This window comes from Pelmatolapia mariae, linkage group LG10_11 (assembly GCF_036321145.2).
Source record: "Pelmatolapia mariae isolate MD_Pm_ZW linkage group LG10_11, Pm_UMD_F_2, whole genome shotgun sequence".
In the NCBI taxonomy this organism is placed as follows: Eukaryota; Metazoa; Chordata; class Actinopteri; order Cichliformes; family Cichlidae; genus Pelmatolapia; species Pelmatolapia mariae.
Genome location: NC_086236.1, coordinates 36,831,508 through 36,887,358, shown reverse-complemented (window position 1 = coordinate 36,887,358; position 55,851 = coordinate 36,831,508). Strand labels below are relative to the sequence as shown.

Below are 55,851 nucleotides of genomic sequence, written 5' to 3'. Positions count from 1 at the left end.
AAGGACTGTAAACCCCTCTGTTTCCAAACAGTCATTAAAGTGGACTCACTCAACCGCAAGGAAGCACTTCCCAAAGAGTGGAAGGCGAGGAAGAGCTAGCGGTGAAGCTGCTTTTAAATATGTTTTCCATAAAGATGCTAAACAATGGTGCTGTGCTATGCTTACCATATTTTGTGTTTCTCCTGGACTCCTCTTGGAATTGCAGTGCAGCTCTGTGAAAGTGAAGAACGGACAGATGGGAGAAAATTCAGTGTAATATAGAAACTGAGATTTGCTCATCAAAGACTGGAGCGTGCTGCACTGAGAGTAGTTTCAGTTCATGTTAGTTACTGGTTAATGGTGTCACTGAGTAACTGAGACTTTTTTTAAACCAGCATAAATGATCACGTTGCTTGCAGAGGTTCATTTTCCTGTCTGGTATCCAGCTGCTTCTGTAACTCTCGTTGCTCCTTTCTTAGATCCTGCAGACAAAAGATGAAACGTTTGAGCGCAGTCGGCAAACTTCATTCATATTTAAGTCTCTGACTGACATTCCAATCAACTCGTCACGTCTCTGACAGCAAAAAGACTCGTAGCAGACATGGCATCCGAAAGATGATGAAGCTGTTCATACCTTCAGTGTTTCTTCATCCTTACTATGTAAGACTATCTCCTCCAGTTTGTGCTACAGGACACAGAAAATACCAGCCGTCTCCTATCTTTGCTACAGCTATCAGTGTGCTATTTGGTCAAATAAGCAATTTGAAACAAAAATTACCTTCAGTTTCTGCGTAGCTGACCTCATTTTCTGACCTTTCCCCCTGAGATAATACAGCTGAAAGAGAAGCAGAGCAGAGCATGACTGTTTCTGATTTAGTTGGAAATTCTTTCAGCTTTTACACGACTCCAGCCATTAGAGGCAAAATGTGGTGTTAAATCGTTACAACAAGTATACTTGGAGACTCAGACGTCACCTCAGCAGGCAGATGTTCATTTTTGTGCCTCAGCTGCTGATTCTCTGCCTCCAATCAGAACATGAAATCAACACCAGTGATTTGCTTTTGACATCAATGAAATCTGCAACGTTCAATAGTGGCCAGCTGGTGTGCGTGACAGGGTCGTGACCAGGCCTGAACTCCAAGATGAAACAGCGTTTGTACCGATGTTTTTTGGCTGAAGTCAAGAAAGGATACACTTGTGCATGCCTCTCACCATTTCTCTTATTAATGTTTCGCGCTGAGCCCAAAGCTCCCAGCGCAGGCTTTTTTCATATTCCTCCTTCCAGAGTTTTCTCTTTGTTTCCATCTGTTGCTGTAACCTGGATACACAGTCAATCATCAACGATGTCATCATAGCGGTGCCATAACTTATTTTGAAATGTTCCACAGAGGAGTGACGTGCACAGCGTTATTCTAGTTTGTGAGACTACAGCCCATGAACAGTGTGTATATAAAAGTCCCTTCTTTGCCATTAAGTCTAGTTTAGCTGTTAAGGTATAATATAACAAGCTCTTTTTTCTGCCTTCAGTGCCGTTATCTTCTCTCCAGGTATCGGCCCATCCTCCAGCAGCTGGTCATGGAGCTCCTTCTTCTCTCTGTAGTTGCTTACAGCATTGGAAAGTCTTCTCCTGATCGCTTCCACTTCACTACACACACACTGGGACATGAGCTGTTATACCAACAGGTGCCATATGCTGTCAAACAAGTACAAATATTTTAGCCCTGTTTAGCACTCACATGCTTTCTTGCTTCTCTCCATCTCTCCTGAAGAGCTCCTGCATCATCCTGCTGAATCTCCAGGTATCAGCTTTTTTAAACATGCTGGAGGTTTAACAGGTTAAAATGTAGTTTAACAAACAAACATGTCTCTGCTTTCCCACGGAGAGCTAATCAAACCGATACATTCCACTTTCTAAGTGACATTAACTGCTGGGATTCCACAGGGAATACAGACATCATGCAACACATAATCCTGGGACTTTCCCAACCGTGACCCCAATAAGCCCAGTGAGGTTTTCAAACTTCAAGGTAACACTGCCCTCTATTGAACAAAACAGTTAGTTTCTGTTACAAGCAGCTGTACATGATCTGACAGTAATCAGATTACATCCCGTCCACTTGCCCACATCACTGAAATCAGACTGCAAGCTGAGACGTGACAGAGCAAAGCGTTGTGTGTGTTATGAAGGATTGTGTAACTATGAGCCCTTCATCTAGTTCGTTTGATGAGTACTAAGGAGCACAATATTACAGGTTGATATTTTGCTTGTATTTCCCATCAGTCCTTTTTAAAACAGACAATATTTAATCTTGAAGATTGTGATTTAAACACAAAGACAAATAAAGAATACAAATATGTTCCATATTAGAAAACAAAGATCGGAGGTCTACATGTACAAATAAAATCTCCAAATACATTTCTGTGGAAACACTTTTCATTTGAAACTATTGTAATGTTTTCGTGCTTTTTTAAAATACGAACTAAATGACCTCTGACATGAATATAACTGAACTCATTTCAGAGCTACCACGTCCAGGCAGATGCTGAGCAGAGGCTGTACTTTGTCATATTAAGATCACATGTCGTGCGGTCAGGTGGTAAATGACACCTGCTCTGGAATCTTCCCATCATTCCGCTTTCTTAACAAGATCCCAGGAGACAGTAAACCTGGACTCTGTTCGAGCCCTCGCAGAAACACCTTCCACCTGTGGGAGAAGACAACTTCTTTTTTTAACTCTGGCAAATGAGATGAGACAGGAACTCAAACATGCCAGCAGACAGCTGAGGTCTGTACTTATGACCTGAAAAATGCAATGTCCTTAGTTTTGGAGTTGTTTTTTTCTAATTTGACACGATGCCGTTCATGCATCCTCAATGTGAAACCTGCAGAGGACTGAGACGTGTTAGAAGTGCGCTCCAGGAAAGTGATCCACTTATTTATAGAGTCTTAATTAGACTGCCTCTCTGGAGGTTTGACCAGGCAAAAGATGAAATCTCTCCCTCTTTCTGTGTTTGTGTGTCTTTCTTCTGTGAGCCCCCCCCCCCCCCCCCAAGAAACCCAGCATCACTGCTCTATCCCTCACTGGCCCCCTTCATCACCATATCCTGCACTCGAATTATGATGCAATTCGTGGGGAAGCGTGCTCTTGCCCTACATTGCTACTGGGGCTCCACCGCAGGGTTTTTTTTTACAAGCTCAGAGCTCATTGCAGACTAGACTCCAGCTGAACGGTGAGTTTACTCTCTGTGCATCATGCATTTCTAGAACAGACTTTGGTGTCATATTTAAGGCCTTTGTTTTTGTTTTGCACTCATTTCATAACCTGTCTCCAGTGTGCAGCTCTCATTTGTGTTTAACAAAAGTGTGAATCGATTACGCCGTATTGGATTTCTCATCTGGAAGTGTGTGCGCTCTGTCTTGAATTTCTCATTGTCCCTCACAGTTACTCAACAGGTCTGAGTTGTTTTGGTAGAAGCGATTGCGCAATCAGGCGCTGGAGCAGCGCTGTGCTACTGAGTCTCACATAAGCAGAAGTGTCGTTATGAAACTGTTTACTGGGTGCTGGCTGTGACGCACAGTTTGCAGTTTAACTCCTGAACAAAATAGCTGTTCTGCAGAATAAAGCACACATTTGTGGCAGCAAAAGTTCATGTTTTGCACAAACAGACCGGTTTGGCACAGATTTCTATTGTCAGGATTGTTCACAGGATATGATGAATAGCATGGTTCTTGGACAAAGCTGTTTTCTCATGTGCAAACGAGCAAATGATTTGTTGTAGCATTGAGCGAGTGCTTCTAATGAGCGCATGTCCTGAAGGTTTGAAATCTGCCACTGAGTGTATGTGCAGTTCTTTATGTATAAGAAGAATATCATTTTTTGGTGTGCAACATCTCAGTAGCACAAAATAGCCTGCAAACTATTCACAGCTGCCAGTGTGAGCCGTTTCAGTGATCAGGAAGCGTGTTTTCATTGAAACATGCTGAACATACATTTGTGTTCAGGTTCTTGAACCTTCAGCAAGCACTGAGTGGAAGTCTCACAAACTATGTACTTCACATTCATCTGGGATGCATGTGCTGTGCAATTTTATTTTTGCAGATTTTAAACAGCCAGAGGTGCACAGCTAGGGCACAGAATAGAGGGATTAAGCTCTGAGAGTATGTATGTGTCTGCAAGAGGAACTGGCAATTCCAGCAGATGGTGAGCTGCACACCTCAGTGTCAGAGTCCCCATCTTGATGCTCACTGATTCCTGAGAGACACGAGGCTCTGTAGTGACACACTTACATGCTTGCAGGCACGAGCACGGAGGTGTGTGGATCTCCTGTGAACAAATGAAGGGAGGAAGCATAAAGCATAATACCGTCTTACACCGTTAAATCTATTATTTAAACATATTGAAGATAGGGAACAGTTTTTTGATTACTGGGAGAAACTTCTCAAAAGTTGTCCGCACACAAAAATGAACAAGATTTGCATGCGCTCCCAGTATCAGCGCTAATTAAAGTACTTATTAGGTCATGCACAGGCCTGACTGGGTTACTGGCGCTCTGCAGGATGCAGGAGTAGGAAAAACAGCAGCTGTTTACCCCGTGTGCGAGTGTGTATGAAGACATGCTTGCGAGTGGAAAATATCTGGGGGTTCTCCGTGTTATTGAAAGCGACTCTGTGTTTGTTTGGGACCAGTAGCGCTTTCAGATCTGGCGAGCAGATCAGCATGCGTGACGCTGCGCTCAAGGCCCGTCTCTTGTCTCGGCAGGACGCCTTCCAGATGAATGAGATGGCAAAGTGTGGGGCCGAAGGTGAACTACTTCAGAGGCGACTGGGTGTAAAGGAGCAGCAAAATGGGGAGCTGGGAGGTAAAGTCTAAAAATGCTTAATGATACTATAAGTGAACCAGTATATAAATGGTTTTCCTGTGCTCCCACATTTGTTTGTGTGTGTTCTTGAACAATAGAAGACTCGGGGCTCCCTGCGGATGGCGGGAGACAGACGGACTCGGATGAGCGCGAAGCCCTCGTGTTATGGAAGAAACCTCTGCTCACGCTTCACTACTTCACTCTGGAACTGCTGATCACCCTTAAAGGCTGGACGTGGAGGTGAGAAACAGGGGAGCCTCTCCCCAAATGACTGCACTGTTTCTGATCTGTTTTTGACTGTGGCATCATGAACGAGCGCTCTCAGTCAATAACAGCTTTAACATTAATGATAATGTTAAAACAGGCAATGTGGTAACATTAGACTTTTGGTGAATTAGTAAGATACAATGCACAAACCATTTCAGTGTAGCTTCTTTGCATCTGCTCAGCTGTTAATCACGAATAAAAGGAAAAACTTGAAACATTTATGTCCTGTGAGTTTGTTTCACTGGGAAATCAGCATATAGATTTGTCACATTTAAGCAGTAGTTTTTTCAGTATTATTTATAGTGACAGTTGCTGCTTTCATTGCACAAAAAGAGGAAGAGGCAGCACTATGCAGTCCTCACTTACACAGAAGGATATAAACACCACCAGATCAGATGTAACGTTGATTGTCTCAGTACTGTTAACCGTTGTTTTATCTTCAGTCACAGTACAACAAAAACACCACAGGATCTGTTTACATATATATATATTTTCACTTTGCACTCCTCTTCCTTTCTACCAAGAAAGTCTTTCCGCCACACACACTGGCATGATCCCACCAACAAAGCAACAACATCAGCTCAGACTCCGTCAGAATTTGTCTTGACAGCATGTTCCCTGTGGTGGAAAACATGTCTTTTGTACACCTAATAACAAAGAACCCAGAAGAAGGTCAGAGTGTACTCTCAGGGGGGCCTTTGCGGTTAAGCGTGTCAGGACAACGTGTTTATTTTCTAAAACTACAAGAGGATGTGGTGAGCCGCAAGCACCACGAGCAGCGTTGTGACTGAGAGAAGCTGCTACTCCCCAGCACACATGCAAACACATTAGGGCTTTAGTGCACTCGCATGCAGAGAGGTTTATCCTGGATGTTGTTAAAAGCGGTTTGTAATTTACAACATGTGGGAGTCCTCGAGGCAACAGACTGTCCTGTCTTGTGGCTATGCACTTGTTGTTCTTAATATGTAGGTAGCTTGTGAAACAATGGAGGATTAGGATAGGGGAGGGCATGTGGTGAGAAATCATTACGGTCAAATGAATGGAAATTCTGGTTTTAATAAAAACACATTTGCAGTGTTTTTTCTATTCTTGGATGTGTATGATTTCAAAGACAGGGGATATCCTTGATACTGTCATGGCACACACATAAGCCCACCCACCTGCAGTTTAAACCTCAAGGCAAATTAAATCATGCAAAGATACTCTAACACAGCCCAAGAGTAAAACCTGGACTGAATCCTAATCTCATCATTAGATGTCACCAAATTGCAGATCACTGAATTCTGTTTTTTACCAGGTGTAAGACAAACGATCACTGTTCATCTGTAGTACGTGTAGGCTGTCAGTTCACTGTTTACCTCAACTGTCAATATGTTTATTTACTGTGAAGGAGGCTTTAAACTTTGTCAAATGAATCCAGCACCGGTGTCAGTGAACCTTACTTCTGAGTGATGTGATATGGAGTTGAGGTGTTGCTGCTATTCTGAGCTTTTCAGTAAATGCTGCTGTTAGCTTCGCGTTAGCTGCTGTTAGTCTCAATTAGCTGCTCTTTGAAGTGGGTGTAACACAGTTGGACTTGGACATTAACTGGCCTAATGTTAGCTTGTGACCAGCTGTTGTTGTTTAGCCAGCTCACTGTCAGAGCCTTCAGTTAAAGAGATGAGGCTGGAGGTGAGTCGGAAAATGAGGGAGAAGAAAAACATAAGAAAAAGAGATGTGAAAATATACATGCACAAATGTTAAATGGCTATAAATGGCTATAAATGTAGCCGGTCTTTAGTAACATACGTAAAACAGCGACATCTATCTCCGACCACTGTATTGAAGTTGGAGAGGTATGGCTTCTACAAACAGGCAGCTGCTCCTAGGTATTTTTAATGAATTAATTCTGAGTTTATTGAATGCTTCCAGTTCTATTCTATTCTATTTCTATTAGCTAACCTCTAATTAGCTACAAGAACCAGTTTTCCATGTCAGTGCTAATGCCGTGTGCTCCAGTACCTGAAATAAGTGAATGAAGCCGACAGCACATGGAGACAACTGTTTGCACTCCCCTTCCCACTGGGGGCTAATTTCATGCTACTCTAACTTTTCCTTTAATCAACCCTAATTATTTGCACCTGGGACCAGCGCGCATGCGCTGCTGTTCACTCCGACAGTGTGTCCGTGTCAGCTTGGACAGTAACTATGTGAAAGAAACAGTTTTAACAAACGCACAGACTGACTGTAATGTATCAGCTGGCCAACCTTTTCTACAGATTTACACGTCCTGAGTCATTGGGCAGGGTTAGCCAACGTACACAGACGCTAAACAAGGTTAGCTTAGTATCAACCATAAATCTGATGATAGCAACCTGTTAGCGTCTGTCTTTTTGTTTTTTCATAAAACGTTTAACTCTAACATTCAAGATAAACACGTGAGCATTATCTTTTTAAACTATTAATTCCGTCAGAAGCACCAAACGGTGAGTGTACGTGAACTAGTGATGGGTCGGTTGCGAACGAAACGGCTCTTAGAGCCGGATCTTTGACGTGAACGAGGAGAGCAGGCTCCTTATCGCGAGCCGTGGGTTGTTTTTTTTTCCTTCTCTCTCTCACCCTCTCTCTCGCACTTTTTTTCCGCTTCACTCCGCACGCGAGCCTTGTGCTTGCGCTGGGAAGAGGGGGGAGGGGCGGTAGTTACACTCTCAGTAGCACAGGAACAGAGCGGGAGGGAGAGAGAGAGAGAAAGAGAGCCAGGGACAACAACGTCACATTAGAAAGGTATAGTAATCATCCACAACTATTTTCAGTTGCGGATGATAAAGGATTCAGAAAGTTTATTCATGCAGGCCCATATGACAGAGAATATGCATCTGCTTTTTGTTTTCATATTTTAATTTATATTTAATTGTGTTGTGGTTTACAGTGTTTTGTGTTGTTTCACTTTAAATTTGTTTAAAGGGAAAAAGCTGAAAATTTAAATAGTTAAAAGTTGAAATGTGAGTAGTTGGTTTTTGTATTATATGATTTATTTATTACATTTTATGTGGAGTGAATAAATAAAAGTATATTTACGGTGGCCCCTAGAGACGAAGTACGTACAAACTTCAAAACACGTAAAAACTCCAAAGCACGTACAAACTCCGAAGCACGAACAAACCCCGAAGCACGTAAAAACTCAGAAGCACGTAAAAACTCCAAAACACGTACAAAAGACAACAGAAGTGCTCCAGGATGCTAGGCCCAGTGTTGAGCTTTTGTTACCTAGTGGCTACACAAGCCAACAAGTACCAACGACCGGATTTGGTGTGTGGTAGTAACAGGTAAATGAACATTTTTTTGAATTATTTGAATATATATGAGTGCTTGTGTATAAATACACAAACAATACACATATGCTTTCAATTGTGTAATTTAAGTGATCTAGGTAGCTCTGTTTTGGAAGTTCAGTTAACGCTAGAAATGTGTTTTGGAGTTTGTACGTGCTTTGTCTCTAGGGGCCACCGCATATATTTATATATATAGAAACATATATAAATAAAACCACTTTTTTTTTACATTAGTAATTCCTTTTGTGCATAATTTTATATTGTTGTTAATAATAAATTAATTAAAGCAACAAAACAACCTAAAGAGCCGGTTCGGAGCCGAAAGAGCCGCCTCTTTTTAGTGAGTCGAGCTGAAAGAGCCGGTTCCCTAAAAAGAGCCGGAAATCCCATCACTAACGTGAACGTCTGTACAATAACTTATTTTTCAAAGTCTATAAATATCAGTCTTTGCTACTGTCGCGAGAGTTTCTGCTTTCGATTTATTCTGCTCTGTTCTGTATAAAGTTGCTCTAATACTTTCTCCCCTCCACACATGTTAATGAGGTGACAGTAACGGCACTTATGGCCGAGCACATGCTTTTATAGGCTGTATATTACTCGGATCTGTTCACCATCTGCAAACACGGCCTCGTATGGGTGAAGACCTGCGGTGATTTGATTAGCTTCCAACAGATGTCTCTCTTGTCCAAAGTTGAAATCCTTTTCTTTCACTAACACTTCCTTGTTGACGATCCCTCTGGCGTCAAACTTTCATTCCCCTACTAAACATTGTCTTTCTGCTTTGTTTTCCACCAACTTCCGTCTCAAGTTTGTCTACCTTCATTCGTTGCTTCTTCATCCAGGCTCTGGCAGCAGAGACAGACTGTGTTTGGGCTGCTGATCCTGCTGATCCTCCTCTCCATTGCCTATCGTATTGAAGGAGCACACACCAAGGTGACTAAAACTCTGCACATATTGTATTTCTTGGCGTAGATGGAATATTCATATGCAAGGAGGTTATTAATGTAGTTGGTCCTGTGGCAGTCACTTTTTTGATGATTATATTTTCTCACCTTTAGCCCACCGCAGCACTGAATGCAATATGTATATTTGCTGCAGGGTTGTCCTGCCCGTGCATTCACATCAGCTGCAGCGAGTGCCTGAAATCTGTGGTTTCATCTGACAGTAGTATGTTGTTGTCTGACAGCTGATATTTGCATAAACGTGCTTAGTTGTATCTGCCAGTTTCTTATAAATATACTTCTAAATGTCCAAATGCAGCATGCCGTGCTGTACAATCCCCCAGAGACGGTTCACATTTTTGCTGTTTTTAACGCCCCCTGGAATACGGAGGAAAGAAAATCAGCGTTATTTACAGTCATGGAGTTGTGTAATCACTTCTCAGTAACTACACGTAACAATCTTCCTTGGCTGGCACTGCGCTTCCCAGAATCCTGCCAGTAAAGCGAGAGAGCGTATGTGCTGTTGTTGTGTTCCTGGGTTTCCTGGGAAATGGAGTCACTGGTCAGAGCCCCCACCCCACCTTCTCCCCTCTTCCCGTAATCTACACACTCCATGCTTCCCCCTGAAAACAACCTGCCTGGGCTTCCAGGAGGAGGTGTAAACAGCAGTGATAGATGGAGTGATAGTGGGGGATGAACAGGAGGAAAAGGAACAGAGAGGGAGAGATCTTGGCTTTCTTCTGTTTGCTTGTTGTGTAAGAGCTGGCTGCCACCAGGAAAGAATAATGGTGCTCTGTGCTGAACACTCCTACCCTACAGCTCTGTCCTTTAAACTCAACAACCTCAAGGTTTCTCCCTCACTCTCCTTCCTCTCCCTCTTTCTTTCTCCCAGCCTTTAGAGGACCCTCTGTTTCACACACTTTTGCTCTCACCTCCTCTCACTCTGTCCCTTCCTTGCTCACACTGTGCACACCCCCTCCCTCCCTCCCCTTCCCCTTTTCTTGTTTTCTTCACACTCTGTGCATGTGTCTCTGCCATGTGGTTGACCGTCCCTCTCTCTGGCCTCTGCAGTATGTGTGCTACATGGAGAAGAAGACGCTGTGGTGTGCCTACTGGGTCGGTCTGGGCATCCTCTCCTCTGTGGGTCTTGGCACTGGCTTGCACACTTTCCTCCTTTATCTGGTAAGACGGCATTTTGTGTGAGTGTTCACTCTTTCACGCTGCAGTTATTCACTTGTCTATGCATGCCTGTGACAGGGCTCAGAGCCGATGGATGATGGTGGTGCTGTGACGCAGGTATTAAAAAAGCTGGGTTTGATGCTGCTGTCAAGTAGTTGCTTTTAATAAGAGCACTGGTAAAGAGATTTTGGAGGCTCCACGTGCACTTGCACACTTGCACATGCATGCGTGAGTGTGCTAATGTGGGTTTGCGTGCGTCTGCGTTTCACAGTGAATAGGCTCTTTGGTAGCCACGCTGTTTTGACAGGCAGTCCAGGAACACTCGCACTCAGTGACCCCTCTGACTGAGTGCACATGAGGATAAAAACACTCTCCCTCCCCCGATCTGAGCTCTTTCTCTTTCCTTTCTCCCCACTTTCCTGCTCCCTACCGTGCCGCTCACTCTCACTTTCTCTGTCACTCCCTCTTCTTACTTTCTTTTTTGTGCCACTCCTCTCCGCACACTCCCCGTTTTCTCTTCATCTCTCTTTTTAATCTAGTGCCAGGCATGTTGGCGTTTGCGTCTCTAGCGCTGACGAGAGCAGGGTCCCCAAACATCTGCTTGTTTGACTACTCTCAGTCCATCTGTCATCAGGGAGTCCACCGTCACACTCTTGTGCCCTGACCCAGTGGAGCTGAACTGGAAACTTTGAAGTGCGTGTCCTCCATGCTGCTGTTTTTAAAAGCCAACTCTGGTGCTCTGAAATGTAATTTGAGAGGCGTTCCTTTGGTTTCTTTTAGTCCAATAGCGGTCCGGCTCACTTTCTTTGCCAGTAAGATGTCACCATCTAGTGAGCATGGTCGTTACTGCAGGCGGTGGTGTCATTGGGTTCATGACAGAACTTGATGATCCTTGCTGGAGCGGCTCTTGTGCATTTTTATAGAGATTTGACTCATACTGTTGCTCGAGAGCTGATACTGTGATTTTTAATCAAAGAATTTCATGACTTAAAAAAAAAATGTACAGAATTTCCAATAAAAATAGTTTGAACAGAATTACTTTTAAGCATTTAGTGTTTCACTGTAGGAAGGAAGTGCTCCTTACTGACAAACCTGCAATTTGTGATATGACTCCAACACTCCTCACTGACAAAAAACATCGTGATCAGGCAAGAATATTCAAACCAACACAAACAGGGATTTGCCAAATGATTACTTATTTGACGTCGCATTTGTGTCATTGGCTCCTATCCAAATTTTAATTGGTGTTGGCCAATCCAAAAAGTACAAAAGTGGCCTTGGAGAATTATAATTATACATCTTCTTTTCTGTAGAAGCGCTGCTAAATGAGCTGCGTCGATTACTCTGTGATTTTCTAGATTTCTGGGTCCTGAAAAAATATTTTTGACAAGTGGTAAGTGAGCACTGGAGAAAGCTAGCAGGCTTCTTGTTCTGTTTTTAGGAACTGGGTCTGGGTCAGTGATTGTAAGTGGGTCAAGTGCAAAGCACTCGCTAAGATGTCTCCACAAACTTTTAAGTCCAACACATGCTGCTTGACCTTTCTGGGCCTAGTTTCCATTGTGTTCATAAGCTGGAATGACAATTTGAAAAGGCAGAACTGGAGTTCATCTGAGCTCTCAATGTTGATCACTACCAATCAACATTTGGGAAAGACACCACCGCTTGTAACAGAGGTGCTTCCTGTGACTGTGACGAGCTGATAGATCAACGATTTTATGAAAGGATATTGATAGATATTAAACGTAGCCTTATTTAAAGAAAAACAATGACAAATATGTATTCAGCTTGTAAAAAGTGTGATGTTTACGCGAGTGGTTCTCTGACACTTACATTTAAATTGTTGTTTAAAAATATGAAATCAAGGATGATGCCACTTAAGGAATTTTAGACATTTTTAGATATTTTCTGTCCTTTTATAGATTAAAATGATTCAGTAATTAAATCGTTGTTAGATGCAGATGATAAAAGTAATTGTATGCCAGCAGCTCTGCCTGAGAGCTGAGATTATTTTAGTTCAAATTTAAATCTAAACATTGAAATTCAAATTTTTTTACAAACAATACTTTCCTGCTGTTTGAAAACAGCGCTGGGGGATCGGACGAGTAAAGCTGACCATGAGGATTTGCTGTTAGGAAATACGGTACGACTTTGTTTTTATTAAGTGTCAGTAGATGGTGCAAGCGGCCTTAACATGTCTACAATGCAGGAAAAATCACACAAATTCAGAATAGAGTTGTAATTTTGTATCCAGTTTTGTGGTTTTTTAAAAAAAACATATTGTAAAACATTGTAGCTTCCTCACATATTCACATGAATGATGAAAAGTGTAATGTTAATGTAAAAAATGGTCTCTATAAAGAATAAACTGGACACTGATCTATTTATTTACTTAACAAATGTTTAACAGTGTCGTGTATATATGAGCAGCCAGCAGTTAAAAATCACAGGACTGCACATAATGAACCAAAGACTGTAAAAAGTGCATCATTTAGTATCTTTATGTGAATTTGCAGAAAAATGTGACTCCTTCAAAGTTTAAATACCACCGAGGTCCCTTTCAGCACTGGTTTCACGTGACCTCACATGACACTGAGGTTTCTATAACTTTTCTTTTTTATAAGTATTTCTCCTGCAGTAACTGTTACATTGTTTTCCCATCAGCCACAGTGTTTACTCTGATGTAGGAAGTCGAAGACGCGAGCTTTCGGTTGATATGCCGGTCCTATACTGCTAATAGATTAGCTGGAAATAAATGACACCACATCATATATTATTAGGCTACTTCCTTCGAAATTGGCGGGAAGCAGTCAACATTGTGAAAACAGCACGGAGGCTCCAGCAGGGGGGGTACTGAGCCTGTATAGGCAAACCAAACCAGTCAATGAAACCAGAACAGAAGTGGCAGCTCCTCTGTTCTCTGACATGGCCAATTGCTACCCCGTGTCTCCGCTCTGTGTTTGCATCCTGCTGAGACTGTGGGAGATCATTGTGCGTGGTTCAGCACTGGTTAATGGAGAAAAATAAAAAGCTGCAACTCAGCCGTAGAAAAGGGGGGAAAGGCACACTTGGCACATCATCAAGTGTACTTTATCCAGCTGCTCTGAGAAAGGAGGTCGTGGGTGGGTGCTCACAATACAGACCATGAAAGCGGCCGCAAAGGCGTTACAAAAGTGCACGTGTGTGTACACTTTAAGTCCTGCACCTGTGCACACGTCCACCGAAACGACTGTGGCGATCGCTGTGATGAGCGGGACCAGCTTTCGTCCCGGCTCACTTTTTAAAGTTCTGAGTGACGAGTCATGTCACTGCTGTGTGAGTTCTGAGACGGGGTTAGCATAGAAAGCTGGGAATGTCGTAAATATTTTAGAAGAGAGCTCATCTGAGTCATCCACCATTAAATTACTTTCAGTAATGACTGTTGCCATTAAGTCATTATGGGCAGCATGAAAATTGTTGCGCTCGATGTTAAGTCAAGAGAAACAATGAATTAAAGTCATTATAATCGAAGCACATTTCTGTTTACATAATAACAACTCGGGTCGTCTTTTTTTTTGCAGCTTCTGTCTTTACTTTGTGACTGAGAGGTGCAAACACGTGCATACATTTGAGCAGTTAGGAAGAGAAATGAGTCAACAACAAAAAATACATGTTTGTATACGACTTATCATTTGTTTTTCAAACAATGTGAATAAATAAAACCAGCGGATCGTCTAAATAAATGACCATTGTGTAGTTTTCTATATTGAGATTCTTCTAGGATTGCTAAATTATAGGTTGCACAGGAGGTTTGTGCAGAATATACAGAGCAACCCTCCTAAAATTAAGTTTTGTCTGTGGGCAATTACCAGGAGCACAGCTTTAATTAGTGCCAACTATCACTAAGCGCTGAGCAGGTCTGTGAGCGTGGCGTCCACACACTGGCCCCGAATTGTCGTCGCTGCCACTGTCGCACAGTTTTGTGGATCAGCTGCTGTTGTATAGTTAAGTGCTGTTCGCTAATTCGGGCTAATAAAGCCATGTCAGTGTACTGAGCTAATAACTGGGTCGTGTGTTCCTGAGATGCCCTAGCGCTCACTCTCCTGGCCACTGTGGGGCTGGTACAGTGATGCGTCCTGCTGTAATCCCAGAAGCAAACAATAGGAAACCTTCACCTTCACCTAGACAGAAACCTGGGTGCTTTGTTCGAGTTGTGATTCACGCTGCTCGGCAGTCTGACCTGGTCTAAATTTTCCACTACTTGTTTTTTTTTTTCCCCCTTTGTGTGTGTGTGTGTGTGTGTGTGTGTGTGTGTTTTGCTGTGTCACTTCACCAGTGAAGCTGTTTGAGAACTGATTAGCTGAGGGAGCTCCTGGGAGAGCTGTAAAGGTAACCTTCTAATTCGTGGGGTTTAATTTGCATGTAAAACTTGCCATGAAAGAAGTTACTTGGCTTTACCAACGCATGTTCAAACATGACTGGCACATTATTTCTCTGTTCGCCAAAGAGACGACTGATACCTTGCATACACATGAACCAGAACATGGGTGACACATCAGGATCGAGTTCAGTTTCTTGAAAAGGTGCTGTTGACTCACTGCTGCTCTGAAGTAATGGATCTTTCCCTTTAATTGCAACGCCTCTTAAATTCAGTTTAAAGCCATTCATTTTTAACTACACCTCGATAGTGTGTCAGAACTTTTATCGCATGGTTCTGATGCTCTCGCTGATGAAGAGGCAGAATTACTACGTAACACTGCAGCTGTTACAGAAATGACTGAAACTGGAATATAACTGCAAACAAGACTTTTACTTCCTGTGGGAAAAAAAATTGTGAAAGTACGCAGCACAATTGCTTTCATTCATGATTTTTAAGTAATTCATTTCCTTCATTAGTTTGGAGACATAAATATGCCCAAACATCTTGTGACTTACTCATCTTCACCAAAGTTTTTCAAAAATGAATACCAGAGAGATGTGTAAATGGGAGCTGTGTGTGTGTGTGTGTGTGTGTGTGTGTGTGTGTGTGTGTGTGTGTGTGTGTGTGTGTGTGTGTGCGTGCGTGCGCGCATGCGTGCGTGTGTGCGCGTGTGCGTGTGTGGTATTTCTAATGGCTTCTCCGTCTTAACTGTCTCACCTCAGCTATCTAAAGCATGCGTCTCTCTGTGTCTTAGAGGCCCCAGGAGTCCTGGTAATACTAAGTACAACAACTATTCGTTGTGAAACACACACACGCACACACGCACCCACACACACCCACGCACCCACACACAGCCACGCACCCACACACAGTCACACACACACACACATGCACCCACACACATACACACACACACACACAGCCACACACACAGCCACACACACACACACAGCCACACACACACCCACAGGAAGCAAATCCTGGGCCAAAGTGGGCTTAGTGTGTAGCCAGTCTGGAATGGCACCAACAAACCCCAGAACAAGCCAAACCTGACCAGACCAAACCAGAGCTCTGCTGGCAGACTGTGGTTGTTGAGCTTTTTTCAAGCATAGTTTTGTTATGAAATTCTTTCATAAAGGTCACTCGGTGCTTTTCATTCGTGCACCCTCAGGTGGATCTGTTGGGCCGGCGCTCACTCGTACTCCATGTTCTGCAGATAAGGACTCTCTCTGGGTACCAGGAGTCTGTTTTCCTGCGTTAGTGATATTTGTACATCGTGCTTTATTTATAAATGAGAATGAAAGACACATTTTAGTTGGTATTGGTATGGCAAGTATCCTTCAGTAATAGTAATAAATCACACAGCAATAGGACATTCATGTAGTTGTAAAAAGCATGATAATATATTAAGTAATCCAAAGTGTTCAGAATCCGTTACTCTCATTGAGTAAGGTAACGGAATACGTTACAAAATACATTTTGGGGCATGTAATCTGTAATCTGTAGTGGAATACATTTTAAAAGTAACCTTTCCAACACTGGATAATATAAAAAAAATTAATTACAATTTCTCCACTATCAATGATACTTGTGATATGGGTCAATTAAAAATCTTTCCAAATTAAAAAACGCTCTGTCATTGGACTCTAAACTTGGTTACTTTAGGTCAAATTTAATATTTAATTTCATCAATTTTAGTGTGATTTAATTTCAAGTGCAAAAGCAAAAATGCACCAAATTCGACTCGTTTTTCATTCTGAACATTTGTTTTGCTGCTCAGACGTTAGAAGAAAAAACTCATTCAACCGTAATTGATTTAAAACAACAAATATGGATCCTGGTAAATATATTTAATTCAGCGTATTAACTATAAATTTAGTCTAAAATCATTTGAATTGATTGAAGCTGATTATCTGTTTAAACTTTATTTCAGTGAACATTTAATGTCAGAGTGTTTCTCAACACAAAGTCCTATGGTGAAACCAAATGGATGTGTGTGTACTTCCCACCCACTCCTCCCTCCCTCCCTCCCCCCTCTCCCTGCTCCATCACTGGCCTCTCTCCCGAGCTCTCTTGCCTCCCTCAGAGATCCCGACCACGGCTTCTTCATAACGAACTAACCTCTAATGTTTGTCCTGCGCTGCCTCCAGCAGTCTCCCACTGTAAGAAGTGGTGAGCAGGTTATGCTGGCTGGACCATGTCTAATGTTCTTAAATGGCCCTTAACAACCACAGTGACCTGTTAATGACTGGACTATCGTGCGGTCGTGGTCACTGAAAAGTGCTCAGTTTATGGTCACCCATTAATGTCTTGTTTGGGCCACGAAAGCGTCTGCATTTGCCACTATAGACCAACAAGGAGTCCACTCTGTGACTGGTGGCTGGAACAGTGATTTGACATTTGATTTGTGAGAAGAAAAGAAGAATCTGATATCAGGGACTGCGACTTTTAATAGTGAACAATTTTAAAATTAGGACAAAAATACCAAAAATGGAGGAGAAGGAGAATAATGTGTGTTTATATATGATCTGCAAATGTGCTTGTCTTGTGTCGCTGCGTGCTAATGGGAATACACAGTGTTGTCATTCACTGTGACAAATAATGAAACTTCATCGTTCATGTATGAATGCATAATGAATAAAATGTAGAATCCACTACATTCTCACATGAAGTCATCATGGTCAGGCTCTTTGAATACATTCTTCTATGTATATATCTGTGAACCACACACCATATATAACAGATATCAGCCATTGTTTATGGGATGCTACACTTTGCTGCCTCCTCTTCCACTTTATGGCCATAGAAATTTTCTGGAGCCTGAAGTGACTACATTTTGTTTTTCTAACTCCAGAAATATTTAGGTTTAACATAGCAGGAGGCAAATTGAATGATTGACCACACCTGTGCAGTTTGGTTTCCAGGCAGGCTTAGAGTTTCATTTTGATGTTCTTAGTGTCATTTTTTTGTGGAATTAAGCTGAGTTACAGTTACAGAACTCGTGTCTGTGCTCAAACTGTCTGTGTCATCATTCTCTGGCTGTCTATGTTATTTGTACAGTTATATTATTGTAATGACAATAAAGACTTTCAATTCAATTAAAACAAACAAAGGGCTCCTAAAAATATCCAAGTCTCCACTTAGAATGATGTTTGTGTCTTTGTTACCGGCATAAGGGGTAAAAAAGGGTCTACGGCGCATACTGACTTCAGATTTTAAAAATCCCACACCAATATATTTTGTTTCGTTTGACATTTGCTCTATGTTTGGACCGTGCACTCCCACTCCCTCTATATTTATGATATGGTCACCACGCATTCAGACACACACCCCAGATCCAAAGCGAGTCCACAGTCTGTGTGGATGTACTCATACCCAGGAGTGGGGATCCCAGGCACTGGTTTCTGCACGTCACCACAGGAATGCCAGCAATGTTGTCTCCAGTATGGATCCCATTGTGTCAGAGAAAGGAGCTTTGTCAGAACCCATGTGTAATATGGTGGCTGCAAACATCTTCAGCATTGGGCAGATGTCAAAACAAACATGGCCAGGAGGTAGAAGAGTGACTTGGGTAGAATTATTTATTTGTTTAGTATTATCATTGTTAACCTCCTAAGACCCAAACTCTTTCGTGGCATGCGTTTTTAATTTCTCTTTGCTATTTGGGCTGATTGGGGCCTGATTCATGTAAAAACAAAGAATTATGTGATTTTTTTTTTTTAACTTGATTTTTGTTTCTGACAAAAACGAGATCCACATACGAGGACATTCACTTTAACTTTTCATAGAACAGTGGCAGTATAACGTCCTCGTGAGTGGATATCAGGCCCTTGTAGAGCAAAATTTAGTATTTTGGTCTGAACAACCCAAAATGTGATGTCCACATATGTAGACGCCACGTCCTAGGAGGTTAATAGTGATCGGCACAGAAGAACGCTTTCTTGGGAAAAACAAAAATTCCCGTGTATTTACTACTATCGGCATATTTGTTCATATGTGTCATCGAGTCAGAGGCCAAATGAGACGGAGAGCAGCTCCCTGACAGTCGTGGGTTGGGCCGTAGATTAATACTGAATCACCTGGACAACATGAGAGGACTGGACTTTTGTGTAAGCTGAGAAGCGGTGACACAGCAACGACTGAGAGCGAGAGAGAACGACTTCTCGGAGTCACGCAACGCTCGCAGTCACTCCGTTGGCAGGCTTTCTGTGTGTGTTTGGTAAACAAACATTACCCAAGATAGAGCAGGGAGGTGTGAACAAGAGGAATTTTTTTCTTTCCTGTCCACAAAAATATTTTGCTTGATGACTTTGTCTGCACACATAAGTTGTGTGAAGTATCTGAGGGCAGAATGATCCCACTGGAGAGTCAGTAAGGCAGGATATGAGCCAGGGGAGGATCCAGTCTGACTGGGTCAGTGCTGGGAGTTTCTAGGCTTCTCTTTCTGGGTCACTAAAGATTTTCCTCATTTGTCTTCTGCTTTGGTAACCAGTGCATGAGCATCCATTTTTTTCCCTCCAAGTCCTGGGAGGCTGATGTTAAGTGTTAGTGTGACTAACGTTTTGTTTCAGGAGGTAATCTGTGTCATCTAAGAGGAGGGCACTGTTCCTAGAGAAGACATGGCAGCTTCCTGTTGCTTCACACACACACCGCTCTCCTGCCCTCCCACGTTCCACTCTGTCCTGTCCTGCCTTGTCCCATGCAGCTCCGGAAGTTCCACCCCCACCCTGGGCTTGCCAGATTGCTTTTGTGCTGCATTGCGTGATGCCAAACTGCCCCTGTGCGTCACTGGGAGCACCCTTCCTACACACACACACACATTGTAAATACATGCTGCTTTGTCACACCGTCCTACTCGTGGGCTTGTCTTTATTTGTATTACAGAGACGGTTGGGTAGTAACTGGTAATGCAAAAGTTTTGCTTTATATTACATGTGCATATATTAGTGGGAATATTTTTTTTTTTTTAAGTTCACTTAGTGACCTACAAAGTAACTGACTGCATTTTTAAAGTTACCCGTCCTCTCCTGTTTGTAGAAAACTGGATCAAGATGATCTTATCATCCTATATAGAGTAACCACCAACCATTTGTTTCCATGTCATTTTCAGATAGCAAACTTTAAAAACCGGATTTCTTTCACAGGGACTACTTTTTGTCTTCAGACAGCAGAGCCTTGGCAGAACAGCACGTCAATTCAAACAGTGATTAACAAAGTCAAATTAATCATTTTTATTAAGAGCTCTTTGCCTGAAATTGCTTCTGTTTAAATTAAATGTCATCATGACAGAAATGTGGTTTGATTGTCAGTCTCCACAGGAGCATTATGGGTGCTGGGTGCAGGAGCATGCACACGGACACGTCTCTGTACTCCTGGAAGCCTCATTGAGCAGAAATGGAAACCAGAGCAAAGACGGCAGGTCTTTAGCATTGCTCCTGTCGGGCAGCAGCAACAATCACAAACTGTCTGAGGACATCCAGAACTTGGGACGATTTTCTTTTTCGCTGCTCTTTCCTTCATTATTATTACTTAATTATTGTAATTGCACGTGTACAGGTATGGCTACACGTAACTGGATGTATTGATCTGCTTGTCAGTGGGAAACGCTGGTCACGAGCTTAGAAACTGTTGTGTTAATAAAACACACCAGAGCTGCTTTTTTTTTTTGTTTGTTCTTTTTGTTTCTTTAAATATCACAAAGCAAACCCCGTAAAAGTTACTGGAACAAAAAAACAAATAAAAAAGTAAAGTGTTTTTTGTTTTTTTTAAAATGTTGTTTATTTCGTCCAATGAGCTGTTGTTGTTTTTTTTCCAAAGCAATACTTTGATCTTATTGGCGTTTTTTCATTTTTGTGTTTTTCTGGATCCAAAGTTAAACCCGTGCACCACCAAACTCATTTCATATTGTGGGCCACATACAGCCCACTTTAATCTTTAGTGGGCAGACCAGTGAAAATCCCCTTTCCTTCACTGTACAGACGTTTATTTGCACATTTAATACCGAAGATATTTTAATATTAGAAAAAGACGTGCAAACGTGTGCTATTTCTGTACACGACAGAGAAATACTGCTGTAGTTAATACATTGTAAGAAATGTGTGAAACTGCAGACATTTTTACATATAGACTGTCATAAATAATTATAAAACTGAAAGTTTTTTATTAAAAATAATTCACCCAGTAAAAAACCAAATTTTTCTGCCTTTTAATTGTTCATCTATTATCTACTTCCTGTGGTATGGTATGAATGGCCACAGGGAGCTCTTTGTTTATCGGAAAAGCTGTAAAAATGATGAAAATACAGTTAGAAGAGCAAAATGACTCGATTGGACGGGAGTCAGGCTGACCCCAGGCCTCGCGTTTCACACCCTCGGTATAGTGGGGTTTTTTACACGTCACCCTGAACTGTTCCCAAAATTGTTCATCTTTTTGCGCTGCCAAACTTGGTGGGTGAGTAAGTACAGAGATGTCGAGTGTGTGCACACCAAACGGTTTCTCTGCCTCAGCTTTGGTTTCCACCTTTGATCATTTCCATGTGGGGCCCTCCACTCTGGTGCTGACACTTTTAATTTGAAAGGGCAACTCAAACGTGATCATAGCTTTGCTTTTCAACATTTCCTAATGGCATTTTTAATTCACACAGCAAGGAAAGAAGGAAGAGTCACTCGTCATGCTAATTTGCGGTCAAACGTTCCCCATCTTTATAAAATACAGGAGCGATACTGGCCCACGGATAACTGCCTTTCTGTTCCTCAGTATTTGACTCAGTTAGTGTCTATGCTAATAACAAAGGGGTCTTCCTCTCTGACTCATATCCTTCCAACAGGTAGACTTACTCCCACTCTTTTTTCTTTTTTTCCCTTTTCACTTTATCTTCCTTTCTTCTCCGCCTCTATCTCTGTCTTTCTCTTTTTCCAGGGACCACACATAGCATCGGTGACCCTGGCGGCCTACGAGTGCGGCTCTGTGGATTTCCCCGAGCCACCGTATCCAGAACAAATAGTTTGTCCCCAACAGGAAGCACCAGCATCAGATTCTGGTGCTGAGCAGGTGGGTGTGGAAGCTGTGGGGTCAGAGACACTCCAGGGAAAAGTCTCACTGTGGACCATCCTCTCTAAAGTCCGTCTGGAAGCTTGTATGTGGGTGAGTGTGTGTTACACGTCAGGCACCATCAGCTGTGGATATTATAGATGAGAACATTTTTAAAAACCTGCAGAGTTCGGCTCCTGTCATCGTTTCCCATCGTTCAGTTTCGGTCACAGTTTGCAGCAACCTTTCATATTTGCCACAGCTCGTAGCAGTGTTCAGTGTTTGTGATGCTTACAGGTGGATATCTCATATCTGCTAAATGTCAGTTTCTCATGAACTAAGAAAAAACTATCTTTGTAAATGTTCTGTGGGTGTCGTTACGCAGAATCGTACCAAAATCTGAATGCTTTTAAAGATTAAGGACAGCACGCTCAAAACTTACCTTGGTGAAGATCGAATCCTAATACAGAGTATTTAAACTCTTTGGCGCCATTCTGACCATATCAAAGGTTATGCTAATTTATGCTAATTAACTTGCATTTTTCTTTTCTTTTTTTTTACCTTTCACACTCAAAGCAGAAACGACACAAAAGTGCATAAAACTGGGTGCAAATGTATTCATTGATAACTCGTCTGCTTGGAAAACCCCTGCTCCTTCCTGTGAATTTCCCCTAACCAGCATCAATGGTTTCACACCTCTAACCAACCCTGTGGCTGCAAAGACCAACATCTTTTTTTTCAATCTATGACAGTTTTTTTTCAGACGTACATCAGAAACATTTTTAACTCTTTATATGAAAATAGCTCCTTTTCAAACACTTGGACATCTCGTATTACCAGGTGTCCACTTACAGAACGTGTGGGTCTGGTTGAGTTTTTATAAAATCACTGACGATAACTTGTGCTATGCACACAAAAAGACAACAGTCACGCTCGATTATGTCCGCTTTTGTTTACGTTTTATCAGTGACGTGTGGAACTGCTGAACATTCGGAGAATAGAGAACTTGGCGTCTGACACATTAGATGACTTTTATCATTGTTGTCCATTTCCCTTTTCCTCTTAATGTGGAAGGTTCAGAGATGAGGGGGAAATGCATGTTATCAGTTACGACTTCATCACACGAGGCTTTACTGGAACTAGGCAGGCTTTCCAGGAGCTGCTCCCTGCTCAGACCGGCTTTCATTATTTAACTTTATTTTATATAATTATGCATTTACGGTCATTTGTAAGGTCCTTTGACTTGATCTTTATTTAATACGTTTTCACTTTAACATTAAACGTCCCTTCCAACCTTCCACTTTATGTTACCATATATGTATATACACACCGATCCAGCATGTAAAAAAAAAAAAAAGTGTGCATATTTTATTAATTGGTGCAGCACGGTCGTTTTTCTGCTTTCAGAATGGAGTCGCATTTTGCTCCCAGTCGAGCTGCAGCATCGTGTTACGAGCAGCGATATCCAAGTGTGTGTTGGCGGGGGGGTGTGTGCTATCCAATCCCCTCGGATTCATAACCACCCACTACCAACCAACCACTGCCCCTTTGTAACCTCAGCCTGGCACGACCTCGGCCGAGGCTTGTCGGCGATTCAGTTGGAAACACCTGTCGCACCCACAGCTTCAAAGCGCCCACGTCAACATTTCCCCTCCTTCTCCCAGCCTCCCACCTTCTGGATACGTCGCTGATGAGACACGTGTTATTCCCCTCCTACCTTCTCTGTCCTCTTTCCCACTTTTTTGTCTCTTCTTCTCTGTGCTCGGTGGACAGAGAAGCTCAGAGGTCCACTTTAAGAGCGGCACTGTGCAGGTAGACGTGTTTCGCTGCCCCCTACACAAACCCACACGGCCACAATGCTCACACACAGAGGCAGAGCTGCTGAATGGAGCAGCTGCCAGGGAGATTAAGACACATCTCCATTATGAGGAAAAAAACTGGCACATTTCATCAAAGACTCCAGTGTTAACAAGAGAACAGGGTGTCCAGATTAAAGATTCAGTTTGCCAGGTTTGGGGATAGCACCGCCTCTTGAGAATGATTGTTTGGGCTTGTTGTTGCTGCCATGGTTGCTAACTACCTACTAATCATCTTCTGGCTCCAGCCATCCAGCAACATACAAGTAATGTGCCTGCGATTAGTCAGTTATATCCTTCTGGGGGAGAAGTTGTTTTGTGTTCCAGCGAGACAACTGAAGTGCAAAAGGATTTTTTCTTCTTTTCGTTGCTGTCGGTGCATTGAAGGGTGTCGGGGATGTGGTAAATCTCGAAATCACCCATTTGTCATCTGTAACTGAAACTTAAACTAACTGTATCTTCTTATCCCCGGCTTTGTGCATACTTTTCCTTTGTGCCTGGAAACATTAAAGTAATGAGCTGTGAGCAACTCCAAAAACGCAGCATTTCTTGGCGGCTGTTTTCATTGTGTTAATTAAGTCTGTAACCCTCACCCGCTCTCTCCCCCCTCCGAACTCCTACCCTGTTCTCATGTTTTGGTGGATGAACTTGGTGAACCGACTGAAGTGCTGAGGATTTATTCCCCCCCAAATCACTTCCGCTTTCTTCCTGTTAAGCCCCCTACAATCACACAGGCTCCAGCGCTTTATGGCTACAAGCTCATTGTCGCTGTCGGATATTGATATTCTGGTTGCTTGGATGAACTCCCTCTCCCCCAAATTTGTTAGCACATCTTAAATTTTCTTGAAAAGGTTGCAGATTGGAGAGGAGGAGCCGGTGCAGGAGTTTCACATACCCTGGACCCGTGTTTAACGTATCCATGATTGTTTAATAATCTGCCGGATTTATTTCTTGTAAATCCTTTCCGTTTTATTCCCATTAAGCGCACTGATCTCAAATCCCAGACGTCAAGCATCGCAAGCTGCTTTGGATAGTGGATATTGATATTTCATGTCTATTAACCGTCTGAAGGCAAGGAAAACATGAAATTATTTAGCGTAACAAAAAGTCATTTCGCAGCCAGATGTCTTGAGGCATAATTAATATTTAAAGCTGTGGCATCACTTAACCGCAGATCTTGAATACAGTATAAGAGATGCGTTTTTAATAAATGCGCTCTACATCTGAGATATCTGTCCAGAAGCTCTGTCGATTGCAGATTTAATGGCTTGACATAACAGAAGTGTGTGTTGGCAAAATAACATATGAAATCACATGATGAGTAGTATAAACATGAATGAAACATGTCCCTATGTGTGAACAGGGTGCGGGCACAGCCATCGGAGAGCTCCCTCCGTACTTCATGGCGCGAGCGGCTCGGCTGTCTGGCGCTGAACCCGATGATGAGGATTACCAGGAGTTTGAGGAAATGCTGGACCAGGCAGAGGCCGCTCAGGTGACACGCTTCTCATCTTAAACTCATCATCTTCATCATCATTCTCTGTAATCAAACTTCCTCCTTTTTGCCCTCATCCTTCCCCTTCCCCTCTCCTACCACCTTCTTTCCCGCATCGCACATCTTTTAAGTATAAAACTTCTTTTTTCTGTCGTTTCCTCTCCGGTCGTTTGCCTTCATCACTCCATCACATTTTTTTGCTCTATACCAAAAGTCAAATCTGATGTGGCAAATTTGCTTTTGTAACCTGCGTGTGTTTGTGTTTGAACCTCACCTCGGTGTCTCAAGACTGCAGCGCTGCGCTTTCACAATGCTATGACTAAGGGAACAGCAATGATGCACTAGAGTAAAATGTTCCCGCGACATCCGGGCCCTCGTTGAGTAATTTCCTGTTTGAGTTGGGGTTTTTTTGGGTTCTCATGTCTAACATCTCTGCAAATGTTTCAACAATGCCTAACAACTCTGTCTAAATATTTATTTTTCCACCCTCTTGCGATTATGAATAGAGGGAGAGGAATGAACAGAAACATGCATGTGGATTTCCAAAGGCTTGTCATGTGTATGTCCATTGTCAGTCAAAGGGTGAGGTAGGTCAGGTGGATAAAACGACCAGCTGCAAGCTGAAGCGAGCTGCAGCCGACTCACTTATTCTCTCATTTTTCAAGTAAACTCTGTTTTGAGCTGCGAGCAATAACTTTATTTTTTTAATGAGGGTATCTCAGATATTAAAGGACTGCTACGTGTTTCCTTTCAGTGTCTGTTTCATCTTTTGAAGCATGCATGTAGGATCTGTAACTTGTTCAGCCACAGTTGCATTCTGGGTAATTAAATAATTGTAATGGGGAAACATGGCCGACATACGGACCTCTGGCCATAACTGACAAAATGCTTTTTAGCACTTTTTGTATGTCTAGCATAAAAATTGAGAAACAATTGGTGCTTATCTTTTTACACATTTTACTGAATTATTTTTCATCTATATTTACAAAAATATATTTTCAAATGTCACCATATTTTTTTTTCTGTAAGGTATAGAATAATTGTTTTAGCATATTAAAATAAAAGGTTAAAAATTGTTATTTTCACCTTATTGAATTTAAATCAGTGCCAATTTGTTGTAGTTAAACACAAGTTGTTGTTTTTTTAAATGAGCAATTTAAAAATGTAATATTTTTTTCTTTTATATCAGTTTAATAATAAGTAATAAATTGCAGCTTTCAGCACTATTGTAACACAAAGGAGTTACGCAGGTTTAAACTTTGATCTTTCTTTTTCTTCTCATTCTACCTGATCAGCTTAAACCACATTGTAACTGTTACGCCTTTAGTTGGCTAAAGTAGTAATTGGTGATTAGTTGTCACAAATGAACTTTGAAGTCAATAATTACAACATATTTTAAAATGAAGACGTGTGGTTCCTGAGACGGGCCGCTGTTTTCATTATGAGCAACTTCAACAAATGTGGACGAGGGCTGCGCTGACACAGACGTCAAACTTCGTAAATCTCTGAATATTTACAGATATGTACATGCGCATTCTTTTTATGAGCTTTATCATTCAGATTTGTGGTTTTTATAAACTCAGTGTTAAATCCTACATGTGCTTTTCCTCTCCCATCCTTACGCATAAATATATTTAGACTTTTGCTGGAGTCATTTAGCATATAAATCAATGTTTACACCAAAGTTTGTTGTCAGTGAAATAACAGCGAAGCAGCACGCTTTGATCGAATGCTGAATTTTGGCGTTAAAACAGAGAAAAGAAAAACAGCAACTTCAAAATATTTTGATATTAAAAATGAAATCTGTTTGAGTCATGAAAGTATTCAGTCTGTATGTGAATGCACACGTTAGGTTAATATGACCTCAGGAGTGTTTCCTTTTGCACTGAACCACGTCAGGCTGGACTTGAGTTGAAAAGGAAAACAAAATGTTGGCAGGTGTACACGAGGTGGGCGCACATTCACATCGATTCTGGATCTAGAATTATTATGTGTGACGATGTGGACTGCGCATGGTTTTTGTTCACACGTGCGTGCAGCCCTCATGCTGCTTACTGATAAAGGGGCGCTTCCAACTTTAAAAAAAGAATCAAATAAAAGGCAGCTGTGTAAAGAGTAGAGTTTCTTTGAGCGTCTGAGATCTCCTACTTGTTTTTTGATAAACAAACCAGACGTGTGACGCAGGAGCACGGCGTGCTGGCTTCAGGGCAGAAGTGACGCTGCCTTCCTATGCTGTTGTTCTTTCTCACCAACTCTCTCCTCACTTTGCATTTCTCTCTCCCCCCTCCTTTCTTTCTCTCTCTCTCGCTCTGTTCTGTGATATGTGGTAACTGTGTGTTTGTGTGTATATATGTAATGTGCACTTGTGTACTTTGATAGCATCTGGAGGCAGGTTGCTTGCACCAGCGCAGACCTGCTGCATACGGAAACGTTTTTTTTCTCTCACCAGGGCTTTTACTGTTGCTCGGATGTTCTTGGGATTCCCTCTTTGGCTCAAGGACGTCCCACAGCACGTCTCTTTTTTCTTTTTTCCTCGTCCACTATTTAGCCTTTTATTAACTGACATCATTTTATTGTGGACGTTGGTATTCATCTGCTGTGGAATAGCTTTTTTAAATTATATATTAACAGCTGAGCATTAACGGCAGCGGTGGAAACAGACTCCACTGCGATTGGAATGGAGAAACTATCGCTGGATTGTTTATGAGACAGGAAGTGGTTAAATTTGTCGTCAAGGAAGTGACCCCCTCTAACCCTTACCCCGTTCCACATACGTACCCCCCCCACCCGCCTCCCAAAACCCCCAAACACACACGCTAGCACACACTCCCCCCTGTGGCAGCAGAGTTGGACTAAGATGCTGACTTCGTCCCCTCCACCAGGTCAGAGAGGTTCGTAGGTGCCAGCAGTTTGACTTAAACCCGGTGGTATTTCTCCCACCCTGCACGTGCCAACTTCCTGCCACAAGTGCACGTGATGCACAGCAGCAAAGCACTCTGGGTTTTTTTCCTCATTCATTCAACAGAGCTATTCAAGAATAATGAAGTCATGCCTTTTCTAACGGCTCCAGACGCTGATGTCATGAACATCAGTTTTTTTCCCTGCTTAAATCAAGCTCAGTATGAGTGAGAGCACCAGAGAGGAATCCTCAGCACTGACACGGACCATAGCGGAACATCCTGCTCGGATTGGATCTCTTATAACTTCATTAGAAATTACTTCCTGTTTAAGGCTTTTTTTTTTTTTTTCCTTCGTCTGGCATTGAAAGGGTTAACAGGCTGCGAATTCTTGATTGCCAACTCCCAGGATCCTATCTCCTGTAACTCAAATCAGGGCCATCTGCGCTGGGCGTATGCCTGCCTTCCCCCCTGGCCTACTGCACTCAAAGGCTCTCTGTGCTGTGGTTTGCCCAGCCTTGTCACGTGACTTCTCTGAAAGTGCCCCCTCCCTCCTCCTCCCTCTTTATTTCCAGTAAACTGTTTGAAAGGAGGGGGGTGAGTCAGAGTAAAACCAGCTTCCCTTTAACCACAGCTTGTTAAAGAATTTGTCAACGTGGACTCAGGGTGTGTGTGTGTGTTTGTGTGCGCGTGTGTGTTGTGCCTTTGGACAGATTTGAATTTGTACCTCTTGGTTTTTTTGTTTTGTTTTTTTGAAAGGCGACTGTAGCTTCGATTGCGTCAAGAGTCCTTAATCACTTCACTTCCTGTGCCAGACAGAGCGGGCGCAGGCTTGTCAGGAGTTAATGAGATGAACTTTAGCCGTCTTCATGTCGGGGGGCTCGCGAGCGCTCTGGAGATGTCTTCTATGTAGAAGACTTTCATTGAGAGAAAAAAAAGGAAAAGAAAAAAAATGTGCGTGGGTGTTGACTTGTGTATAGGCTATGCATAGATTTTTCCTTGTGTGACACTTTAATTTTCCACATGGAGCAGATTGCCTTGTCACTGCCTGCTTTTTGTCCATTTGAACTCTGTCCCTCATCACATCTACAAAAGTCAAGCAAAAACAAAGTGATCGCTTTGTCGACTTTTCCACAATGAAAAGTCCACAGGACGTCATACCATGTTCAATAAAAAAATGGAACCGATCCGGTTTTTGCAGTATATTATATTATTATTTTATCATGCTCTCTCCTTTCGATATCTAATTCAAAAAAGTAAACAGATTCAAACTAGCTTTAACCCTGACTACAGTTGAGTCCTTATGTTTAAGGAGTTTCTTTTTATTTGGCCACCTGCTTGAATTAATATTGATCTTGTAACCAGCAAATCATCCACAATATATTCACTGGTCAAATCATCTTAAGGCTGTAAAATGTAAATGTTCATAAAACATTACAGACCGAAACCTGTGAAAAGAGGCGTCTGACTATCGCTTATAATTTGGTTCTTAAACGAGGACTCGACTGGTCCGATCATCTCGAGTAACAAATCAAATGTGGTTTTGTGTCCCACAAAAGCCGAGTCCTTGTGTGGTGACTGAAGATTGCTGAGTAAAGATTTGTGCTGAGCAGCCAAACCTGGAACCAAAGCTCCATCCTTTCATGACGCTGCACCCTGACAAGATCTTAGCAGATGTCACCGCTGCTAAGCCCAGCCTTGCAGGTCGGAGGACGCTGTATGTGTTGTTAATAAGCTGCCAACAACAGAGTCTGGATGTCTGAACCTCAGCCATCAAAGACAGGCGCTTCCCTGGTCCAGAAATACAGAGTTGTGTCCATAGTTGTGCTACAGTAAATCAGTGTCACGAGTTAACACACACAGACACATTTCACAGCCTCTCCTCACCTCCTAAGGGACCCTCTGTTCACACTGCGGTGATATTTTCATACTCTGTTAGTGCACACGCCAAAAGCTCACCCAGCACCTAATGTAAACAATGCGTGCGTCAAGATATGGTGAATGAACGGGACTCGAGGCTGTGTGTGTGCAGCGCCCAGTGGCACTGTAGGATGCATTAACAGCCACAGATGTCAGGTATCCAGACACGGTCGTCAGCAGTTCAGCTATAAACCAGCCATACACATTCCTTCCTTCCCTGTCTCCCACCAGCTGAGCATTTCTCTCTCTCACACACACACACACACACACACACACACACACACACACACACACACACACACACACACACAAACTCCAGGGTTGTCCAATAAGAAACCTTCATGATTGGACATCAGTAGAGGCAGAAATTCAAACTGTGAACCAATCAGATTGTGTGTCCGTTCGCTCCCCCCTCCACCACCTTATTAGGCGACCTCCCATGTCTCTCAAATTTCCCGTCTGTTGGGTTGCACCCGGTAAAGAATGTCATCAGCACTGTACTGGTTTTGTTGACCATATTAGGTATGATCATCTATTGCAGGCCCCCACCCCCCACCCCTCAATTTTGAAGCTGATGTGTTTCACAAACTGAGGCCTTGCTTTCAAAAAATAAACCCAATTTTTGTAGCCTTTTCAGCTGATAAAATTCCTCTTTTCAGTTAAATTTGGTTGATTTTTGTTTTTTTTCAGGTGAGGAAAAAATGCTTTTGCTAAAAGAAAGTAAAGTTCACAAACATTTAACACAGATCGAATGAATATTTTACTGTGAAATATGCATTTAATAATATGGAAACCTGAGGAAGGTTCTAAATTTGTCATTTGTTTTGTTCAGGAATTATTTGTCTTTAGAGGAATTAGTGGTTTGAAACCAAAATAATTTTGTGTCCATACGAGCAGATGGAGGGCTCACTCACTGTAAAGAAGAGTTTTTAATTTTTTGCATGAAAATATTCCCACAGATATCAAAGGAGTTTGGAGTTTAATCTAAAAATCACAAAGACAACCTCTGTGACACACACACACATTTATATATAATACTGTTGCACAGCAGCAGCCTGATATTTCAAACTAATCTGTCTTATTTCAGAGAAATACTCTTATAAAAAATATATCTATTTAGATCTGTATCTGTCTCAGCCAATAATTTACATAATTAATATATGTAGAGCCTGTAAGTGTTACATGTTTACATTCCCAGTCTATGACAACAATTACATTGATTTCTAAACAAATACTATTTTGGTGTAACGAGTTTGAGAAGCTGAGAAAATGTGGAAATAATAAAGACAGAAAGCAGACTTTATTTTCTACCACCAAAAGATCAAATGAAAATATTAAAAATCAACTTAAAAGCAGTAATTTTACCAGCTGTTATATTGCTGTTTGTGTAAGAGTTTGGCTGTCAGTCGCAATTTCTTTTGAAAATTGAAATTGAAGTTTTCACAGATGTGGATGTTCTAGAAATGCTGATTGTAGAAACGTTTACCTACATATTATTGTGCCGTCCCTGCATCTGAGGTTTCCTTTTAAATTCACACAGTGTTCCCAGAAGTAGTTCAAGTAAAATCCAAACAGAGCTTCTCTTCCCAGAAAAGGCATATTGAGGAAAAATCTGTCTCATTGCTGTGAAAAGAGGCTTTTGTGGAGATGTCAGTGGGACAGAGTAAGACCAGCAGAAACGAAGAATTAGTGAGTCACTGGAATGACACAAGTCTGTTGTCTTCTTCTCACATTTTCAGTGACAAAGGAATTAATAAGTTGTGCTGTAGGTAAGGTGCAAGCACACCAAACCAGTTTATTCTTCCTCTGCAGAGTTTACAGACGAGTTTTGTAATTAAATGAATTTTCATATGATAAAAATCTCCATATTTGTGGCAGCCAAAGCTCATCTAAATCTTGAAATCCACCTTTTCCCAGTCAAGCTTTTAAGTAAGCTATACAACAAAATTCTCCCCACCTTTGTAGAGTTTTTACATTTATTTTGATTAAAGTTTATGAGTTAGAATTATGCTCATGGAAATATTAAATATAAAACCATCCTAAGTGCAGGGTTTTAGATGGCTCGGTGATTTTTGAGTGTTTGGAAACTAAAAACTGTGATTTGAGAAGTAAAGAGAGCTCAGAGCGCTGATATTAAAGTGTAAATATTTGTAGGTTCTTAAAAAGTCTGCACTACTAAAAATCCCAGTTTTGGAGGATTTGCTGTGTTTCTGTAGAAACCATGAAAGCTTCACATTTGCAGCAGGTAGAAAATGTTCCTGTTGCAGCTGCAGCTTGTTTGAACTCGTGTAGAAATCAGCAGAGATGAGAAAAATCAGGAATTATCTCATTTTTCGTTTCGCTGGACGGTGTTTTTGTTTTTAGATGTCAAAAAGACAGAAGGTTGATCTCTGCTTCACCAAAAGTAAATTATAAAGAGGAGAAATGACTAAAGTAAGGCTCTGATTTTAAGATCTAAATCCATCCGGTTTTTTAAATATGACATTTGAACAGTTTTCAAAGCAGTTGTTAAAAAGCACTTTGGATGCAGCGCTGCAGCCGGCTGCACGTTTGTTTCACACAATTGTGAAATTTGTTCTGCTTCAAAAACAAATTCCCTGAAACAGAAATGGCTTCAGCTTCTTTTCATTTCAAACAAATGAATTTTACCAGCAAGTAAAAGGAAAATGAAGAAAGCAGCAGTGATAAGGATGATTATCATTTCAATCTGTCAGGAATAAAGTATTTTAAAGACATTGTGAGATCTGATTTTTAAAATCAACGGTGATAATTAGGAAATTAATTAATTTGACTATTTTACCTTTGAGTTAAAAAAAAAAAAGGCCTGTAAATCTGACATCAGCCTTCAGTTTATTAACAGTGTGTAAATTAACATATGTGTGGAGGTGATTTATTTGCACATTTTTCTCTCTTTCTTTTTTTTTTTTTTTTTAGGACTTTTCATCCCGGGCAAAAGTATCTGTACAGAAACTGATCCAGAAAGTGGGATTCTTTGGGATTTTAGCCTGCGCCTCTGTAAGTCCCACACAAGCTTATTTTGATTCTTTCTATAATAAAATGACATAAATAATTCTTCTTGTTCTGCAGATATCCACACTAAATACACATGAATGTATTTCTTGACTTTGATGGTGCATCTGATTTTTCCTCAGATTCCCAACCCCCTGTTCGACCTGGCAGGAATAACATGCGGACACTTTTTGGTCCCCTTCTGGACTTTTTTTGGTGCAACACTGATCGGAAAGGCGCTCATCAAAATGCACATTCAGGTAAGCGACATTAAAAAAAAAAAACCCATGGATCTCTGTGGCTCATAGAAATAGAATAATAGAAGTGACCTGTGTGTATGTGAATGCACAGCGTCACATCTGTGTGTGTTTGTCTGTGAAATGTTCGATTCTGTGCTGAAACAAAGCATTGCATGCATTTAAACAGAGTTTGAGATGCAAGTACATCTTTAATGGGGACAAATGCATGAAATAGTCAGTCGCACTGATGCAGTGACTGCTCTGGAGTCAGCTCGGGAGTAAGGAGGCCATTTTGTGCAGCCAAGCAGGGGGCGAGTCAACCATTTTGTGAGTGCAGCTGCAGCAGCACAGAGCCCTGTACAGTGTGTAGACGGTCCAAAACTATAGAGGGAAAGCAGCTTCATCCTAAATTGTTGAATAAGGAGCTGTAGGTAGGAGACTTCCCAAATACTTGTTCTAATCCTGGAAAATCCTCAATTTGCGTCCAGGAATTTGTGGTATGTCTGCGATCACCGTCGGGGGATCGACTTGTTGTTTTCTAACCAAATGCAGGAATTTGCTCACTGTGACACAGACGGGTTAAAAGCAAATCATTCTTTTTTAATCATACACGGGAAGCATTTCCACAGCAGCTGTGTGACTCGGTGAGCACCAGCAGATAAACATCTGCGGGGGCTAAAGGAGGACGGGTAGGTGGTGGCTGCACATGCACGGCAGGAACAATCACACACAAAGTGCTAGATTACACCCGGGGCTCCCAGGGGCCCCCCGCTGACAGAGGTGTGGCCCTCTGTCTCACGTAAAGAAGACCCCCCCCCCGTCTGCAGGCTCCCCTGGAGCTGCTCGCTTTAATTGTTCTGAAAGTTTGTTTCTCATGCAAATGATCTGAGTTTAACGTCTTTGTGCAGAAAACAAGAAGTGTTACGAGAAGGCACACGGCAGAGCAGGTGACATTGTCCCTCAAGAGGGAACAAAAGGGGATTTTAAGGCTTTCTGTGTGTGTGTGTGTGTGTGTGTGTGTGCTTCAAAATGATCTGGGGTTGTACCTGTGCTCAGGTGTGTTCTCTTCATTCTCAAAGGAGAGCCGTCTTTCTTCTGCACTGCTTCCGGCTTTTAGAGCTCATTGAGCTTCAGGTGTGAGTGGTTATCGTCAGTGGCTTTGGGAGGAACACGGGCCGTGTATTTGTGATGTTCACATGGCAAATATTAAAATATTCTGAAAACAGTTTTCAGAATATGCATGGGCCGTACTGGTTCCCATCAGTCCCCTCCAATGATGAGGTGCTTTTCCCATGTTTGTGTGCGTTTAAGGTTAATTTGCACTGGGACGTGCAGAGTTCTTATCAGCGTTTCAGGCGTGTGAGAGCAGACATTAGTCAGCTTTCCTGTGTGTGCCACTTTGCTCATCAATGCTTTGTGTGGGAGAACAGATCAACTGTCAGCTGTGGGGGCACAAACGCCTCATTTCAGGTTAAACAATTACTGTAACTGTCACAAACTCCAAATCTTACCAAGTCTATTTGTCTCATTTCTAGTCAAAAAAAATCTGCCAATGAAACAAGTGATCCAAGCTGCAGCGTGGAAAAACACGAGTGACTGAAACGTTACTCTGTAGCTGATTGGCTGAGAAATGAGACAAATTTACTTGGTAAGATTTGGAGTTTTTGCTCTCTGTTTATTTTGTGTGAGATACAAAGTTTCAGACTTTTTTCTAAAGTTGTGACAGTTATATATAGTTCTATATTTATTTTTGTAACATGTAATATTTTGACTGCGAGCCTGTCGTTTGTTCAGTTTATCCTCCTGTGATACTCAGAGGCTGAACTTTGAGTTTAAGTACAGCCAAATATGTGGCACACCTGATCACATTCACAGTGTGGCCGAGCGCTTTTAAAAAGTTGTGTTCACCTATAAAATTATTGCACTTTGTGTATTTCCCATGGTTTTGTCAGCGCTGCACATTTATATTTTCCAAATGGTCTTGGAGGTGAATAGTGCGACTTACAAGTGTTGTGTTGGTATTTATCAGCACACTTTACATCACTGCAAATTGTGACTCTATTTTTTAAATTGTTCTTATTTAAATTGACGGCACTTTTATAGCCCCATCATTACATGATATAGAAAATGCTGGTGTATCTCTTTTCCCTATAATTTGGCAGTGTATATTTAGTGTCTTCTGCAAACTCGGGATCTAGAATTTGAAAGAAGTTTCTGTGGGTTTGAACAATCCTTTGCTGCACAACACAAGTTTGTAATGACGGCTTCGCCAGAAGCTCGGCTGCTGTAGTCTTCCTCATGGCGATGGTGAAGGCAGGCGAGAGGTTAGTGGATCAAACAAACACGTGCTCTTTTAGAAGAATACACTAACAGACAATAACTCAAGGACCTTGAAAAATTAATGGTCAATTATTGTCTGCATGCCCCTCCCACCACCACCAGCACCAGGCAGATAAAAGCTGGAATGACTGGCAGTCGCCTGTTTGTCACTTCTGTACTGGTGACTAAGCAGGAATCTGACTGGACAGGAGGCGGATCCAGGCCCCCTCTGAAGCCATGACACATCTCCTCTGATTCTTCATGTCTCTGTTCATGTGTACTTTACACACTGACTGTTCTAACGGCAGCCGAGGTGATACGCTGACGTGGTGTGTCACAGTCTCTGATTTCTTGCCCGTGCCCTTTGTTTCTGCTTTCAGACCAAACCTTTTTGGTTGTGTGACACACAGTGATTGGGGAAAATGAGTAGTGTGAGTGTTTGTGTGAGAAAGGAGGTATTAAAGAATTACCGGTCAAACTATGATGCATATACTGCTTTTCCCCGCTATTACTGACCTCACGGTTCAACGACTAACGTGTTCTTCCTCTGTGTGCTTCTTTGTCATACAGAAACTGTTTGTGATCATCACCTTCAGTAAGCACATAGTGGAGCAGATGGTCTCCCTAATCGGGTGAGTAACCCTCACCGGGTGTGTGTGTGCGTGTGTGTGTGTGCGCCTGTTTGGTCACCAAAAGTACCCTGAGCAGCATGCACCTACCACGCATCAAAGAGTGAATGCAGAACTTGATGAATTGAGGGACTTTTTGGGTGGCGATGGGGCATTCAGGTGATTTAGGCACCTCTGTGTGAAATGGGCCTCCTGCTCTCGGAGGTCCTGACAGACGCTGTGTACAGTGGCTCTGAGTGATTTCAGTAGATGGCTTGTTTACCCTGTCTGAGATTCGTTGTGCAGACCTCGAAACAAGGTTTTTGTCACATTTAGCTCGCTCCTCGCGCCTCACTCCTCGCTCTGCTCTGATAGTCTGCGTGCTGATTAATGGCTTGGATTTTTCCACTGGATGATGACTATGAGCATGAACATGTTCTGACTGCTTCACAATCCAAAATGAGCTCTTGACTATGGCAGAAACCTCTTCTCTGGTTTATCACATGTTTTTTGTTTTGCTTGCTGTTTAGTTACCTGTGTGTCGGCGTAAGTGATCATAGAGAGCTGCTGCTGGTAAGAGGAGGCCTTTCATGTGCAAAGGTGAGCTGACGGTGCCAGGGGTTGATTAACCTGAAACCCTGTGTGAAAGAAATACTGAGTTTCTGGAGAAGGTTGGAGAGACAGGTTTTATCTGTGTAGTGGACATGATATCCTGTAAAAATGAACACAAAAGCAAACCACACAGTAAATACGGGCTTCTTGAAATTAAGGCCACGATGAAGCTGAAAGATCCTTGGAGTTGGGAGTGGGTGCTGACGGGGGCCATGATGGGTGTCCTTGTAGCGCTACGGGGGCCTGCAGCTGGAAACCGCCCCCGACACACCTGCTGGTGGGAGTGCCATTTATATTACACGCACACACTCGTAGGTGCACTCACACACATGCTGAAAGAAGGAGGTCAGATTGCATCAGCTCTCTTCCTTACCATTATTGTCGTTTTGCACATTTACTTTGTGTCTGCTCTGAGTTTGGACGTCCGCAGTCAAAGTGTTAAAAAGCAGTTTTTCTTTTTTCACTGTGTTTTTAGTTTTTATACAGAGTAATTAAATTCTGTTGTAATGGCACAACAAAAGCAACGCTCCTGTCAGAGGAGAAAGAAGACATTTTAAAGCACTTTACGTGCTCTGTGTGTGTGTGTGTGTGTGTGTGTGTGTGTGTGTGTGTGTGTGTGTGTGTGTGTGTGTGTGTGTGTGTGTGTGTGTGTGTGTAATTTGTAGCGTGAATTGTGAAAGACATGTGCCCACTAGCAGTCACTGTTCATTGAACTGCAGACTCAAGGCAACAGATCATTGGCTATTGACAGGTTTCAGTCTGACTCAGTGCTCGCTTCTTCTCTAAAGGAAGTTTCACTCATTACAACTTGTCAACCGTCGGCTTCCTTCCTCACCGAGCCCTTTCTATCCTCACCTCTGATTCTCTATGCTGCTCTCACTCTCAGTCACACATCACCTTATGAATGGGTGACAGCGTTTCCAATTTAACCCTTTCTGCACCAGCGCTCTGCCACGTTAACTGTGGAGGTGCTTTCAAATAAATGTGCACCTTTCCACGCACCAAAATCCATCTGCAGTTGCCCCCACCTGCTGTGCACTTGCACGGTGTGCACACACTCACACAAACTCAACCATTTATCCTCTGGATGCCCTTTTTCTCAAAACAAACAAAAAAGTCATACTACTCCATATGTCACGTTCTCTGTCTGGTGGTCAGCAGACATAGACCTGAGCTGTATATACATAACACTATTTACTTACATATTTACTTTTTTACACCGGATTGTATGTTTGTACATTTTATATAGTTTTTTCTGTTAATACTGTTAATAACCCCCCCCCCGTGTTTGCACTGGGTTGGAGATGCTCTGTATCTCATTGTATAACTGTATAGTGACAATAAAGGCATTCTATTCTATTCTATTCTATTCTATTCTCCACCTGCTAATATTCAATCTGTCAAAGCTGACCTGTGTTGGAATTGCTCTGAAAGCTGATTTATTACATTTTTTTCCATTTTGTGTAAAGTGTTCAGTGAAATTCTGACTTTATATCAACAGACTTCAGATGTTGATTGACAGCCACGTCTCCAAAATACTTTTAGCGAAACGCACTCTGGACGCGGGGTTTGCCGTCGTTTGCATCTTGATTTTGGAGTCTTAATATGTGGGCTTTGTTTTGGTTTGACCAATGCCAGCCTTAGTGGGTGAATGAACTGACCGTTGGACTTTGGCTCTAGTGATTTCATCCTCACATGACATAATACAATACAAGTCATTTCCTGCTCTAGGTGAGCTCGTCGCAGAAATCAGTGGCTGCAGTCTCTCTGGGTGCAGCACCTCAAGCCTTTTTGTACAGACGACTTATTTTAGAATTACCACGTTTTTGTTTGACCTCTTTTTTTGGATTTATACTGAAGTTGATTAAAGGTTCAATTCCAGTATTTAGCTTTCTGACAGAGTGGAACATTTTTCAGTACCAGTGAATCCAAGCATGGCTGTTATTAAAATAAAAATGAACCGGGTGAATTCCCTGAAACATTTACTGCAGTGCAAAAAAGCCAGGCTTCTAGTTTCACAATAGTCAAAATGTGCATTTTTGGTGATAAGAACAAAAGTGTGTGTGTGTGTGTGTGTGTGTGTGTCACATGGCTCGGCAGGTTTGATGAGCACCTCTTTTTGTTTGTAAAATGTATTTGAAGACGAGAGTTTTGACGTGCTCTCTGCTGACCGTCATAATTGAGTTTTGAATAAGCTTCTTTTTAAAGATGTTTTAGTTTTCGGTCGTCTGCGATCAGTTTAAAACGGGGAAGTAGTTTTTCTGTGAATGACAAATGGAAAGTGTTGAAATTCATTGACTGAAATTCAGTTTCATAAGAGGTTTGGATCATGAGGCTCTAAATCTGTCAACAAGAATTTTTATTACCTCTCAACCAAAAATTGACCAACTTCAGTTTTTCCTTCGTTTATCTACCAGCTAGAAATAAAATGTGCCAGTATTTATTTATTTATTTATTTATTTATTTATTTATTTATTTTTAAGAATGTGCACAAACTATAAATGATTAAAAATGCCATTACACGTTTGCTTTTCTGCTGTTCCTTTTGAGTATTTAGGTTTGTTGGAAAAGTAATTTTTCAGTTCAATCATTCAGTGAATTTCCTTCTTTTTCAGCCGTTTCTCTAATTGCTGTTTGGGGAAAAGAAAATGCACGTCAGACAGGTCAAACCTGGTATATTACTCCTTCATATCTATTGTTGAAACAGTTTTCTGGCAGATAGTTTTCACTCTTATCCTGCTGAGCCAAGCATTTAAGGCTACATCCACAAGTTTCTGTCTGTAGCAGCAGGGTAATGATGAAGATAGTTTTGCTTTGAAGTGCAACAAAGTCACAATAAAACCCTCCTCAGATGCCTTCAGGGCTGATAAAAGAAACAGATAACCAGGTCAGACAGGCTGAGGGTCTGATCAGACTTGTTAGGTTTCTTTCGTCCTGTGACTAATGTTCAGATGTCTGCTCTGCACAATGAGCCGTGTGGATAGTCGTTTAGGTCAGGAGAAAATTCTGCAGACTCACGTTAAGTAAGGCTTTCTGTAAAGAGTGCTCCTGTTGTTATTTAAAAGGCTCATTTTTCATATCCTTGCACATTTTTTGCAGATTTTCTGATGTCAAAATTTTCCTAATTCAAGAGTTTTTTGTTTGTTTGTTTTTAAACTTGCTAGAAGTGACTTTCTAACAGAGTGGGAAACACCCTGATTCTAGGCTTCGTGTAACACCTGGGCACTGTATCTGTTCCTCCCTTTTCTCCATTCTCTTATCTCAGCAGCAGCTCAAAATCACCCACCACATGTGGCAGTGGAACAGGGAGCTTTCCTGTGTTTGAATCCAAGTTTTCCATCCTCTCGTTGATCTTTTGTAAGTGTTCGGGTGAACAGTTTACTCTGATTCGTGCCATTTCTTCATCAACCATTTGTAACCGATAACTGGACAGGACATAACAGACGCTTTCTCTAATTGTAAGACAAACTGCAGTGATCCAGTTGTGTTTATGCCTTGTCAGTGGTCCCTGTGGTGGAACTGGATGAACTTTCTCTAAACGCCAGATGAGAAATTTGTTTCATATTATCTCATCTTTTGACATCACACCCTGTTCTTCACTAAGTCAGCAGTAGGTTGTTTTGTATGGAGCTTGACAATTCCTTCATAGCCATGGATCAAGGGAAGGGTAGTCTTTGTCAGACTCTGAGAGAAAACCATTGACATGCGGAGAGGAGTCGAGACCTGAATAGGTTGTGCTGCAGAAACCGGTGTGCTGAGGCCACGGGGAACCCCAGCACGTCTTCATAAGAATGCACCTATTTCCATGCGAGTCCATCTCTAAGACATGAGTCAATTACCAGCACAATGGGCCTGCAGATGGCTGTTTCTGCTACATAAGGCATTAGGAGATCCCAGCAGGCAGCCCTGCTCGGGAGGAGGAGACACAGGTCAGAGCAGGCCGGTGGGTGATAGTGTGAACCACTCGTTGAATCATAGAGGAGCATTTCAAGTTAGGCTTTGCATTTACATTCAGTGTTGTGCTATGATTAGAATCTATCAGGTACTCTTGGTGGAATAACAATGAGTCGGTAAACTCAGTTGGATTATGTCTCAGGGCGACAGATTACTTTCAGCATTTACTTTTTGTTTTGTGACAAAAAAATCCTTCTAAACAAACACGATCAACGCCGCGTATTTGAAAATGGCGTTGTGACTTAAAGTGATGGAAGTGAGACTCAGTTGCTTGTGAAGAACCGTTTAGATTCAATTTGCTTTGTTCTGTTTCCTCTTGAGTGCAGGGTCAGCGCAGCTTCCCGTGGACGTTAACTATAAAACAACTCAACCAAGCTGTGGCTGCTGGAGAAGTTACTGAGAACCATGCAAATCAAACTATTCTGGGTGTTCACAGAAGTGCAGTTATTTATGCACACGTACTCAACTTCTGGTGTTTAAGGTCTGTTACTGCTTGTTTCCACTGAATTTCACTTACGTTGAACACTCACACCTAGTTCATATAGAAACTAGGTTTGTGTGGTTTCGTACTGAATGACGGGGTGTCTGGCTTGAAGGTAGCTATGGTGCGCTCGCAGGCAGGAAGGGATTTTTTTTGAATGATCTGGCACCGCATTAGTCTGATTGAAGCAGAAGGTATCCAATTGTGGCAGTGAGATTTCTTGCAAGTTTAAAAAGAAGAGCACATTGAACTGCATGTTTTGCTGTGATGTTTTGTACCTTGAACTTTTTTGAAAATGGTGAACTGTCATCTCACCTCACTGCACCTATAAATAGCCCTTATTGAGCATATGAGCAAAGTCTTCCTGTTAACCCGAACTGCAGGAAGGGAGTATTTTCAATACTATTAGTCACTGGCTCTGTTGGTCACCTGAGAACTGTACTGACAAAGATGGCATTGATCAGTCTTTCCACTGCCAGGCCTATTCACCCAAACGCATTCATGATGCGATCAGCCGGAGCAAGACAGTGAGACTGAGCAGTGGTGTGGTGGGAACTGGCAACTGTCCTTTTATACGCCATCATTAAATTTAATGCGTGGCCCAGCAGAGTGTACTTTATTTTATTTTTTTTTATCTTCACTTCTGATTACCCAGATTTCCGCCTGACAGGAACACAGCGGCAGGAGCAGAGAAGTCCAAAGGTCTTACAACAGCCATGTAAAATAATAATCTGTCGCTCAAGACTGTAGGTCGTGTCCTGCAGGCCTGTTTCTGCCATTAATGGCACACTGAGATACTCCAAAGATCTGAATGGAAATATAGCATTGCTTAGTGTGTGTGTGTGTGTGTGTGTGTGTGTGTGTGTGTGTGTGTGTGTGTGTGTGTGTGTGTGTGTGAGAAAAATAGAATGACACAAAGAAAGGGAGAGGTCATATATGTTGCAGGTCTGGTGTCATATTATGTGCCTCTGAGGCATCGTGTGTGTGTGCCAGGACTTCCTGCTCCGTTCAACTGCGATTCTTTTGTTTTGATCCCGAGTCGTTCACCGCACATGCTCCACACTCATCAAATCATTCCTACACGCGTTCATGCCGGGCATTGAAATTACTAATGTATTCATCAGGGTGGCAAATGGCCCGCATGTTGTTTTAGGAAACAGTACGCCATTGATTCATTTTTAGAGCGGCTCATTTATCAGGGGAACACAACGTGACCTCCAGCTCTTAATCAGCATCATCCACTGTGAAGTGTATTGTTTTGTAAATCCCATAAACATTTTAATGTGTGCTGTAATTTCACCAGTTGTCATGAGGATGTGTCTGTGTTCTGTGAAAGGAGTCATCCCAGACAGGACCTGACTCAGAGGCCGGCTGAGCACACGTCCGGGCCCCTCTTACTCCCAGCCGCTCATCCGTCACACCTCAGTCAAAACAGACACATCATCCCACATCAGCCTAAGTAATGGGAAGGGAGGACAGACTGTGAAGAGGGTTATTTCTGATAGTTCTATCTGAACGATCACCGCTATGAAAAATAGCTTTATTGTCCACGTTTGGGTTTTTTTAAGGCCTCAGACTGAAAACCAGGGAAACGACTCATTTTAAATGTGACAACACAAATAAACATCTACAATCAAATTTCAAGTATAACAAAAATGCACTTGTACAGTGTCATTTTTGCAAATCTGAGGACTAAATTACAGTCACATACAACGTTAATGTAGTAGGTGTGTGTGTGTGTGTGTGTGTGTGTGAGTGTGTGTGTGTGTGCGTGCGTGTGTGTGTGTGTGTGTGTGTGTGTGTGTGTGTGTGTGTGTGTGTGTGTGTGTGTGTGTGTGTGTGTGCGTGCGTGCGTGCGTTGTTCAAGAATAGAAAAGTGTGGCAAATGTTCATAAGAGCGTTCACTTTCCATTTTTCCGTCTCTGACCACAACCTCGAGGGCGGATGATCAGAAAATAAATGAAAATGATCAGGGATGCTTTCACAGTGCTTTTTCCTTTTTTGCTGGTGATTTCTTTTGTCTTGTACAAACATCATTGGCTCCTTAACTAACACACGTCTAGAATGGTTCATAGAGGGGATCGGGCATTTGTGGTTGTGGCACCGAAAATGTGGAGCGATCTACCTCTCCACGTTAGAATAAAACCCAACTGTCACTCTTTTTAAATCCCATCTTAAAACATATTTTTTCCCGTTGGCTTTCTATACTGTTTGAGAGTTACCAATTTTTTATTTGCATTTTCTTACCTGTTTGATGTTGCTAATGTTATTGTTTAATTATTAGGTTGTGCAGCACTTTGGTCAGCTCTCTGTTGTTATTAAATGTGCTTTATAAATAAATGAAATGAAACATTATTACAAAAACACTCCATCTTCTCAAAGTCAACTTTTTGGGATTTCCTTACCTGGATGACAACAATACATCTCATTTGCTAAAACTTTCACTCTCGCAACGTATAGTTTTGAAGCGGAAGCTATATAGCATCCTGTGGCTTTTAGCAGGTAGCTAGTAGCCTGTGTGGTTACAAACTGCTAGCATTTCATGTATATGACACACCACAGAGGCACTGTATAGTTCCCCAGTGTACTGTACACACATATACCTTGTTACTCAGCGACTGACGTACTGCTTTGACTGATGCTTGATTGTCTCATAAATATGTGACCTTGGAGAGTTTCTGTTCTTCACATATACTTAGCGTGGTGTGACAGATTCATTTCCCCACTCTGGTATTTTTGAGGGTTTTCTTAAACCAGAGTTTCCCATTTGTAACTAACTTGTAAGAGCTAGGTGTCGTCTCAAAGGAAATAATGTTATTATAGATCCCGCTACACAACCGTCCCCACAAACCTGACATCACAGGTTAGATGGAGACACCTACATCTCTCATCTTCTCATTCATCTGCTGTTGTGGCCTGAACAGTATGACTTGTCTGGATGCGTCTCAGTCAAGTCTGACTCACTGAATAACCCCGGGGTCCAGGCCTGGTTACCCGGTGACCCAGCAACTCCATACGTCCCCAACACCAAGAGAGTTTGTGTAGGCACGCTGACCTAAACATGGGGGTGTGTGGGTGGTCACAGGGACTACAGCAGTGTTTTATGTGGGAGGAATAATAGAAAGCTATAACTGGTCCCCCTAATTTCCTGGCAGCTCTGCGGAGAGGAGAACACGAGTCTATGCTTCTGTATATGTAGGTGTATGTATGTGTGCTGGCTGACACAGATGGCTGCAGAGCAGGGATGTGATAAACACCCTGGGCAGGGGGATCTCCGTCCAGGAGTGGGCTCCATGCTTTAGTGGTGAAGTCATTAGGAAAAAGCCCGGTCGAACTGGAGGAGGAATAGACACGCACCCACAGGCACACACAGACACAGATTACCTTACAACATTTGCACGTGAATCAAAATTTTCCCGACTATAAAATGAATCGCACTCCTCCCCTAATTCCATTATTCCATTATTCCAACACTTAATAAAGTTCAGTTGGAACAGTAGCGATTTATTGAGGCATGTAAGCCACGAAAGCCGATTAAAAAGAAATTTGCAGTGTCAGTGTTTCGAAGAGAGATGAAGAGGTCAGAGTGCCTCAGGTTAGCGCACCACCTATCCACACTGCTTCTCGCAGCGTCGGCGCTGTTATGTTAGGTGTGAACTGTGGCCCTGTGCAGCATTGGGTAACACCAGCGATTGCCTAAGCCAGTTGTTGTGATGGTGTTGTAACCCGTTGGACCTGGCCAGGGTTTGGCTGTCATGTGAGCCCTTGTTCTCTATCTTCCTCTTCCTGGACGTCGGGCACATGTGTGCCTGCTTGTCATTGTGTGTGTGCTTGGAATTTAATTAGCATTAAGAACACAAATTGTACATTTTAAGAGCATCTGTGTTCAAGTGCCTTTGGAGGTGGCGGCCTATGGAAGGGGCATACATGTCAAAGGTCACCTGTGACTCACTGCCAGTGGAATTTGGGTGTGTGGGTGTGGGGAGGGGGGGTTGTTTCTCTTTTTTTTTTTTTTGTCTGTTTTTGTCTCTTTTCCCTTTGCAGCATTAGAACATATTGCTCTTTGAACAGAAGGAGTAAATGATAGTTTATTAAAGACAATTTTAAAAAAGGCTGAGATTGGGTTGCTCCCAAATGAACCCACTGCAGAATGAATCTGCTGCAGGAAGCTTGAGAGATGTGGGGGTTTCCCTCCATATTTCCTTGTTTTCTCAGAGCCTCTTTCCCCCATCCTTTCTTTCCTGATTATTGATCAGGTTGCACCTTATTCACAGTTAAAGAACAGATGCGTCGCAGGTTGTTACAGGTTTAGTGCAACTGAAAGTGATGACAAGTTGAGCACACATGAGGTTTTTTTTAAATTTGCATATTTGATGCAATGAATAATTTCACAATGTTCACATAATCCAGCAAACAAGTTCTTTGTTCGTCACCCACATTCCTTCGTTTTTCCAGGTGTAAGGATTAAATAAAGATTTTCTTGATGCACTTCAGAGAGAGAAAATGTAATTCTGTTTTCTTTTACTCTCCATTATTTTTCTAACATTTAGCATTAATATAATTTTTACTAGCTTCAGCAGAATTATAAAAATGTTCTTTTTAAGTCATTGAATTTTTAAATAATTGAAACAGATGAAGAAGTGTGTGTGGACGGTGATGGCAGTGGCTTTTTTCCCCAGAATGAAATTGGTACCTCGACTGGGGTTTGATGTTCTAACCTAAAACTGAGTTTGTAAAGGGCAGCAATGTTGGATTTTACTAAACACTCTGATTGTCAGTGTTTTGCCTTTTGTCCATGTGTTTATTTTACACAGATGTACAGTGTGACCGCACTCACAAGTATTTGGAAAAATGGAAAAAGTGATTTGGTTTAGTGGTTTTGTAAGAGGATGGCGGTGCCCTGGTTTCTCCTGTATCTCTGGGCGAGCTCTTCAAGTTCAAAAATACTGATCAGCTTGTGCACAGCTTGATTGAAAGCATTCTTGAAAAAAAGGCAGCAAAGTAATAGTTTTGTTTAAACTCTTCGTATCGTATAAGAGAGCTCCAAACATTTAAGTCTTGAACTCTCATCGCATACAGGACATTTCCAAATGTGGATTTTCTTTCAGATGATAAATAAAATATTGTACAGTAGGGCTAAAGGTTTCATGCATTCCTCCTGCTGCGCCTCTTATTGTCAAAAGTTCACAACACAGATGATAATAAATGAATTTAATTCTTTTACATATTTAGTATTGACTGCTGTATTATAATAATTTATGAAAGGATGTATTTACTCAGTTGACTAAATGGAAACTATTTGATGGTGATTATTAATAAGCTGATGATTTAGATATAAGAATACACTGCCTTCATTTGTGCTGGTGTATGAACAGCAGCTACTGTGTGAATATATCCATATAACACACAAAACAAACTTTAAATTTAAAGCCCAAGTTAGTGAAAGCCTTTATTTTTTTTCTTTTGAAGGGTAACAATTTAATTATAATTATTGTTGATGGTCTTCATGCATGGAGCCTTCTATGATTGAAAAAGCACCTACATTTTAGGACTTAACAATAATACACAATTTTTTCTTTAGAAGAAAAAAGTAACAAAAGTGCCGTCTTCTGTTTCATTTTTGTTTTGTTCGTTTTATAAATTTGTCACTGCTGTTTGTGTGTTCACATTCAGAGATATCAGATGATTTTCATGTGAAATACACAAAACTTTTGCTCCAGTTTTTATCATTACATGATGACAAGCTAATGGACAAATCTGTAATTTTATTGTTCATATGTTAAAGCTGATTATTTGAATAAAATACAACAACTTGAAGGGGATTTTTGGTATTTTATAGTTTAATGAGCTGAATTAGTGCTAACATGCAGTTTTACTAATATTTCCTAAATAAAGGTGACCAGAAAATTTAGACATGGCCAACAGTTTTTTAATGAGCATTTTCTACTCGATATAATAAATTGACAGGAGCTTTTAATGTAAAACTGAGACTCTGTGCGTAAAAAAGTGTATTAGGTAGTTTGTTTTTTTTAAATGACATTATTTGCCCATTCTTCGAGGCCTCAGTGCTTCTGAGTTTTCTTTTACTCTTCACTGCTCGCACAGAATTTCAGCAAAGCTGCTGTTAAAGTTTGTTCAGGCTTATTCTTTGCCACATTTAATCCTTTTGCTGTTTTTCGCCACTTTAACTCTGAAACATCTCTAAATGCAACTTTCACAACAGTTACTTTGTAAAACTTTGGCTAACATGTATATAATTCATGCACAGGTGACACAAATCTTTCATTTATTTTTAGGTATCAGAAAGTCTAAGTTAATCTTCTACACTTGTTCCACACACACACACTCACAGGTAAATTACAAACACACTTACAGTAGGAATTCTTAAATCCAACAATTTCTCAGCACCTTGTGTCGAAAGTGAAAATATATTCCCCAAAAAACACAAAGTCACTTGATATTTAATGGGAAGACCAAGAGAGCGTCCTCACTCTGGCATTAAATTCTTGTTTTAGACTGCTAGCTTTGAGCTTCTTTGTTGGTGGATTTGCCCTGGCTCATGACTCAGTGTTGCTCATCGTGTAGGAGATGATTCGCCCGCCATTTCTGAAAACTGTTTCTTTCCTTCTTTGTTCTTGCGTGTTTACTTTTATCTGCTTTTAACTCCTGTGTTTTCTAGTTGTTGTGCTCAGATTCAGCGTCTCATCCAGGTTTTATATTTTAAATAAGTTTGGTAAGATTCTGTGTGTGTGTGTGTGTGTGTGTGTGTGTGTGTGTGTGTGTGTGTGTGTGTGTGTGTGTGTGTGTGTGTGTGTGAGAATGTAAGAGGAATTTTGTGACATGGGGGATGGGAATAGCAGAGGCTTTGTTTCCCTCCAAAAAGATTTTTGATAGTGTGTGTCCTTTGCATTTTCTATTGTGTAATTTAAAGCGTGATCCATCTGTTAGACTTCCTGGCTGCTTTGTAACCATTCACGTGTAGGATATCCATTACCTGTTATAAAGTTAATCATTACTAAAAGGCTTCCTCGTTGTTAACTCAATCATTTAACACAATCTTTTCTCTTTTTTTTCTCACCCTCAGATAGCAGATAGGTGTGTGTACATTGTGTGCGTTTGTACGTGCGTGGAGGTAGGGAGGGACGGAAATGACAAGCCTCCTTCAGAGAAAGTTATCAGCTATAAACTCAACCGTATGTGACATGACTGCCCACGCAGACCTGTCTGAAAATCTTTGATGGGTCTCTGAGCTTTGAAGATGCCTTCCCAGTACGAACAAAAGACACAGAAGTGGAACAGAGGGAATGCTTTGAAACAAAAGCTCAGAGGATGTAGCTGACGGTGTATAGCAACAAAACAGAAGAAGTAAAGGTCTTTAGTATGTATTTGTTCAGTGATTAATCACTAACTCCAGCCAAGGGATGGGCCACTGATTTGCTATTCTAGGGCATTCTCTGCAGTCTCTCACGTCTTTTTTTTCTTTTCGAGTGTGTGTGTGTGTGTGCGACAGAGAGAGAGAGAGAGAGAGAGGGAAGGGGGTTCAGTAGTATCTTGTAGTTGGTGGCTAAACCTTGTAAAGGGTTTTCCTAATATGGGCCGTCTTACTGGAGTTCCCTCCCCCTGTGGGCCATCCCCCCAGGTCTCAGCCAGTGATGACACAGCGTGGGTACGACTCACTTCCTCATTAATTGGCTGAAACCAGTTCTTACAGGAACCGCCTGTGATAAATGTGAGAGTTCTGAGAAGTCATTCATTTCTCCTCGCTGCAGCGGCAGAGGAGGCACTGCAGGGGAGTTGAACGAGTTCACCGATGTGTGTGTGTGAGCGAGCGAGAGGGAGGGGAAGTCGAGTGTGTGTGTGTGAGAGGAGAGACACGGCGGAGTGGGAGAATGTGGGTGACTACTGCTGCCGCAGCTGCCGACTGAGAGCCGGCCAACTTTACTTCAGCTGTTTTAATCTGTTTTTTTTTCTTTTGTTTTGATTTTTAAAATTTTCAGTTTGTTACCGAGTGCTGCTGTTTTTTGGGGGGTTTTAAATTTTATTTTTACAGCTGTGGTAGTCTGTTTTTCTGTGTGTGTGTGTGTGTGTGTGTGGGGATGAGCAATGAAGGGATCGCACTCGCTGCTCTCTCCGTCTTTCTCTCTTCTCGGAGAGGGGAAGCAGGCGAGGCCGACACTGTACAGGAGACAGGACAGCGTGCCTCCCTTTGTTGCTGCCCTTGGGCTGGTGAGTAACAATGATGTGATGTGATTTGTGCCCCGCAACCCCACCCCCTCCCTGTTCTTTCCCCAATGCATCCCCCCTCCACCCTCTACCTCTGTCTTTCTCTCTCTACACCCCCCTCCCCCCACTCTTTTTCCTCCTCCTCCACCACCACCACCACCACCAACCCCCACACCCCTGTTGGTGGAAACAGAGCTGTTCCACTGCTGGGTGCGGCACTGCAGAAGCCCTTCAGGGAGTACTTGGAGGCCCAGAAGGCCAAGCTGCACCATCTCACTGGAGAGGGGATCCCAGCTGTAAGTACAAGGGGCCTCAGTGCCCAGCTTCTATTCATTCATGTTTGCAGCCTAACAAAAAGTGGAACGCACCCCACTTTCTCCAACCTTTTTTGTTCCCTTTCCCTCCACTTTGTTATCCCGTTCTTATGCCTAACCCATTTTCTATAATGGGCGCACCTGTTTTACTTGACTTTTTATTCATTTAAAAAATCATTGTTTCATAATCCAAAGTTGTGTGTGCATTATAATCTGTAGAAATGACACGGGCCTGTTTAGGGCTAGAATGACAAAGTAGCTTAGGGCGGGCTGGGCGGGCTTGAGTTCAGGGAGGAGAAAGAGGGGGGAGAGGGGCCAGTGTGGGGTCTGGCTTCACTTGCTGTATTGAAGTGTACTACTGTAGCACTGCTGACTCATGCTCGATCTTACCAATTGGGAGAGTGCGTCCGAGCGTGGTCACTCCCCTATGTGTCACACACAAACACTTGCACTCAGTGCCCCGCCTGAACCCGGCACTGACTGTGGAGCGGGGCGCCCACCCCCTCCGCTAGTGACAATCCATCAAAACCCCCATCTGGGGAAAAAAAGGAGCCAGTTGTAGCTTATTTGTCTTTGAAAACTTTGTTCCTCCGGCTCTTTATTTCCCACTTTTCTCCCGTTCTGTGTGATTCAAGTGATTGAGTGAAAATATTTTTTTCCTTTGAATTCTAGGAAGGAGAAGAAAAGGATCGACTTTGAGTTGCACAAGGACAGATTAAGGCATTTCTAGAACAATGTTCCTTTTTTCTTGTAACTTGAGCCTTCAGCAGTTACAGGGTAGAAGCGAGGCAATTTAACTTGGTGGAGGCAGGCTGCAGGCTGGGGTCAGCGGGGGCGTTAAGAGGGAGGACGGTGGGGGCTGCCGCGTGTTTTATTACCCCTGATCTCTATCTGTCCTGCACATGGAGCTGGATCCCCACCTAGCCTACAGCATCAGGAGCAGAAGGGAGAGCAGTGTGTGGGGCAAAGAGGGGATTGTTCTGGAGCTTACTGACAGAGCTCCTCTCTCTTCTGTTCTCTCTGTGGTTCCTGGCAGGAGGAGAGCTGGCTGTCGTGGCTCTTTGAGAAGGTTGTGGTCATCATGGTATGCTTCTTTGTCTGCTCCATTGTCAACTCCATGGCTCAGAGCTACGCCAAGCGCAAACGGCAGGAGAAGTATTCGGAGAGCAAGACGGAGTGAAGGCCAGCTCGAGATCAAATTGGTCCATCACCTCCAGGCTGCTACCACTCCTTTCCTCCTATCTGCTCTTCCTCCTGGCAGATCCCCCGCTGTGTATTTAGGGAAATATGAGCCCCATCTGGTTTCTCTCTTGTGGTATTAGCGACTTGGACTTCTATTTGCTTGTTTTCAAAAGCTTTGCATTTGGTAGTGATTTCTGTGATAGTTCTCTGTAAGGTAGGTGTTTGCTGGGCTGCATGTGAGCGCGTGGAAACTGCATTAATGTTGGTGCTTTTAGGAGCTCCACGTGATAATTCTCCCCAGTAGGCCTTAAGCTGCACTGTTTATTCCACTGGTGTTTATTCCACTGGTGTTTATTCCACTGGATTTGTCTAATCTGAATAAGCTAGCATCGTTGGAATCGTATCTTATAAAACCAGCACAGAGTTTGTTGTTTTTTTTATTTGGTTAAGAAACAATGACTTATTGTGTATCTCTGCCAGGCTCATAGGAATCCTGTATTTATGCTGGACTGTAGCTCGGTGTCAGGCAATGGTAACTCTTCTTATTTCTATATATTGTTGAGCTCCAAGTTAATTGTAGTAGAGATGTTAATAGATGGTTCCAATTGTAAATGGTGCTGTAGACAACTACTTCTTTTGTGTGTACAGTAAAGCGCTCTGTAGTACTTTTGGAGAGAAATGATAAATCAGCCATGAATCACCCGCTGGTCCCTTTGTCTGCCCTTATTGTTCTGCTTCCAGGAAGAGAGCGCATGACTCAGCCCGGGGCTACTTTACCAGATGCAGCCGTATATTGAATCAGATCTACAACTGTGCGCGTGCCTGTGTGTGAGACTGAGAGCAAGACGGAGATAGTAGGTCGTGTTGGCATGGCTGCCACATTTGTTGCTCTCCTTTTTTGTTTTTTTCTTATCTTTTATGGATTAAAGCAGATTGCGCTCCACTAATAGCCTGGGAGTCTGCCTGGAAGTCGGAGCGATAGCCGCTGATCCCTCACACTTAGAGACGATCTCTGTTATGATGTCAGATGTTCTTCTTTGTCTTCTTTTTTTTAAAGCCCTCTTCTCCCGCACGAGGACGCCAGGCTCGTGTTTGATATTACGCGAGCAGCTCTTAAAGCAAAAGCGCTTCTATCACATTTTTCTCTTTCTTTCTCTTTTTGCTCCCTGGATAACGACAGTTGGCTCTCGGTGTCCGCGGTACCTTCCTTTTTTCAGTAATTGCCAGTGAAATGTGCTATTTCTTCTCCCTCTCTGTACCGCTGTTGTGCTACGCTGGACTGAGCGCAGCGGGTGCTAGAGCAGGCACAAGCAGCGGGGGAAAAAAAACCCTCAAGTGCACAGTGAAAAGCGTCTGTGCCGTTACCTCAGCTGAACCCTCGAATGAACTCGTTGCACTGCCCCAGTCACGGAGCCAGGAGACGAATCACTCGAGTAGATTCGAAACAGAGGGGCACTGTTGAGCGAGCTGAACCCTGCGCTCTGCACCGGCTCCGGTCGGAACATTCACATCTCCTCCTTTCTCCTGTCGTGGTAAGTAGGATTAGGGCTCTTTCTCTTTTCCTTTTTTTTCCTCCCCCCCTTTCATTGTTGTCGTTTCTGTACATGCATACGTCTCAGGCATGTCCGTCACACTCTCGGCCTGTCAGATAGCTTATCAGACTGGTGTTGGCTGTTAAGATTGCAAGGCGACAACAGTCTGTAGGCTGTCTGACATTTCGGGCTCTTTCATCTGACCAGCATCCTGTTTTGTCCTCCTTCTGTTATTGTCATTGTTTCAGTTAGCATCAGTTCCCATTTAGAGGTGTGTGCCACGATGTCACTTCCCTTTATCCCAACCGCTTGTGAAACGTCGGCGATACGGGTCTGTTATTTATTTCCTCCGTGCTGACGTCTGTGAGGGTTTTTCTGTCGGTCTGTGTGAGGAACTGTGAATTCACGTGTTTGCAGATGCACACGTAATGATGTCAGCAATGTACTTCTATGTGCACTTCTGTGTGAGTGTGAGAGTTGGCTCTTTCCTCTTGAATTTCCAGAGAATCCAGACAGCGTACACCTTATTGCAACACATCATATTGTGACACTCGGTGCTAGGTATGGTACATGCAGTGCTTACCCAGCTTTCCCCTTCCCTTTCACACTTCCCTGTTCTGTTTTACTGAGAACTTTCTTCTGTTGCTCAATATGTACTTTTTTTCTTTTGTAGCGAGCTGCATTTTATTGGAACAGCTCTTTGAGGGGGTGTTTTTTTTGTTTTGTTTTGTTTTTTCCAACAGCCACACATCGGTAATTACACAAAGCTGAAAATCATTGCTTGACCAGTGAATGCTTGTGCTGCACAGACACATTTTATTTTAGGTTCGTCTTTTTCGAGAATAGAGCAAAAGCTGCAAACGTACTCCCGGTGAAGCAAAATCACGCTGGAATGGCTCGCTGGCTTAAAAAGTGCTTTTCTTGGCACGTTCAGCACGTCCTGTTCCATAAGGGAGCCCCCTTTTGGCATTACAGTGTGCGTGTGTGTCTGTGTGTGTGCGTGCGCGCATGTTTGTCTAGAAATTCTGTTTATATTTCTATGTGTAAGTGCCTGTATTTCTTGTTTAAGATGTCTGTACCTGTGCTATTTTTAAAGGTGTATACACTGTTTTTTTTATTCTACTTTTTCTAAATAAAGTCTATTAAAACGAGGATTTGTATTCTGTTCATTATTCGATAAGTCTTGACCACCCGGGTTGGCGTTTACCTTCAGGCCTCCGAAGAATCTCACGTGTCAGCCAAGAAACTGGGACTGGGAGGATACAGAGTCCATCACAACTCCGATTTCCACGTCTAATGTTTCAGATCCAAACAGTTATCACATTACTGATTTGCCCTCTCTACACTGACATCATCTCCATTTCAGATTCCAGGCTAAGCTTTTGCTGAGTTTGGGCTCTCATCACAAATTAAAAGTCTACTTAATCTGAACAGCCTCTCCATGAAGTAGTAAAATAATACTGCATCAGTTTTAAATTATTATTGACACTCTCATAACCCTATACTGCATACTAAATACATACATTATACCCTGTGCTTTGGAACAGACACAGCTGCAGTATTTTAAGGCGATAAATACTATAATATTTATGAAATGTCACATGACTTCTGTGTGGTTATGAAAAAATAACATGAACCCAGTGTTGGTGGGTGTGTTTGAACACAGCGTGATCTTGTGTCCTGAGGTCAGACGTGTGACCTGTGCCGAGTCCTGTCCCGTTCCCAGAGCAGCCACACCCAGAGCACCATGAAGATGACTATTTCCACCCACCCCACCCTTCCCCTGGGCTCTGGCTGAAAACCTAACATGCAAATCCTGCCTGTCTAAACAGGTTGGGGGACTGATAGTTAAGCAGTGACACTGCTTTTGTCCTCTCGCTCGTCTCTCCATATGCTGTGTAAACTATATTACAGTTAAATCTGGTGGCGCTGCTTTCTTTCTAGCACCCTCCTGCCCGCCTATGGCTCGCCACCCCCTCACTGTCTCTGGCTCTCCAGTTTGTGCCCCTCCTTTCAGCATGCTAAACACCCAGGGATGCTGAAATATCACTGACTTCATCCAACACCCGCCCACCCGCAAGCCCACTCTGCATTTGGTTATCCACTTAGTTCCTTTCACATTCTGTCTCATTACATTATGCTGACAATGTGGATTTCTTTTCTTTCCTTTTTTTTTCTAATTCAGAATCACATTAAAGTCCTTCGTTTTTGTCAGCAGCGGTCACGGGATCGTGTCAGACCACAGTGGAGTGAGCAGGCGGACCAAATGGTACAAAGATGCCTTGCAAAGAAAGTCACCCCGTTAAAACACGGAAAAACCGAACGAGCTCCAAACCCTATCGTCAGATCGCAAGAGACTGCCATATGAGAAGGATTTTGTGACATAATGCCCTGTTTAAGACGACAGCTGTGCTACAATATGCCGTTTATATACAGAATGTGATGTCAAACTTAAACCTGGAGAAGATGTGCCCTCCATTCAATTCTCAGGAATTAGGAGACATCCTGTGTTCGATAGTTAACTTTTTAAATTTAATAATTGAGATGGTTTTTCTTTTTTTATGGACATAAATTATTATTCAGTGCAGAGTATTTTACATCTCACAGATAAGCATGTTGATGATGTTTGGCAATATTAGATTACAAAAATATAAATGTTACTATGCGGAGCGTAAATAATAAACGGGTTCGGTGTTGGATATATGAAGTTTTAAACTAAATAAATAAATAACATTAGCATACATATTAATACAGCTACATTTAAACAAAATGCAACTGGTGCCATGTACGTATACAGGACTAATTTGCAGACCTTGTACCTGCTTACGCAGATATAAATGCAAATATAGAAACAAATAAAACACACACACAGCAACCACCGCCAAATCCAAACTTTTTTTATTTTTCAACTTGTTGCATTCAGAAGCCTCGGTGGTCTGAACCAGCATATTCATTTCGAGAACTGACCAGTTCAACACCGTCTCCTTCACCCTGCCGTACACATGTTTCCACGCGCGCACACGTCATAACCGTGGTTGGTTATGAGCCCCAGTTCTAAAGGCCTTTGTTGTGGCTTTGGCATGCCAGGATCAAACGGGCTTATCAGCAGCTTCAGACTCCTCATAATTCACTCCATCTGAGAGGAGAGATATGGGCCTCGATTGGTCTACCCACAGCGATGGAGGAGCGTCTAGCTGATATCAACACTTGCTTGGCTGGCCTCTGGTGTTAATGATTTACAATTACCT

The 55,851-nt window shown here is 42.3% G+C and overlaps 1 protein-coding gene across 5 annotated transcripts; it reads left to right on the top strand.

Moving 5' to 3' along the window:
• Positions 1-3,082: 3,082 nt before the first annotated feature.
• Positions 3,083-53,755, top strand: LOC134636228 (vacuole membrane protein 1-like). Of its 5 annotated transcripts, none has more exons than XM_063486118.1 (12): positions 3,083-3,210; positions 4,740-4,839; positions 4,938-5,079; positions 9,260-9,350; positions 10,430-10,540; positions 21,852-22,076; positions 25,182-25,313; positions 33,065-33,145; positions 33,283-33,399; positions 36,268-36,329; positions 49,769-49,871; positions 50,926-53,755. In XM_063486118.1, the coding sequence occupies exons 2-12, from the start codon at positions 4,752-4,754 to the stop codon at positions 51,067-51,069; spliced, it is 1,296 nt and encodes a 431-aa protein (XP_063342188.1). In that variant the 5' UTR covers positions 3,083-3,210; positions 4,740-4,751; the 3' UTR covers positions 51,070-53,755. The 5 variants fall into 5 exon arrangements, with proteins under 5 accessions (XP_063342188.1, XP_063342187.1, XP_063342186.1 ...); XM_063486117.1 differs by having other exon boundaries at positions 3,090-3,210; positions 4,670-4,839; XM_063486116.1 differs by having other exon boundaries at positions 3,090-3,210; positions 4,667-4,839.
• Positions 53,756-55,851: the final 2,096 nt, after the last annotated feature.

What these genes read in the sequence shown, in the direction of transcription:
- LOC134636228 (XM_063486117.1), top strand. Translation starts at nt 4,698, where the DNA reads ATGCGTGACGCTGCGCTCAAGGCCCGTCTCTTGTCTCGGCAGGACGCC. An exon ending in GCAAAATGGGGAGCTGGGAG is followed by an intron (nt 4,840 to 4,937) that starts GTAAAGTCTAAA and finishes CTTGAACAATAG; the next exon opens with AAGACTCGGGGCTCCCTGCG. An exon ending in ACACTTTCCTCCTTTATCTG is followed by an intron (nt 10,541 to 21,851) that starts GTAAGACGGCAT and finishes CTCTTTTTCCAG; the next exon opens with GGACCACACATAGCATCGGT.